We start from the raw sequence: 72,089 nt of genomic DNA on the forward strand, positions 1-72,089 counted from the left end.
CGTCTGCTTAGGGGATTTTGGTAGGATATTTTAGATAAGCTCTATCATAAGGTTAGTCATTGGACTAATTATTGGCTCTCAATTGCTAGAAGAGTGACACTTCTAAAGGTTGTGGTACAAGCTCTTCCTATTCATAGATGTTTTGTGCATATAACTCCTATAAGCTTTATTAAGGAATTTGAGGCACTCTCCAGACAATTCTTATGGATAGGTAACTTGCTCTCCTCATAATGGAATCTAGTCAAGTGAGACTTTGTTTCTAGGCCAATGCAGGATGGTGGTCTGGGATTACGTCTTGCAATTATGAATGGTCGAGTCCTAGCTGCTAAGCTTTTTTGGAGATGATGCATCAACTAGGATAAGGTTTGGGCTAAAATTATTTATGCTATGTACCTCGGGGGAGTGAATGGAAGGATGTTCCATGGTACAATCTAGTAGGGAATGGCTCCATGATTTGGAATACTCTTAAGCAGGGAGCTCAATTAATTAAGCAAGGACTTTTTGGGATTTGCAAAAAGGGTGTTGAAACTCTGTTCTAGAAGGATTCTTGGGATGGATTCCCTTCTATTCTCTCTCAATACCCACATTTGCAACCTCTTTGTGATAACTTTCTAGAAGCTAGGTGAAATAGAGTTGAGGACTTTAAGGTTACTTTTAATTTGGGATAGGGTGAGGTGGCCAGATAGAAAGAGCCACATGAGTGGCCTCATGGAGGATTAGTTAAGGATAGGGAGGATCTTGCTAGGATATTGGTAGGAAGATCGTGTAACTACCTTAAAGGAGAGGATATTCTTGCTCAGGGTTCCAACTTGAAAGGTAAATTTTCCATGGCTTCAAGATATATGGAATTGGACAGGTTGACCTTTGGAAAGATTAATTTTCAGTGGTGGAAGAAGGTTTGGAATAAACTGTCTTGGCCCAAGTGCAACTTTTTTGTGTGGTTAAATGTGAAAAATAGATGTCTCACTTGGGAGAATCTTCAAAAGAGGGGGTTTCGTGGGCCTTCAATTTGTGTTATTTGCCATAACAATGAGGAGAGTACCTCCCATCTTTTCTTCTAATGTTATTTTTCTAAGAAGATCTAACATCTCTAGTGGGAATCTTGGAGGCACATTACTTGTGTTCATGCCACTTCTTTTGTGGAATTCTGGAATAGTCTTGGCAGACCCCCGGCTAAAACTCCCTTCCTTCATGGTGCTTGGGATATCGAACCATGTTTTATTATTTGGCAATTATGGTTAGAGAGAAATCACAAGATTTTTTAGGATAAGAATCTACTGGTGCAACAAGTATGGTTGCTAATTATTCACATGGTTTAGGAAACTTTACTAGCTAAGTGTGATCTTACAGTTGATGTTGATCTTGATGATTCGCATATTGTTTCTAACTTGGATATTTATGGGCAAGATATTGGAGTTTCATCTTGGAGAAGATAGGTTAGGAGTCACCATGGTAAAAAGAAGGCTCAACGGGTTGGTAAGTGGTCCCTTCTACATCTGAGAGTTCTTAAGATCAACATTGATGGGTCTTCCAGAGGAAATCTTGGGCAAGTGGGAATTGGAGGAGGTGGTAGAGATAGTGGGGGAAATGTGATTTTCCTCTTTTCAGTGTACAAGGGGCAACAAACTAATAACCTTATGGAGGCCCTTGTTGTTCTCTTGGATTTATAAAGAGGACGTGCTCTTGGATGGAGAAAGATTATTTGTGTCTGATTCTCAAGTTGTGGTGGATAAGCTAAGTATGCAAAATTTTGAGGATTTGGAGTGGCATATGGCCTTAGTGGGTAGACAAATCCTTAGTTTGTGAGTCTTTTGATTCGGTTTCCTTCTACTATATCCCTTGTGAATGGAATATGGCAATAGATTGTTTAAATAAGTGGGCTTTTGATCGACTAGATGGTTGGGATATTAGAGAGTGGGGTCAACTGCCCCCAGAGTGTGCCAAAGAGTTTGAAGAGATTATCAGGAAGGATTTGATGAATTAGCAGGGACCTTTCAAAGGTTTCCTTGGTGTTGCAGGTTTGGATTATTTTGCCTTTTGGGGATTTTTGACCCTTTGATTTGTTCTGTCTTTTCTGATTCAACAATTTTTTACCCTTTTTCAAACAATAAATTAAAAAAATGTTTATTGTTTAATTAAGTTTAATTTATATATTCCTATATTTAAATAGTTTCTTCAAATTATTTAATTATCTAATGATGTCTTCTCAAATTAAATAAATTCCTAAATTTGTTTAATTTCATTTAGCCTTTGTTTTGCATAAGTTTCATTTTCCTCAAAATTCAAATTAACTTCATTTCCCTCTCATTTCAATCTCAATTTCATGTTTTCAAAACCCAAATTTCCTTCAAATGACATTTCATTTTAATTTCCTGGATCACATGTGGAAATTCGTAACTGCCACTGACTTTTAGTTAGTCTTCAATCAACTTTTATAACTAACTAGTTAGTCCTCTCTTTCTGAAATCACCTTTTTTTGATTGATCAATCAATTCAATTTTTAAATAAATCAATTCAATTTCATTTTCAATCAAATCTCTTAACCAATCAGTCAAATGAGTCATTTCCTCGATCGGATTCAATTACATTGGGTAATTGTCTTCATCTATTATATCTCAATCATTTTTAGCCATTGATCATATTTGTTCTCAAATCAATCTCGATTGTCAAATCAAATCTCTAAAATCTGTAAATTCAAGATTAATCTCCATTATCATGAACCACTATCTTCATATTCTTGTGCATTTATGCTATAGTTTTTTTATGAGTGTAACTTTGAGAGCCATCATCCAACATAAGGAAAAGAAGGATAATGGAGGCCAAGTGCTTGAGCATAAACATGAGTTTGATTGTTTCATGACTATTTCCTTTTGTTGATTTCTCTTAAGTATTCCTTCATTGTGTTATGATTGGACTTTGTTATTAGATTTAAGGTTTAGTGGTTGCCTATTTAGTCTGATTAGCATGTTGATTTTCCTATTGTATACAAGAAGAATCGTGAAGTCAATCAATATAAGAGATTTGAACAAATTTGGGGAGATTAGAAACTTGTCCAAACTCCAAGTCATAGTGGCAAAGTATTTTTGTGATTTATCTTGGTAATTTTTTCATTTTTAGGATGGATATTAATTAGTCCATTGTTGTTGAAATTTCTTGGAAATCCCTTTGATGCTTACTTATTTTGGCTAGACCTCATTTTTCCGTGGAGGATAATCTTGTATTGAATTCTCCATCTAGTATTAAAAGATTAGGAGTAGGAACATTAGTAAACAAGAGACAAGATTTCATAGCTTGATTTTGTCTATGATTTTGATGGGTTCATATATGTTGATTAACATGAAAGACATGTTTGAAGATGTGCAAGTTACTTCTAGTGCCATCCAATTGTTGCCTTCTTGTATCTCTTCTATTGGAAATCATTGAGCTCTACAAGCTATTACAAAGTTGCTCATTGCACCAATTGCTTGAAAAAAATTGCCATCCTATCTTCTACATTGGTTCATTAGCTTTTTTCTTTTATCTAATAAAATTTTAGTTTTTGGATTATTATGCTAGCATTGATTATTTATAAATCATGCTTGAATAAGCATATTTTATCATGGGTGTTTAAGCTCCTAACATTCCACATGGTAATTTTCATTGCTCCCAAGGGAGGTATTGTTTTTTGTAGCGTTTAGCAAGAATCTTTTGATACGAGTTTGTACACTTGAAATAGCTCTCTTTGCCCTTATTTATTTATTTGTTCTCCTTCCCCATTTTCTCACTACTTTTAAATTTGGTTTGAAGATTTTTGGAATTGATTGATTAATCATCCTTGTCTCAAGTAGCCCCATCTTCATCTACAGATTCCTCAATGTAGAAGTTCAGATCTTCTTGTGTTATCTCAATATTTTTTCCTTGATCCAACGATATTTTCACCAGGTTTAGAGAAAATATATGAGGGGGAAAAGTTTGTTTTCTTTTTTATTTTTTGTTAATAAGTTGATGAGTTGTGGATTTTGATTTTACCTTTGTTTTTTCCATATTTCTTTAGAATTCCTTGAACTTTTGTATATCAACCTTTTCTAGAATCCACTCTTTTGTTTTTTGAATTGGGCCTCTAATGCACTCTTCTACATTATAGTTCTTGCCTTTACACTTTATGAAAAATTATTTATTTTCTTCTATCTTCACATCTTGATGCCAATTTTTAGATGTTGATGATAACACTATTTTGTCCAAGATTTATTTCATAGCTACTATCTACATTCTTGCATAAATGTATGGGTTTTCTTCCAGTATTCCTAAATCTAGATTCATGAGAGTTCCTAGGGTTCTCTTGATTTTGGTCAAACATACTTCCTGTATACACCTAAAAATGGTCTGAAGATAATTGATTAAATAAGCAATTATTTAATTAATCCCCCTTCCTAATTTATTTGAATTCATTAGGGAATTTGATTAAATTCTCCCTTTCATCTACTTGTTAATAAATCTAAGGATTTATTTAATAGGTTCATTTCCATAGTCCCCTTTGATTAATTAATTCAAATTAATTAATCGTCCCCCACTTCAGTCAATTCTTCTAATCCCCTAATTAATTAAAATAAATCAATTTATGAGTTGTTGAGAATTAATTAGTCTTTTCCTATTATTTGATTTTTCAAATTCAAATTACCCACATGCCTCCTAACTTCTATCCACCTAACCTAATCATCCCTCTAACCTAACCCATTCCACCTAACCTTGGGTTTAACTAACCCTATCTTATCTTGTACATTCTAACCTCCTATGGTGTGGATATTTTTTTCTTGAGACACATGGCACTTTGGTCACATGTCTCCTCTCTTGGACACTTGCCCTTTTATGAGCAAAGCTCCTTGACACTTGTCACCACAGAGACGACAAGTGTCTCTTCCTCCAACCTCTTCTTCAACCTCCTCCAATTTCACCCTTGATATCTTTAGATTCAATCTTGACCGTTGATTCCTGCCACCTCACCCTTGGCCTTGGAAATCCTATAAATATCCCCCATTTTGGAGCAAAAAGGATCCAATCTCATTTTCATCTTATGCATTGTTACTATAAGAATATCCATTCTAGCATATCATTTGAACATTGTTATTATAGGCAATTGCATCTTAGATCTGGTTTAATTTGATAATTTTCTAGCATAATTGTTGAATCATGTAGCTTAATCAATCTCTTTTCTAGCTTAATTGCATCATCATCATAGATTAATCATGCATATCATTAGCTTAATTAGTCTCTTGGATCAATCTAGCACAATCAATCTCATCTTTGCACATCATTATCATTTTAAATCCTCCGTCTAGGTGTAGTCAAGTCACTGGGATTGCTTATCCAGATTTGAGAGCAAATCCATACTCGTATCTCTTAGGAGGCGATAGGTCGCTTTGTCATGGTTTTATCTTTCTTTTTCTTTTAATTTGCTAACCATGCTTGTAATGATCTATTGAGTGTTTTTGTGTTGCAGCTGCAGGTATCACACACATCACAAAGCACAACGCTTCCAACTAGAATTCTAATGGAAGGCTATATAGTGTGATTCAACATGGTTATTCAAAGGGAGAAAAACTATTAGGGTTGAAATTTGAAACCCATTTTTGTAGGTAAGTAGGTTTTATCCCATTTTGCATACTTCATTTGATGGATTGGATTCCCCATCTTCTTTATTCAAGAATATGATTTCAAAGAATCCTTCTAGAAGGGATTTTAGTACAAATTCATGTTCTAGATTCTCTTTGCCCAAGATTCTATGTTTAGTCCTTTGAATCTTCTAATCATCATTGCTTTTGTTAGCATGTTGATATCCTATTAAATTTCTTTGTTAAATTGATTTTTCTTTTCTTTTTACATGACATATTATAGAGAAAAATAGAGGCGAGAGAGAGAGAGAGGGGAGGGGGAGAGGAGGTAATAAAATAACAATACTTACATTGTTAAAGTAACATTTTTTTTTTTTCAAAAGTTAATTAAAATGTGAATATATTTTTAAAAAATAAATAAAAAAATTAAAAATATCCAACCAATTACAATGCTTGTGATGTGTATATGAATACTTGAAAATCATTACTACAAAAGATTTATCCTTCTCGTAGGAATTTAAATTAATTTCTTTATTAAATTACTCAAAGAAAAAATCTCATTGTTTACACTATTTCCTTATAAATAAGGACAATTATATATTTGTCATTCTATTTCAATGCTTTGGAATAACAAGATTTTCAAGGCAAAAACTCCTACCAAATTCCTAACACTTAAAAGACAATGGATTGATAGTGGTCATACACAATACTAAATTCTACATGTCATCAAAGATTCCTCCCAAGGCACATAAAAAGATATAAATAGAGAAAATATTTTAAATCTAATGTATTAATTTGTAAAATTATTTCATGTATGTCAAAATCCTTAATAAATAAATAGTTTTCCATCTCTAATTTTTGTTTTTTTTAATCTATAATTATATAAAAAATTAGCTACAAGAAGTGAATTCTAATAATCTAAATGTATTCACACAAACATTTTAACTTAAATTGGATAATCATTTACACATTAAATTATGATTAACAATTAAATTTAGTATTGTGTCATAAATTGTATCCCTCTACAATTTCACACCCATTTCGGGCTCACTTTGATGGTTGTGTCTCATTCTTCTATTTCATGTTTGATTATGCTAAGTCCATGGCCATTTCTAGAAGCCCAACGCTATCCTATCCTAACTGACCATGATTTTAGCTCAAATAGCCAAGACTATGACACCTAGTGACATAGACCTCCTCGACTATGACACCTAGCACCATGGTCTAGTCAATTTGGGCTCAAATTGAAATCATAATGATCAAGAATTTTAGGAGTAGGAAAGTGGTTCTCAATGTCAGCCTTCTTCAAAATTTCAACTAAAAAAGGTGTTAAGTTGTGTATAAATACAACTCCATCCCTCATTTGAACATCTATTTTTTCAAGTCTACAATTCCTATCACTCCAATTTGACATTCAATCAAGTATCTTCGAGGCAATTAAGGAGAAATATGAAGTTAAGCATGTTGGAATCAAGGAACACTGAGAGTGGGGGGGGGGGGGTGATTCGATGTTCTACCGACAAATAAGCTTTCAAACTTGTTCTTAGATAACCATAAACAAATGTAGGAAAGTAAAATGCAGAAACACAAGATAATCAACCACAAAATCATAACACCAGGATTTTAACGTGGAAACCCAGAAAGGGAAAAACCATGGTGGGATCGGAACCCACAATATTCATATACTGTGATCAAGAGTATATAAATATTACATAAGGGGAATGCACTCACATTCAGGCACACTGCCTAGAACCAAAGGTTCAATTACAATACGTAAGTCTCATTGACTTACAAATCAATTACTGACTACAATGTTTGAACTCCAAAATAGCATCAAACTATGCCTGGATGAGTTTTGATTAAGTGCATAAATTCTAACTATTACACCTCTGCAACTCTGCTCTGTCCTACTTCTTAGTCAGCTACCAGATCAAGAATGCGCATGTGAAACTGCACCAAAAATGGTTTCTCGATCACAACTCGCTCATATCATCATCCAAAAGACCTTCTACACCGCTCTTATATATCTGCAACCACAAAATAAAACATTCATCAAGTCGGCTTGCACAATATGCAATGTAACATGTAACCGGGTGTCGGCTTAGACCGGATCACCAAAACATATGCGGATCCATCAAATGATGTCAAAATGACTTCTAAAAGTCAACCCTATCATTCCATGCACGAATCTCACCACCGCAATCATCACAATGCTTTCGAACCAAAAATGCTCTACTATTTTGAGATACCAGAGATAGATTACTGGATCATTTTCTCCACCAACTACAAAAATCCACAACTACCAGATAGGATTTCCAAGGAGAGTTGCCATCAATGACAACTCTGATCCATTATCTATGCACTAAAATCCATCGGATTAGTGTCAATTGCCAACAAAGCATTCAATCATTCAAGTTTAGCAATCATAATCAAGTTATGTGTTCCTCCACGAATGAAGGCATGCATTAACACCTATCAAGTAGCATCAAGCTTTGTGTGAGGCTTCAAGGCAAGGAGTTTCATATAGAGGCATCATTTGTCAATCCAATCATTTCCATAAGGCTTTCAACCTCTTCCCTACTAGGGTAAACTCTCTTTCAATCATCATTGTTGTTGTAGAAGTGGAAACACTTACTTGGGGTTTGATTTACACAAACCCCTATACAACCCAACATTTCTCTCCTTGTGTTTACATTTTATAGATCTGATTTTTGAAAGTGACATAATTGTGTAGAGTAGATTGAGACACACAATCCTAGATTTTGAACAAGTGAAAACCCTAAGACTAGTCTAGTTAGTTGCATAGTCCATGCTTTTCAGTTGAATTTTGGAGAGAGTGATCTACAAAACATCCTGATTCGAGATCCAAAGCCTTAGCCGACTATGATACTTGTAGGACCAAGGTACCTAGCTCCATAGTCCAGTATTTTTAGGTTCACATTTTAGTCACAGGTTCCTCTTTGTATCTCATTTATAGATATGAGTTTACATTTTGATTCACAATTCTTATCTGTCTGATTATTGTCTATTTTGCATATTTCTCATTATAATCATATCCAATCATATCAAATAAAAAAGATGAACAATTTATTAAAGTGCTTAGCTCTTCTAGAGGATTGAAGCCGAGCCTAATTGATTGTTTCTTAATGAAATGACATCATAAAGTGGAAATGGTTCCTAGTTTGCATTTCTAGATTAGAGACAACCATTTTCGTCATTTCATTTATATATAAGATATCTGATTTAAGTAATATTATTTAAATTAAATTATTTTTTAAAATAATAATTAAAATAAAACATAATATAAATACAACAAATATATATTTTTCTACAAACATAACACTATTTGTATACAAATATTAGATTATTAAAATCAAGAAAATCAATTTTGATAAATATTGACCTTAAATTGTAGGTTTAAAGTGAATATGACCTCCTTAAATCAAATTCATCAAAAAAATAAAAATAAATTAATAATAATTATACCAATTTTTTTAATTAATTACATTAAATTGATATTTTTGAAAAATATATCTATATTTAAAATATTTATACTAATTTAATTATAACATCTTGAAAAAATATCTTAATTTTTTTTTTTTTTTATTGAGCTGATAGGCTCTTTGTATGGGGTTTTTAAAACCGGAAAAGTGTCAGTATGTCGGTTATTGCTATTTCCTAGGGATCGTTTTCACGTTTTCCGGTGGCGTCGAAAAGGAAAGGCAAATTGTTGATGCATGGTTCTCGAAATTTGTTTTTGCAAACTCCCGAAATTTATTAAGAATTAAGAATGCCAGCCGAAACATCATGTCTCACACTGGTAAAAGTAAAACTGTTCAAAACTGTTTAAATGGCACTGGCTATTGTACTGCGCTTCTGAAAGTATGCAGTCCGGTTTGGGCCCACACCCCACTTCTCTCTCTCGCCGCATTTAATAAATTTTTAATTATATATTTTAAAAATTTTAATATATTTTTTCTATATTATTTTTTAAATATAGATTTTTTAACTGTATTTTATTTATACTTATTTTTATTATTTAATGTATTCTATTTATATTATAATTTTAAATTTTTTTAATATATCTTAAATTTTATATATTTTATTTATATTTTACTTAATAATTTTTTTTTAAAATAGTTTAATAAAAAAAATTATTATTTTTTTATTTTTAATATATTTTTATATAAATGTACAATATTCATATTATATTTTTTATTTTTCAATATATCTTTATATTTAATATTTATGTTGAAATATTGAATATTATTTTTAAATTTAAATTATTAACATTTTGGTTGTCATTTTATTGTCATTTATTTTAATATTAAATATATATTTAATTTTAATTTATAAAGTAGAGTTAAATATAAAATATTAAACATGATTTTAATTTAAAATGTAAAATTTATTAAACTATATTAAAGTTTAACATCATAATATAATTTAAATATATTAATCAAGGAAGATGTACATACTTGAAATTTGACTGCTATCTTCTCAACAATGAATTAGCTTTTGAGATATAGCAGAAGGATTGGTGACAGTAAGTCACTAAATCTCAACCTTTATGAAATATGTACATACAAAATCCCATTGATGCTGGAACTGTAGTTTGAAGATCTCATTAAAAACCATTGTTGTTGAAGCACAATTCTTCATTTTTGTTGGTCAAATCTTGTTTATGAGTGCTCACTGTTGATTAATATGCATACTATTTAGAAATATGATATTTATTTATGATTTCTTATATATATGCCAAAATATAAGACTCTTTAGATATGTTTTGCTTAAATGTTCAACCATATGCTACTAAATCTTGACGACTAATTACTCTTTTCAAATATTGGAAGTTCTGATATCACACTGCCTATAAAGATCTGCATAATAATGAATGCTCTATATAAATTCACTTGTGAACATTTCGCTTTTGGGTTGTTAAATGATATTATGTCACTTTAACAAATCTCTTTGCAGATCACACTGTTCATCCATTTTCAACAACATATGAATTTTGAAGACTAACAAATCTAACTTTGAATTGTGCAACTGTAGTGCACACCTATTCAGAAACCATCTAATTGTGGATGATACTTTTTAGTGTTGTACATTTTTTTATCAATGTTATTTTGTCAATAAATATAAAATAATTGCAATTGACAATTGATATTTATATTCATTTTTGAAAAATGTTTTGTTAATGCTAATTGTTATTGTATATTTTATTTTCGTAAAGTTCAAAAGCTCTTTATTGTATGTTACCAAATCACTACCCATGCCCTTAACCTTGCATACTTGATCGCCTATCGGCTTCCCGTTGCACGAAAATAAAGTGTGCAACCGCTAGTATATAACAATTACACCCAACAACAAAACCATAGCAACTCTTAAAAAGGTACAAGTGCAATCCTTTTGTTTTGCTTTTTCAAGAGGCGAAGAACACTCTACCTATAAGTAGAAATAGGTTTACTTTGTGTGCAAGGTAAAGTATAGATTAAAAGCTTTAAACAGAGGGGTTGTCGAAAAAGAAAAGCTCGGAGACGTTCGTTGAGGCCAGAGCAGATTTCTCAGAGATTTTCTATTCAGTTCATCTTCATTGCTACTTGAATTCATCCTCCACCATGGTGCTCGAGGTATCTATCATTCCCAAAATTTCAATTCAATAAAAACTATCCAATCCTTGCCCTAGGTAGTTTAATTCAAATCTATTTAGTAAAACACATTTCATGTGCGTGCTGTTAGGCTACTATGATATGCATCGACAATTCGGAGTGGATGAGAAATGGGGATTACAATCCCAATAGATTTCAGGCGCAGGCAGATACAGTCAATCTTATATGTGGGGCGAAAACCCAGGTTTGATTATTTTTATCACCCCATCTGTTCATTTTTAAGGTCCATCATCTGGGCTCTGTTGTAAATTGATTTAGAGAAATAAAAGTTTGATCCGTCATATGTTGGTTCACTTTTGCAGTCAAATCCTGAGAACACAGTGGGCGTAATGACTTTGGCTGGGAAGAATGTCCGTGTATTGGTGACACCCACAACTGATCTAGGAAAAATTCTTGCGTGTATGCATGGTGAGGGTTTTATTCATTCCCTTTCTACTTCGTATTTAATAGATTTCTTTTAGTTGCTTTTTAAGTTTTCTTTTGGTTTTCCATTTTTAGAATAAGAAATTTTTGTCTTTAGATTGGAATATATTGTTATGTAGGATAGGTTGACGCCACGATTGATTTTAATTCGAGAAGAGGTTCGTTTTTGAAGTTTTGAACCTTATCTTAAGCTTACTGGGGCAACCATGCTTAAACCTAGATTGTGGAGAATTTTTCTAGTGATCAAATCAGTTGCCAAAGGGCAGGGAATTCAATTGACCTAGGAATTACTCTTTTTCTTCCAATAGTAGAAGCCCAAAAGTCTTGCTCTTGCATACTTAAAGTTGGTTCTGCGTACTTGGGTCTATACATAGACTGGTCATTAGGTCTCAGAAAGGTGGATTATTGTTGTGGGAATCAGAAACAGCTACCAAATACAGTACTGGCATGATAGGGCTTTCGGTTGATTGGGGAATAGGTTAAAGATTAATTAGGCTGTAAGTGTATATTTATGCCTATTGAAGATGAAAAGAAAACAATGCTTTCGGCATACTCTGCTACCAGGGTATAACAGTGGGAGTGCCAAAGGCATTTTTGGTGAGATTGTATCACTGTATCATAACAAACACAAGGCCTAGTGCAGGGAATACGAAGTAAACGGAGATTTTGAAAAGACAGGGAAAATGCTATCAACGGATAAATATTGTAACTATTTTAAAACAATTTTGGTGAATAGTAAACGTTTTCCCCTGGCAGTAGTAAAGTGTCCTTGCTTGGATCAGGAATGCAATTTGGATGGAAAACCTTTTTTAAGAATTGGAATGTGGCTTCAGCCAACACAATGGTTGGACCATGTTTCCTTGGTTACTATATAATTATATTTTCAATATTGACTCAAGCTGGAAGTTTTGTAGATTGCTGTGAGGGTAGTGCTGGTATCAAGTTTTTGGGGTGATGTATTTCTGCTTGATTGGGTGTTGATGGTGTGCGTAATGCCCGTTTTTGTATGTAATTGACTGTAATGCGAACTAGCCCTGTTTCTTTTTGGGGAGTAGGAGGTTTTTTTTTGGTGATTTCTCAGTTATTTTGCCCAGTTTTGGCTTCTACATGGGGCATATTATAGCAAAAGTGCAACCAAAGTTATTATAATACACATAGTAGTTTTCGGATCTGGAGGTTTTGGTTTTGTGGTGGAGTAATTGTTTTTTTATCTTATGATTGGCCAACCAATTCTGGTATTTTTTTGGATGAGGACCACAACAACCTTCGTTTTACAGATCATTGAAAATACTTTACCATAACATAAACAAACCAAAAGAAGCTGAAATTTTAAAGAGTAAGAAAATCAGTTGATTTCGGAATCTATCTGATAAACTGATAGTGATAATCATAGACATATGCCATAAAAGGAAATGTTGCATTATGAATGACACATAGATAGTAGGAACATGGAGTAACCAGCTTAGAAAGTAGAGATATTATTTAACAGAAATGTTGGAAAGTTGGAAACTACTGATTACTAGAACTTTTGGACTTAAAATTGGCTGCACATCTTGATCCTCATCGATTTGTATTGGCTTTTTGGGCTGTACATTCCATTATGTTGATGGGCTATACCTGTACGGAAATGTCTTCTGAGCAATGACATGCAAGGCATTGTGTATAAAAAAAGCTTCCGTGCTCTTCAAGTTGTAGGTTTGTTCATCTTAACAAAATGGCTGAAGCTATATGTTGATCAGCTCTTAGCAGCATAGGAACTAGAAATTTGCTAGAAGGCAATGGCAAGTGGAGGCAACAATCTTCAAGGCACTTATAGTCACCACCACTATTTGACCTTTTGTGTGCCTCGCTGGTCTTCTCTGTATATGTTAATCTCTGATAACCATTGAGAGCATTATTTACTATGTTCTATCCTTTGATGTTTCATTTAAAGTGTTAATTTTCTTGGAGGCCTTAACGAGGCTCTTCTTTGCCTCATTGTTATCAGTGGGAACAACTTTATTGGGCATTTTTGTATGTCATCTTTTATTCACTGCATATGTTGTCATGTGTCAAGGTGTGTTTAACTTTTCTGACTTCTGCTGAATATGCTTGTGGTAGGTCTCTAGGGTGAGATCTCTGTCATGAATGGTGGCCTTATTCTGGGTAAACATGTTAACAATGCACTTGTACATCTAGCTTTAAGAATCTGCATATCTTATGACAATGAAAAGTTGGATACAAGATGTGTTGTAACTCACATTTGATCAAAACACATCACTGACCACAACCTCCTTATCGGTGGCCTTATTCTGGGTAAACATTAACAATGCACTTGTACATCTAGCTTTAAGAATCTCCATATCTCGTGACAATGAAAAGTTGGATACAGAATGTGTTGTAACTCACATTTGATCAAAACACACCACTGACCACAACCTCCTTATCCCATTTCCTTGCCCTGTCTTGGATTTTTTTGTAATGTCCCCTTTTCGAAATGGGATTTCATAATCAATAATAATAAAAAAATAAAATTATAAAAACATAAAAATATAATATAATATAATATAAATTTAATAAGTTTCTGAATAGTCAAAAGGCATGAAATGAAGAGTTGTGACTCTATCAAACATGAGGTATGAAAGGGAGAAGAATTCATTTGAAAGTGGACATTGAGGAAGGAAGAAAGAATGGGGCATGTGAATCAAGAGAGAACTAAGGAAGAAGAAAGGAATGGAAGAAAATAAGGAAGTGATTCTTTGAAAAGGCAGAGATTATGAAGGATTGTACTCTTTGTTAAGTTTAAGTGCTAAGATGTTAAACAAATTAATTAACCATAATCAGACTGTGAATAAACAGTAACAGTAGTAAAACACAAGACACAAGACACCAATACCCTGGGAAAACCTCCCTCTTGGAGGTGAAAAACCCAGCCTTAAACTACAAGATGTATTATATCAATGGTAGGCAATTACAATATAACAGACTTATCTCTGATTGCTGTTCTAACAGCAAGTTGCCATGATGATAGATGATGCAGCCCTAATCAGCAGTAGATGACCAAAGGAGTGAAACAGTAGAAGGTGACTTCAACAGGCTGAATCAGAATCTTGACAACTTCACTTGATAAGTCCTTGGGGTTCGCCAAAGTGCTGACCAGCAGATTCGCTAAGGATAGCAGAATAGATCGCTTAACATAGAGGAGCAGAGATAGGAAGAGCAGATCGCTATTATGCAATGTAATGAAATTGTATTTTAACTTCATCTTGAAGTTGTTATGTATATACCCTTCTTTTGGTGGTGGATCTCCTTAGGTTGGCTTGCAACAATATTAATTTATTGTTATATTAATATTTACCACGTTGGACATTTGGTCCAGCCCAATGCCTTAGCACGTTACATTTTGGGCCCAGCCCTATTACATATTGAATTGCCTTTCCCACGCCACATTTGGGTCTAGCCCAATAATAGTTACATTGAAATAATACATGCATATGTGATTTACATAATCCGAACTTAGCTAATATTTTCAACACTCTTTTAAAGGGTGGCAAGTGTTAAAGGTTGTGACTTTTTTAAAGGGCAGAAATGATGAAGGGTTGTACTCTTTTAAAGGCTGGTAGTTGTGTAAGGTTGTGACTCTTTCAAAGGGCAGAAATGATGAAGATTGTACTCTTTCAAGGGCTGGTAATATACATATGTTGTGACTTTGCAAAGGGCAGACATGATGAAGAAGTGTGTCTTCTCCCTCCCATTGGAAGATAATAATGGAGAGAAGGTTTCATTTGAGGGGGACATGCAAGGAATATCCATTTGGAAAATAAATTATTATTCTTAAAAGGCAGCAATGGAGGGTGGTGACCTAATTCTTATGAAAGTTGTTGACCCTTTTACCAATACATGCTAAAGGAGAAATCATTCCAAGCATTCAAGATCACTCAATCAATCATCACTCACCAATACATCAAATCAGCACTCAGTCGATCATCTCTCATCGCTCTATGTAGTCAACATTCATTTAATCATCATTACCAATATATCAAATCATTAAATCAGAGGAAATCATTCAATCATCCATCAATCATCGGCTAGGAATAAAGGAATCAAGCAAACAAACCAACAATCAATTCTTACATCAATTCAGTATGTCTAATATCATTCATTCAAACATCATTCAAACATCCATCATGCGAACATCCATCATCCAAACATCAACTATTCAAGCATCAACCATTCTATTACAAATCATTCGAATATCAATCATTGAAGTATCAATTATTCAAGTGTCAATTCATTTAACTATTATTAAGCATCCAATCATAATTCCCTCAAGAAATGATGATAAAGAGAAAGGTAATCTTCATATGTCATAGCAAGCATGCCACCCAAAGATGGATGGTTTGGAGGTCCTGCATTGCTCATGGGCTGGGAGGTGAATGAGTGCTCCTAGGCTTGATTGAGGAGGGCGGTCAACCTCCAAGGTGGACTGAGGGATCGAATGGATCTTAAATACTTCCATGCTCTCGCAATAGAATTTAAGTTGAATATTATAATGAAATTAATAGCAATATGGTGAGAGAGAAATAGAAGCTGCAATATAACATAATACGTGTTTCAATTGATTTTTCATTCAAACACTTTACATATTTATAGGATTCCAAAAATCCTATTTTTTAGGGAACAACCCACAACAACTCTACTAAATATATTGAGTTGTTTTAACAACTCAATGCAGACCCATACGTACCACTAACCTATTACCTATCTAACAAACTGCAACAAACATAATAATTAATTATCATGTCTCCTAACAATAATAGTAAGTTGTTTGTCAACAACTTAATATTATGACATTTATTTATAACACTAACTCACATAAACTCTAATTTATAACACCTATGCGAACACTAATTTCCAACACTCCCCCTTAGTGTGAACATGGGGTGAAAGTACATCATAATACTTGATGATGACACATAGTAGATCATCCTAAAGTATGAGTAGGGACATACACATCTACTCACAAGAAGCAATAGTGGAATTAGCCTCACAATGCTTAGTACTTTCATCCAAGGATAGGGACAAACACATCTGCCCATGGATCCAAGGATAGGGTCTAACGCATCTATCCAAGGTCTTACATCAAATTTGGATAGGGACAAACACATCTATCCAACATCAAAACCATGAACAGGGACAAACACATTTGTTCACAACAATAATGTTTGGGGACAAACACATCCAATCATAATCACCAGCTCATGTGACTGGGGACAAACACATCCAGTCATCTTGTGAATGGGGACAAGCACATCCATTCACAAACAACCAACAATAGTGATTGGGGACAAACACATCCAACCACTTTATCATCCTATGAATGGGAACAAACACATCCATCCACAATTTACAAAGCTTGAGAACCAAGTCTTTGTTGTCGCGTATGCAGCCACCATTTGAGATCATTGCCACTCTAAATCACAAATGATATGAAACGATTGCTGCTGCCACCTGGAAACTGATCTTGGCTTTAGTCATTTTGGCACAAATTGTTTTGTCACTAATGCAGTTTCACGACCTTGTCGCTAGTGACTGACGAGAGGTCACTAAATTTCCTCCAGCCTTCGGTGCCTCCATCCTCCAGTGAGTTTGCTACTTACTTAGAATATTTAAATTTGAGGCTCAATTTAGAATTATCCCCCCTCAAAATGGATGTCGCGGACAAGCGATAACGCATCCAATTACAATTGAAGCAATGACATCTTTTTTTATATGACAAATCATGACTCATTAAATGAACCCTATTTTACAACTTGACTTAATGATTCTTAAAGACACTAAAAAGATAATAACTAATAATGAAAACATGTTATCATGAAACTACAAAAAAAAAACTTAAACTTCAATCTAAAACTTATTGTTAGGCACCTTCACATTTAGATTGAGAATAGATCACCACACTTGTTGGATGTTCTAGCTGCTTTGAATAAATTACTAACCATCGCCTTTCATTGGAGCCCACCCTTCATGCACATAGCCAATGAAAACAAACACTTCTTGACATGAATGTACTCATCACAAATGGAAGCTTATACTTACTGTCAATCATCCTCCTCCTAAGGTGGTAATCTTTGACTACCTCAACTGCTTCTTTATCAAGCCTCTCCTTGTTTACAACAACCCATGGGCTGTAAAGCTTTATGAAGAGCTCAAAGCGAGGAAAGGAAGCGTTGAAATAATCCAACAGGTTTTCCAAGATTGTGCCTCTACCATTCGTGTTCTTAGAGCCAAAATTAGTTGTGAAGTCAATCAAACTCGAAGATGTGTGATGAACTTGATGAAATATGGCTTTATGCTTTATCAAACTTCTTCAAGATAATCTCGATTGCAACAGAAGTCGGCCTTAAAGATCACATGTTACTTCTGTCAGCAGATCCGTATGCAATGAAATTTAGAACTACTGTGCAAATGGATGTGCAATGAATTTGACATCAACTGACACCTTTGCACTCGCCTACTCATGGCTATTATTCTCACTCCTCCTTGTGGGACTTGCCTGCTATTCCTCTTCAACAAGTTTGACGATCTCAAATAGAGATTGTTGTATGAGACTTCATAAACTACCCTCCACCTTTAGAGAGATTTTGAAAAATCTCCTTACGCCCACGGACAAACAACATCTTTTACATTCGACTTTGAGGAAGAAACGTATGTGCTTTCATTGATGACTCTGGCCAGCTTGATTCAAGGTGTTGACCGATAGGGGAGATATGGAGATCGCAGCCAATAAGAATCATAAAGCTTGCAGCGCCTTTCAACATTGAAACTAAATGCATTTATCTACATTTGGCGCCTTCCTCTCTACCAACGATTCAATGCCACTTCAAGCAATTCTTTACTGTCTCACCGCCCATTTATCACTGCAACAATCCTCGTCTTCACAGAAACACAAATGTGACGCTTTTCTCATGTGGATCCTCTTGCCAAACCATCCTACATATGCTTCGCAGGCATACATGAATCATAATCGCTCATAATGGAAGTAAGGATTTCTCTGCGGACAGGGCAATAGACATCTCTGCCTCTAACCCTCCAACTCGCCAACATCTTAAATGGACACCAATCTGGAAAAAGGCGATTGAGATTTGACCAGATCAAAGCCTCCGACAACACTCATGGGACAAACATTAGTTGAGCCAATATGCAGATGTGTATGCAGACCACACGCACAACACTAGTGCTTTGGTACTTCAACTTTCTACACAATCAGAAATATGATGAGAGAGAAATAGAAGCTGCAATATAACATAATGCATGTTTCTATTCATTGATTTTTCATTCAAACACTTTACATATTTATAGGATTCCAAAATCCTATTTTTTAGGGAACAACCAACAACAACTCTACTAAATATATTGAGTTGTTTTAAGAACTCAATGCATGTTGAAAATAAATAACCAGTTTGGATTATACTCGATTAAATTTTAATGTTGCCTAGTGGCAATTAAAATTTAAATACATATTATAATAACTTAAAACGATTATAATAATGTAACTTGTAATCATATGAAACTGGTCCTATTTGGGTGTAATGTGCCAAGGCAACATGTAACTTGTGATGACATGATAGGTCAAGACCTATTCATGTAACTTGTAAATAGAATTCGAATTTCTTGTATTTTGGCGCCAAGTTCATTATAGCCGACTAAGGCAAATGAGCTACTTGTATCTCCTATATAAACAAAGCGATGTAATCCATCCTACACACCATTGATGCATTCATCCAATTCAGCGATCTGATCTGCAAGCAATTCAAGACACAACGAATATACATTGAATGCTTGCCATTATACTTTGGGGTCAGGGAACTCACTTTGGAGAATAGCGAATTCATTCTAGCTAAGTGAATCTAGTTAAGGGTGGCGATTATCATTAGATTGAAGGACAAGTCAAATTCTGATCAGAATTCAAGATTCAGATAAGTCAGTTTGTTCATGCCCTAAGTGGGTGAATTTGAACTTGGCTTTCCCTGGACATTAATATAATTTGATCTGAATCTTGTTGCTGGGTTTTTTCTCCAAGAGGGAGGTTTTCCCAGGGTATTGCTGTGTTGTTCTTGTGTTGTTTTGTATTGTTATGTGTTGCATTTTCAGTTTCAGTTATTTACATTCACTCTGATCACTAAAATTACATTCATTCGTAAATAGTTGTGATCAGATTTGTAAATCTTTTATTGTCTTTCAGTTTAACCTACTGTTCAAAGCTTAGACTACATGGCTTCTTCTCTTAGGACTGAAGACAGGTTGGAAGGTTCTGCGAATTACACCTCTTGGAAGGTTTGTATGATGATGGCCTTGAATGATCTTGCTGAATACGTTAGCAAGGATGCTGAAGAACCTACCGATGAAAAATAAAAGGAAGAATGGAAGAAGAAGGACTTTCGAGCTCGAAGGTTGATCATTGATTCCGTCAAAGACCAAATTGTGTCATCTATCTCCAAGATGAAGTCCGCTAGAGAGATGTTCAGCACATTGGAAAAGATGTATGAAGTCAACAACACTAGCCGCATTCTTGCTTTGAGGAATCAACTCTCCCACATCCGATTGGAGAAAGGGGAATCTATCACTTCCTACTTCATGAGAATGACTGACCTAAAGGATCAACTTTCAGCAGTAGGGAAGGAAGTTGAAGGCAACAATCTTACCTTGACTGCCCTCAATGGTTTTCCTCCAACTTGGGAACCATTCATTTAAGGAATCAGTGCGAGGATTGAGCTTCCCAAGTTTGAACGAATGAGGGGAGATTGCATCCAAGAAGAATCTCGACTGGCTGCTAAGGGGGCAATTAGGAACTCTCATGGAGGAGATCATCACATGCTTGCAGCCCAATCAGTCAAGAAGAAAGGTGGAAATTGGAAGAAGGGCAACTTCAAGAGGAATAGAGATTTCAGACCTTCAGCAAGTCATGATTCAAGGAAGAAGCCAAGAGATCTCTCACGCATTCGCTGCTTCAGGTGTGACAAGTTTGGTCACTATGCGAAGGAATGTCAAAATCAACTCAAGCAAAAAGAAGTGAATCTCAATGAGGTTGCAGAGCAGAAGAACAATGAAGATTTCCTCTTCATCTTTGCCTTGTCAAGTAATGTACCGACTGACTGCAACACATGGTTGATCGACAACGGCGCATCTAGACACATCACAGGCTATCGAGAGCATCTTTCAGACTTGATAGAGAAAGAATCCAATCTTAATGTGGTAATTGGTGATGATGCTCGATGTTCGGTAAGAGGTTTCGGTACTACTTCATTAAATTTAGATTCTGGTATCTCTCTACATCTCAGTGATATTTTATTTGTGCCTGGAATTAAAAGGAATCTTGTCTCCATTTCTGCACTAGAAGATAAGGGTTATCAATAGCATTTTCTGAGGGTAGAGTACTTGCGTGGCCTAAGAAATCGAGTTTTAAATCTGCTCATGTCATTGGTAATAGATATGATAGCTTATACAAGCTTTCAGCCAAACCTTTTCAAGCTCTCATTCACGAGGCTCCTGAGATTAGCGAACTATGGCACAGGAGGCTTGGTCATTTACACTTTCAAGCACTTCCCTCACTTGAGAAGATGGTCAAAGGTATGCCTAAACTTAGTCAATTTCATGATGATACTTGCAAAGGATGTGCCTTAGGTAAGAACACTAAAAGTCCATTTTATAAAAGTGAAAGTAGAGCTAAAGAAAAATTAGCACTTGTTCATACTGATTTATGTGGACCTATGTCTGTTGCTTCACCTAGTGGATGCCTATACTATGTTATATTCACAGATGATTTCTTTAGAAAGACTTGGATTTACTTTTTGAAAACTAAAGAATTTGATGAAGTATTAAGTAGGTTCAAAGAATTTAAGGCTTTATTTGAAAATCTATTTGGAAAAAGAATTAAAGTGTTAAGATTTGATAATGGAGGTGAATACACCTCAAGTAGCTTTCAAGACTTTTGTGTAGAGACAAAAATTAAGAGGGAGTTCTGTGTTCCCTACAATCCTCAGCAAAATGGGGTGGCTGAAAGGAAGAATAGATCCATTGTTGAAGCAGCTAAAGCAATGATTCATGATCAGGATCTACAAACCTTCTTGTGGGCTGAGGCATCTAAGATTGCAGTATATATTCAGAATAGATGCCCTCATCGAGTGTTGAAGAACATGACTTTTGAAGAAGCCTTCACCGGAGTCAAACCTAATATCAGCCACCTAAGGATCTTCGGAAGCCTTGTCTATGTTCATATACCAAAGGGAAAAGAGAACTAAGCTATAACCTTCTGGAAAGAAGGGCATCCTTGTTGGATACAGTGAATCTTCCAAAGCATTCCGAGTCTACACCTTAGGACAAAGGTACATTGAGGTAAGTAGAGATGTAAATTTTGAAGAAAATATTGCTCTGAAGAAATCTAAAGGTTCCTTGATTGATGATGATAAAGAACATAATGGAAATCAAGATATGGATGTTGATACTAACCCTGAGATTCAAAGGGATTCTATTGAGCCTTGTGATCCTTTTGAGCCTTGTGATCCAACTGATGGACCTAGAGACATTGCAGTTAGTAAGAAGAGACCACTTTGGGTTAGGACCACCATCCAAGATGCCAAAAAGTTTACAGCTCCCCAAGGAACATTAAGAGAAAGCAAGAGACCTCAGAAGCTCACCAACTATGTTGAAATGATGTGCAACATTATTGAGACCGAACCATAAAATGTAGAAGAAGCCATGAACCAGCAAGTGTGGAAGTTAGCCATGGACGAAGAATATCAATCCATCATCAAGAATGATGTCTGGGATATTGTGCCTAGACCTAAAGGTAAGTCTGTTGTATCCTCTAAATAGTTGTTTAAAATTAAACATACTGTTGATGGAAGTATTGAGAAATATAAAGCTAGATTTGTACCTCATGGTTTTTTAAAAGGAAGACATAGATTATGAAGAAACATTTGCACCTGTTGCTAGATATACTTCTATTAGAACTATTATAGCTATTGCTGCAGCTAAGGGCTGTAAGGTACATTCAGATGGATGTAAAGATTGGTTTCCTTAATGATGTCATTGAGGAAGAAGTCTATATTGAGCAACTAGAAGGATATGAGATTCATGATAGGGAATCTCATGTGTGCAGATTGAAGAAAACTCTTTACGGCCTCAAGAAGGCTCCTCGAGCTTGGTATGAAAGAATTGATAAGTATTTGGTTAGTCTAGGATTTTGTAAGAATGATGCTGATTCTAACCTTTACTTTAAATTATTTGATGGTAAAATGCTAATTCTGGTTTTGTATGTGGATGATTTATTTCTAACCGGTGAAGATAGTCTCATCATTAGATGTAAGAAAGAATTAGCTACAAAATTTAAAATGAAGGATCTAGGCCTAATGCACTACTTTCTAGGTTTAGAAGTATGGCAAAGATATAATGAAATCACATCCTTAGTCAAGGAAAATATACTATTGATATATTGAAAAGGTTTGGAATGATGGACTGCAAACCTATGTCTACTCCTATGGAAACTAATTTGAAGAAATTGAGTTTATCTGCAGCTAACTCTGATTTTGTAGATCCATCGGAGTACAGACAGCTGATTGGATCCTTGATTTATCTAGTTAAAACTAGACTGGATATTTGTTATGCCGTGAGTGCTCTTAGCCAGTTCATGAACAAACCGAAGTATGTTCATCTTGTTGCAGCCAAACATATTCTGAGATATTTGCGAGACACAGTTGGCTACAGGTTGAAGTATCCAATCAACACTGTCATCACCTTGGAAGGCTACTCTGATTCTGATTGGGGAGGAAGTGTAACCGATAGGAAGAGCACTTCAGGAATTTGTTTCAGTTTGGGTTCTGCAATTATCTCCTGGGCTAGTAGGAAACAATTATCAATTGCATTAAGTACTGCAGAAGTTGAGTACATTGCATCAAGTGTGGCGTCAAGAGAAGCATTGTGGCTTCGCAAGCTTCTTGTTGGGTTGTTCGAACAACCTTGGGAACCCACTTTCATTCATTGTGACAATTAGAGTTTTATTAAGATGTCTGCTAATCCCGTGTTTCATGATAGGTCAAAACATGTGGAAACTCATTATCACTATATTCATGATATGGTACAGAGAGGTGCCATTTAGCTGAAATATGTCAGCACTGATGAGAAGATTGCAGATGTTCTCACGAAGCCTCTAGCTCGTGTGAAGTTTGAATACTTCAGAGAGAGACTTGGAGTTGTTGAGAACACAACTTTGGCTGAGAGGGAGTCTCAGTCCCAGTGATGCACTAAGTTGCATCTTCCACCCTTTGTAGGCAATGCAAGGTGGAGTCACCCTCTGTGGATAATGCAAGGTGGATCCATCCTCTGCGGGCAATGCAAGATGGATACAATGAAAAGATCCATGATGTTTTGTTACAATATGATAATCCTCCCTAGCTAAGAGGGAGTGTTGAAAATAAATAGCCAATTCGGATTATACTTGATTAAATTTTAATGTTACCTAGTGGAAATTAAAATTTAAATACATATTGTAATAACTTAAAGCGATTACAATAATGTAACTTGTAATCATATGAGACTGGTCCTGTTTGGGTGTAACGTGCTAAGGCAACATGTAACTTGTGATGACATGATAGGTCAAGACCTATTCATGTAACTTGTAAATAGAATTCAAATTTATTGTATTTTGGCGCCAAGTTCATTATAGCTGACTAAGGCAAATGAGTTACTTGTATCTCCTATATAAACAAAGCGATGTAATCCATCCTACACACCATTCATGCATTCATCCAATTCAGCGATCTGATCTGCAAGCAATTCAAGACACATCGAATATACATTGAAGGCCTGCCATTGTACTCTGGGGTCAGTGAACTCACTTTGGAGAATAGTGAATTCATTCTAGCTAAGTGAATCCAGTCAAGGGTGGCGATTATCATCAGATTGAAGGACAAGTCAAATTCGGATCAGAATTCAAGATTCAGATAAGTCAGTTTGTTCATGCCCTAAGTGGGCAAATTTGTACTTGGCTATCCCTTGACATTTAATATAATCTGATCTTACTCTTGTTGTTGGGTTTTTCTAGGGTACTGCTGTGTTGTTCTTGTATTGTTTTGTACTGTTATGTGTTGCATTTTTAGTTTCAGTTATTTACATTCAGTCTGATCACTAAAATTAACAATGCAGACCCATACATACCACTAGCCTATTACCTATGTAACAAACTACAACAAACATGATAATAATTATCATGTCTCCTAACAATAATATTAAGTTCTTTGTCAACAACTTAATATTATGACATTTATTCATAACACTAACTCGCATAAACTCTAATTTATAACACCTATGTGAACACTAACTCCCAACAGAAATGTCTTCAGTTTTTGATAAAATTATATTTATAAATATATTGCAATCTCACCTTAAGTTGGAATTGTTGTTTTAGGTCAAATTCAGGAATATCCCATGAAGGGACATTACATTTTCCCTCGCAGTCCACTCTTGTGTCTTGATTATAACTTGCAAGGGCTTCTACAACTTAAGCAACCTCTACAAAAGAATGAAGTAGGGGACAAATCAAGTCTCATCTTGTTTGAGGAATTCTTTCAAAAAAAAGATTGAAGCAATCCAAGGAGCTGTGATGTTTACCCTTGAGCATTCACATGTCCTTTGTGTCTGTGACAACCTTCTTGATCCTTTGAATTTCACCAATGTCCTTGAGTTCATCACATGCACATAATAAGGGGTACAATAGATGTGCTTGTAGTTGGACACAACCGATTTACCTGGTTGCTCAATAAACATATGTTGTATGTGTAACTACGTGAAATACATTTAAAGACCATTCTCAATGATCTCTCAAAATTTGGGTTTGGAACCTTGTATCCTTGCATTATCTTGAGCAGTTGATCACCCTATGAGGAAAGAAGGTTCATTGTTACATGAAATCATAATATTTTTATTAGATTAAGAAAAAATATTGCTTACAAAAAGATTACATAGAAAGCTGCCCTGCATCAAAAAACTTGAACCAGAGCAGACTGAACAAGGATAGGAACAAAAAATGTCATAATCAGCACAAGGGAAAACGCTGATCGCACCCAGAAGGACAGAAAAGAAGAACAAAACTCAGTGCAGATCCCCAGAGGTTTGGGCAAGAACAAACTGTAATGCTCCCTATATGGAAATGCCCTAGTTTAGCCCTAAATCTCAATTTCCAAATAAACAAGCGGGGTTAGAAATACCTTCCACCTGATTGGATCCCTGCAAACAGATTAGAAACCATTTACAACAAAAATAATTCAATAAGCAGATTATGTGTTTTAAGCATCATTAAATTCATGACAGAATTATCAATTTAATCATAAAGCATTTAAATATGTTTGGAAAGCTCAACCATAGGAGAGGATGGGAAAAAGTGACTTTGATAGGGTGTCTTGGATCCTCTACCCTAGGTCCAAGGGTGGATATACCATCCCTCTTGGCCTCATGTGGCCCATGCCATCCATATGAGGTGCTGTATCCAGTGAGGTGTCCACATCTCGTTCCCCTTCATCTTGCCATCCATTTCCTAGGATTGGACTTCTTGTGTTGATTCTCCATGATAAGGGGACGAGGTTACAGCAGGGTGCCCTGGAAGCTCCTCTCTCCTAAGCCCAAAGGCAGTACCCTCTGTACCCCCTTGGCCTCATGGGAGTGTCTGGTCCCCAAGTTGAGGTGGCGTACCTAGGAGAGCACCCCATCACCGTACCCCTCTTGCAATCCATTTTTCCTCTACCATGGCTGGAAACATTCAGAACATATGAGGAATGTATTCTGCATATAGTAAATTCAATGTAGAGTATCATCAATCAGATTAATATTTACTGTGATATAGATTCAGAAATAAACATACAGCATATTATTAACAGTCATAAACGGTCAGATATATAATAGACAGTCATATATATATTATAAAAAGTTATAACCAACAACATATTATTAATCTTCGACGAGCAGATAATATTCATCATGCTGTGCATTAAGAACTCATACCCAAACCCACAAGTATATTCGGGCTACTGAATATTAATTATTAAAATTCAATGGCTACTGAATATTAAATTATTAAAATTCAATCTAATTCCATTCGATGTCTTCTCTGAAAGACTTCTTATCTCTTTATAGTTCTCAAGATAGGGTGAATAGCCACATCCCTTGTCCTTCGTTCAAGAGAGGTGTCTTTTCTAAATGAACTGCTGGAGCCTTGTGTGAAATTGCACCCTTTGGTGTTTAACTAATTTATTAATCTGGGCATAATTCTTTGGAATCATTATGTGAAATTTCTGCTATATATATCAAGAATTTAAGTTATTACTGCCCTTATGTATGTACTGGTTGGCCGGGTATATAAACTTGTTTTGTTTGCCAATATAGACGGTCGACCAGCACATAAATGATATTAATTTAATTTAATATTTCCCCTAATACCTGGTCGGCCTTCATTTAATTAATTATTGCTAAAATTATTATTTATTTATTCCCCTAGTTGGCACTATTCATTATTTTAATCTGGCTCAGCTTTCATATTTTAGTTGCTCATGTTTTCAGTGCTGTGACTTGTATTTATAAAGCCCTAATTTAGGGTGGGACATGACACAAACAGAATTACAAGGTCAAGTTACTCTCAGAAGGATGGATCATGCAAGTAGGATGAAGAACTAAATCACTCCAAACACCACCAAATGCTAGCAGGTAGGAGGATAAATCATTGCAGGCCTTCAATGTGTCCTTAGAAGACGACGATACCTGAGAAAGGACATATCTCCATGTCTTTGACAATAAGCACATAACCTTTTGGAAATACAACCAACCACCAAACCAGGACAGCCATAATCTTCACAATATTCTGTTGATCTTATCAACACTGTAACAAACCTTTTCTCATTAGTGTTTATTTTTTGCCACAGATGCATTGAGTTGAGTTTGCAGGTTGAGCAGAGGGTTCTTTTTGTTAAAATAATATTAATATCTTCTATAATGGTCATCTTCTATTTTTAGTGGTCATCTTCTATTTTTAGTTGTCGACTCATTTAGCTTTTAAGCTTAATTTGGCTTTCACGCTTAATTTAGCTTTCACGCTTAATTTAGCGTTTAAGCTCTTTAATCTTTTACTTCAACGTTATGTTCTAATTATAGAACATCGTCTTGTAACCTCTATATATATGTGTGTATATCATTCAATGTAATCATCCGATTATTGAATCATTCATTCAATTTATTTTTCATGGTATCAGAGCGGGTCGATGGGATTCTTTAAAGTTTGGCAAATTTTTTAATAAAAATTCATGGCCTTTTTTCTGGAATATTTTCCAGATTTTTTTTTAATTTTGCTTTTTAGAAGGCTTTTTGAGGGTTTTTGGTTTGTGGGCGAATTTCTTTGTTGGGCAGCAGTTCATGTTTTTTTTAGAGTTCTGGAGATTTTCGGGCTTGCAACCTGGAATTTGTTTATTGCAGATTGAAAATTTTCTTAGGGTTTCTGCAATTTTTGACTAGGGTTTTGACCTTTTAGTTCAAGTCGAAATTTTATTTTTCTTGTAGATTCTTGGTGGGTTTTTCGAGACCTCAACTGGGTTGTCGTCATATTTTTCTGGGTGCATCGTTTTCCATGCCTCAATTTTTGAGCCGTCAGATATGCATTTTGTTTTCAGATTCTTGGTGGGTTTTTTGAGAACTTTTCTGGGTTGGTCTCAGATTTTTTTGGGTGCCTCGTTTTCCGCACCTCAAATTTTGTGCCAGCAAATTTGCCTTGGAATTTAAAAACAATTCACAATTTCTGCTATTTCTGTGGACTTTGGGATTTTTGCTGGTTTTTTTGGGCACCATTTATGCTATTTTAAGTTTGCAGAAATTTTTTAATTTCTGGATTTCTTCCAAACCTTGAAATTTGCACCTTAGAATTCGTGCCAGAATTCTCCTCCAGGGTTTCAGATTTTTTGTGCAGCTGCTTCTATTCTGATTTTTGAATTAGATTCTTCTGTCTCATGCTTTCACTAGGTTGACCTCGTTCAGCCTCCATTTTTGTGATTGCATCTTTGACCAACATCATGTTGGAACACACTCAAAAGTTCAATAGCTGCCACAATACTTGGAAAAAGTGCATGTTCACAATATCTGAATATTGTTACCTTTATCAGATTGATTTAAGCTAGACCTCGTCTTATAGGTCCAGGGTTTTCACAATTTTTCTTGAAAAATTGTCTGTCGGTTTTCTGATTTTTTCCACAAAAAATCCTAGGAGGGTTTTCCCGATTTTGTCCTCAAAAATTGTTTGTAGGGTTTATAATTTTCCCTTAAAAATTATCTCATCTGTAATCTATGATATTCGTGTAAGATTTTAGTTATCTGTGTTTTACCGTTTTTTTCCACAAAAACGATGATTTGTAACATCAGATTTCTTGGCTTTTCGATTTTCTCCTCAAAATCGTAAATTCTCTTTCCGAGGGTTCCTATTTCAAGGTTTCAAATTTTTTTCCTAAAAATCATTATCTGTCATCCGCAAAGCTTGCGTCGGATTTCTAGGTTTTCACGATTTTTTTTCAAAAATTGTTTGCTGGTTTTTACGATTTTTTCCTCAAAAATCATCTGTAATACGCGAAGTTTGCGTGGGATTTGTGATTCGCGAAGTTCTCTGGTTTTCATCGAATTTTCTCCTAAAAAATCGAGCTTTGTTGCAGTCAATTTGGGTCGCACTTGTCAGGGCGAACATCTGCAACTGTGGTATCTTGCAGTCAGTTTTGGAGTTGGTACTCTTCTGCAAAAGGGTTTGCTGATTTTTTCCTCAAAATCAATGTTTCAGGCTTCAGTAATTCGTGTGTGCCAGATCTCTAATTCGGGTGTGAAGGCTACATTCGCTTGGATGGCTTTTGGTACTCTTGATCATTTACATTCTGCAGATCCTGGGAGGGTCTTCGTAGCAGCAAAGTGTTCTTTGCATGTGTGATGATAACACCTGCAGTGTTTTCTGTAGGGTATTGAGTACGATGACCATTAGGGAGGGTGTTAAAATAATATTAATATTTTCTATAATGGTCGTCTTCTATTTTTAGTGGTCATCTAATATTTTTAGTTGTCGACTCATTTAGCTTTTTAGTTAATTAGCTTTTAAGCTTAATTTGGCTTTCACGCTGAATTAAGCTTTCACCCTTAATTTAGTGTTTAAGCTCTTTAATCTTTTACTTCAACGTTATGTTCTAATTATAGAACATCGTCTTGTAACATCTATATATACGTGTGTATATCATTCAATGTAATCATCCGATCATTGAATCATTCATTCAATTTATTTTTCACTTTTGAGGTCAGGTTTGGCGTGGAGAGAAGACCGCAAAAGGGAGATGCGGGAGGATAAATACAGGATCAAAGCTGCCAATTTGAGGGGATAGAAAGCATGGGAAAAGGCAGCTAGGCATTGAAATCCCCAGATATGCTTAAAGATAATATGCTTGAAGGTCTGTGTAATGAGGCTGTGCTGTGGGGAAAGACCAAGAAGAACCACCTTCCAAGACCAAACTTGAGGGAAAAGAGCCAGAAGAGTGGAGAAGAGGAGGTTCCATAGCTGTTGGGCATGGGGGCAGGAAATAGAGGGAGAAATGAAAGGTAGTCTCTCACCAATATGAACTTTAACATGCAGAACTTTCCAAGCAGTTAGTTGGGCTTTAGTATCAACTCTGGTCTTCCAAATAAGACTGCTTAGCTTATTTCATTATCTATGATTCAACCCTTGTCTATCCTTGGTAGTATGCAATGAACTTACGAAGTAGTAGGAAGCTTTTTTTATTTCCCCAGTTGTCACATACAAAGTTTGTGACTAATTGAGTCAGCTACTTATAACAAGTCTTAGAAGGAAGCCAACACAAAAATATGTAAACATGAATAGTCAAGAGGATTTGGTTGCCAACTTGTATTCTAATAGCTATGGATGGAAATCTGTTCGTCTAGTTAAAGAGTTTACTTTTGATCTTAAACACGAACCATTTCTACATATCTTTGAGTTAATTCCTATTACGGAAAGTAAAACACGGAGAATGATTATTAAGATATTCGATATTAACAAAGCAGTGAAAGTCTCTCTTAAATAAGAGTTACAAGTGATTTATCCAATAAGGATAAGATTGACAATTAAAAAAGTAGATGACAACTAAAAGAATAAAGAATATTCTTAAAGTCTATCCTAGCAACTTAATTTACCATTATAAACTAATATTACAATATTACTTAAATAACCGTAATGGTCAATCTACCAACTAAACCAAGCTTACTTCGAAATTTATAAATTTGTTAGGACTCAAGAACTTGGTAAAAACGTTTGTAGTTTGGTCGTCAATTGGACAATTTTGGAACAACATTGACACATCTTTGACAAGTTGCTAGATGAAATGACAATGAAGCTTCACATATTTGGTACGCTTGTGGAAGATTGGATTCTTGGCAAGCTTTATCACCCATTGATTGTCACAAAACGAGGGTGAAGGCCTTCTTGCTAGAGACATTTTAATGTTTGAAAGCATCCTTTAAAGTCAATTGCCTCACATGCTGCTTTGATTGTTCCTTGATATTTTGTTTTTGTTGAGGAAAGAGCTACTGCCTGTTGCTTCTTGTTGGGCCATGTGACTGCACTTGTACAAGATTGAAAATATATTTAGAAGTGGATTTCTAGTCGTCAACAAAACCTGCCCAATCTAAATTTGTGAACCCAACAAGCCTAGGATGTTTGCTTTTGCTATACAAAATGCCAATGTCAAGTATCTCTTTCACATACCTCAGTGCCCTTCTCGTTGCAACCCAATGTTTTGCCTTAGGTGTTGTCATGAATCTGGAAATGTAACAACATAACTCAAGTCAAGTCTCATGGCTCTAAGATAGATAACACTGCTTGCTAGCTACCTGAATATTGACTCATTGATCAGCCTTTTTTCCATAGGTGTAGACAAGATTTTATAATATGTCATTTTGAACTTGTCGAATAAACTCTTGACATATTTAGACTAAGAAATGAAAATACCACTTCCTATTTGCCAAACCTCTACACCTAGACAATGATTGTACTCGAATTACACTTGATTTCTTCAAAATCAAATGTGCCTCGCTATTTGTAATGATATCATCTATGTAAATGACCATAGAATAATATCATTGCCAATGCTTTTGATGTATAAATTTGGTTTTGGAGGACTTTACCAGAATCCTTGTTGAACCAAATACCTATCAATCTTTATGTACCATCCCTTGGGTGATTGCTTCAGGCCATAAAGAGCCTTCATCAATTTGCATACTTGATGCTCCTTTCTTGCAACTTCAAAACCTTGAGACCATGTCATGTACACTTATTCCAAGTCGCCATTGAGGAAGGCAGTCTTCATGTCTATTTGATGGACCTTCTAGCCAAATTACATTGACATGGCCAGAGCAAGATGGATGGTGCTCATCCTTAATGGAGGAACAAAGCTCTCATAATAATACCTTCTCTTTGCAAGAACCCTTTAGCCACCAATTGTGCTTTGTACTTAACTTTGTAAACCCATTCACAATCAATGGGTTTCTTCCCTAGTGGAACATCTAAAAGAACCCCCAAGTCTTATTTTACATAAGACTTTGATGTTTGGTTTCCATGTCCTTTTTGCATTTAGGTTTACCTGTTGCTTCCTCAAGCACTGGAGGTTTGTAAACATCCTGAATGTTTGGCCATAAGAGCAAAGTTAACTGTGATCTTGCTTTTGCTTGTGGATAGTTTCCACATGATCATTGAATGATCTCAAATATCACAAACAATTTTTTCCCACCACTCAAGTCTACTTGTAGAAATCTTTTCTTCCAAAATGGTGTGGCCATCATCACTTGGGCTGCTTGGTACTATATCATCTGGATATTGATCTAGGTTCTCTTGAAGAAAATCCTTTGGTACTGGTACTTGCCAAGGAGATTCCACTTGTTGAACATAATCAGTCCCCCGTAGCTAATGGAAGTTGGACAGCCAAATATATAGCCTTAGAGGCTGGTCTTTAGTACTCTTGATGTTAGATGAGTGTCAACATCTTTGCTAAATGTCAAGCAATCACCGGTCACATCATTCAATTTGTAGGCTATATGATTGTCACTATACCTTGTGAGCATCAAATTGTGACTCTTCAAGTCCATTTGGTTCTCTTTCGTCTAGAATCCAAACATATGCAATAGAACTGAAAATCTTAATGTGACTTGCTCTTGGTTTCCTCCTACACTAAGCTTCCTTTAGGGTCTTCTTGGGAACACTCTTGTTTTCCAACATACATCAAGCCATCTCTGTAAAAGTATGGTTCCTTCTCTCAACAACTCCATTTTGTTGTGGAGTGTAGGGTGTTGTGAATTGATGTTTGATACAGTGTTTAGCACAAAAGTCCATAATTTGTTTGAACCAGTGAACCATGGGGATGCATTCCCCCTTGCTTCATCAAACCCCACGTTTCTAGGACACGGATGGTGCATCCCTGGCCACCATTGTCGGTGCTTCGCTGAAAACGATGGGGAATTACCTAGGCATCTCTAGGACATCTGGGGGACGTGTAGGCATCCCTTGAGTGTCTCAAAGATGCTTGGGTGTTTCTCATTGCTAGACTTGAAAAAAGTGCAATTTTTTTTAAATTTTTGTTTTTTAATTGCAATATAAGGGCTAGGGTCAAATGCTAATTGGATATGGGCTCCATCCATGCCTCCTATGCATTACAAATCCTCTATTTTAGTCACATTTGTTTTTTGAATTTTTTTTACCAGCTAGGTGAAGAGAGAAAACTCAAAAAAGAGTGATTGAAGGAGTGAAAAGAGATAGGTTGATTGAGTCCAAGTGTAAGAGGAGTGACAAGGAGCAAAAAGAAGAGGAGGATTCTACAACATTTTGGAGAGATTTTAAGCACGAGGTAGGTTATTTGTTGTTTTTTGTTTGTTTCATTTTTTTTTGATGTTTTCTCTTTGTTTCATTTTCAAAATCAGATTTGATGTTGAATCTTGAGGGCAAAATGATGAATGATTCATCATTTTGCCCTCAAGATTCAACATCAAATTTTAAATTTTGTTTTCAAATTTGTTAAACTAGGTTGAAACTAGGCACTTATTGAATTTATTTTCATTTTGATTTCGAAAAGTAGTGTCACAATGAGCTCTCATGACATGAGTGGGGATGAGATAGAAATCATTTTCGTAGTGGAAATGAATCAAAATATGAACCTGAGGTTGAGGGGGGTGACCATGGGGTTGATCCTAGAGCCCAATCTAGTTTCATGGCAAGTGCAGTAGCTAGTATAGATCACCCTTCTGAATTATTGGCATAGTATGCTACTAAGGATCCTTATGATCCTAGGTCTTCTCTCAAACAATTTGTATCAAAAATACCCGGCACAACAGGGATAGATGGTGGCAACATTATTAGAGTTAATGCACACTTCCTTTTTCCTCAAGGAAAAGGTGTGGTCCGGTGTCGTCTTCTGAAAGATTATAAAAAAGTTGAATGACAATGCAGTTGCAATGTCTACTACTTTGTTTGGTAGGGCACAACTTCAACAAGGCCAGCTTCATGCTTCTAGTCATACATTGTAGACAAGAGGAGTGATTTCAAGACCTTCGTCCACTTCTAGTGTTTTGGCCCAATCACGAGAGGGTAAGGGGACCAAGAAATGCAAGTTGCAAAGTAACCCCATAGCTGAATTGTTCAATGTGCAACTGAAGGATGAAATAGATGATGCCATTGGCAAGTTCTTTGCTAATGGCATTCCATTTCATGTAGCTCGATCTCCTTATTTATAAGGAGATGATATCGATGGTGGCAAGAGGATTGTCATATGTGCCACCAGATGTGATCAAATTGAGGACCACGATCTTGGATAAGAACTATTCCAAGATCAAGGTTTTGATGGAAACGATGAAGGCATGTTGGGTGGAGTCTGGATGCAACATAGTTATGGATGGGTGGACGAACATTAGCCATCCTCCACCCATCAACGTCATGGTTATGTGTGCAGAGGACCCATACATTCTCAAAGCAATTGATTGTATAGGACATCACAAAGATGTTGATTTTCAGGACCTTCTCGAAGGAGTTCTTGAAACTAGTTGAGACCAGATATGCATCCTATTTCATTCTCTTGGAGAGAATGATTGAGTTGCAAGAGGCACTGCAACTCATGGTTATGGCGGTAGAGTGGGATAGGTTGGTTGAGGCCAAGACAAAGCAGGGGAGGAGGGTGAAGGAGATGGCGAAGAGTGACATGTTTTGGAGTGATGCAAAATACAGTCTCCATCATTGCTCCAGTTTTCCAAGTTATTAGACATGGGGATGGGGATGCACCTATCCTTGAAGAGGTGTATGAGTGCATTGATTCTATGCTTGACTAGATGAGGGTTGCTATGCGAGGGAAGGACACCACTTTAGCATTCTACAATGAGCACATTCGACCAATCATTCAACATAGATGAGACAAGCTTAACGCTCTCTTGCATATGGCTGCCTATGCCTTGAATCCTAAGTGGTACAAGGCTAGGCTTGGTAGACTTACTTTGATTCGAGATGATGAGGTGAAGGCAGGGTTCTTTAGGTGCATTGATAAGATGTATGATGCTAAAAATGCTTGTACAATTCACACCTAATGGACCAAAATTGCCACTCTTAGGGGTTATTCAAACGTGGCTAAGATGGATGTAGCAACTATGGCACCGGCGGACCCACTTTTGTGGTGAAATTGTCATGGTCAAAGATCTTTGATTACCACTTTAGCAATTTGTGTGCTATCTCAAGTTTCTAGTTCTTCAGTTGTTGAGAATAATTGGTCTATGTATAGCTTAATCCACTCTCTTAAGAGGAACAAACTTACCTTTAGGAGAGCAAAGAAGCTCGTGGTTGTACATAGTGCTTTGCGTCTCATTGATTGCAAGAAACTTGTGTACAAAGAGAGTCTAATGACACGATGGGATGTAGAGCCAGAGGAGCCATCGTAGGTTGATGAGGATGCTACCACTTCAGATGCAGGGTTGGTTGGTGTTAGTTTGGGGAATCTTAACCCTGAGGAGGCTAGTAGTTGCAGTGATGAGGAGTTTTGGGATGACTAGAGGCCTCGCTTCACTACATTTTGATTTGTACTTAGTTTGACATCATGCTAGTAATTGTATGATACTCATTGTAATGATATAATCATCTTTATGATATTTTTGATATAATAGAAATCTTCAATTTGATGATTCAACTGACAAATACTATTTAGTATTCAAGACATTTTAGTATTTAGTATTTTCAATTTTGGTATTTTAAAATTTTACTAATTTGCCAAAATTTCATTTGAAATGTAATTCTTGTACATCGTTTCACATCTAGTTTTTCAAGTACTATATGCTAAGTCACCGTGTTCACTGAATTTTCGGCTTTAGGTTCAAAATTCAGCAAACCTATCAAAACGCAATAAAATTTGTTAAAATCCGTCTATAATTCGTACGACATAAAGGTTTGAAGGTCTGAAGGTCGTCTGTTGATTTTGAGTGTTTTTTGCCCTTGTTGTCTGTCTTGTTTGTGCTCTAAACCACCATTGAAGCACTTTGTTCGTGCTTTGTTGGTCTGAGCCCCTGCCTCGCTGCCGCTGTTTCCCCGCAGTGTTGTGTCTGTTCCGAGATTTTTTAGGTTTTTTTCTCTTCGCTTACAATTTGTTATTAAATTTAAGTTATTTGAAGAGTTCATATTAAATGTATGTTAGGAAGAGTTAGATTAAAGAGTTCATATTAAATAGATTAAAGAGTAAAGATTAATATTATTCTTTAATTTATTAAATAGATTTAAAGATTTCATATTAATATTAATAGATTTAATCTTTAATCTATTCATATTAATCTACTCATATTTATTATTTTATCTTTTTTATTTATATTAAATAAAAATATTATATAAATTTAAAAATGTTAATAATTTATTTTTATTTATATTAAATAAAAAATATTATAATATTAAAAAAATATAATTTATATAAGCTGAATTTTTTTTTCAATTTTTTTGCTCTTGCCGAATTTCATTCGAATTTTATAGTTGTCAAACTCGAACTCGAATTCGAATGCGGTGACTTAGACTATATGTATATCAACACCACCCCTTGTCATACCTCTCGTCATTGACCCCCCGCCATCCCTAAACTTATGAAAAAATATTGCTCAAAACAATTGGATAATCTATTAAAAAATATACAAGCGTATATATAGAGATTACAAGAGGACATTCTAAATTAAGAACATGTCGTTTAAAGTGAACTACTAAAAAGCTAAATGCTAAATAAAGCTTAAAAACTAATCAACTAAAAAGCTAAATGACCATTAAACAAGGAACTAAATATAGGTGACTAAAATATAATTAAATATTCTAATACCCTCTTTTAATGGTTATTTTATTTATTAACTACCCTACAAAAGACATTGCAGGTCTTTTGATCACAAACGGAAAGAACACTTTGCTGCAGAGACCCTCCTTGGATCAACGACGTGTTAATGACCAAGAATACCAGAATCCATCAAACTTGATGCTAGGTAACCAAACTGAAACCTGAAACCACGATGTCGAGGGAAAATCGACAAACCCTCCAAAACTGAAGATACAAATCATCATTTTTGTGGAAAAAACGGTAAAAACTCTGAATCGATTTTTGAGAAAAAAATCGAACAAAACCCTGAAACTTCACGTGGTAAGACACCAAACATCACGCGGTAAAACATTAGACATCACGCGGGAAAACACCAGACAACATCATGTGGTAAAACCCTGATTTTTGAGGAAAAAATCAAGCAAAACCCTCCCATGATTTTTTATGGCAAAAAATCAGAAAACCCAAAAACTAATTTTTGTTGGAAAATTAATAAAACCCAAAAATATTTTTTTTGGAAAAAATTATCAAAACACAAATAATTTTTTAGGAAAAAAATAATCAAAACCCAGAATATATATTTTTTTAGGAAAAAAAATTCAAAACCTCAGAATAATATTTTAAGGGGCAAAATTAATAAAGCCCAGAATATTTTTTTGAAGAAAAAAATATTAAAAACCCAGAAAACACGGGTCGGAAAGCCGTCGCAGGAAAAAACGCAGAAAAATTCAGACCCGACGCGCATAGGCAAAACACGGAAAAGGTGCCAAAAAGAGAATGCAGAGCGTAGAAAACCAGACACAGAGGAATCGCAAAAAATACATATTCCGCCCAAAAATCATACAAGTAGAATGGCGCAAAAAACGTGATGTAAACCCTGCAAGCAAAAAAAAATTGCCGAAGAATACTGATGAAAATCGCGCGCAAGAATCACACTGCTGGAAAAAAATCCACTAGCCGCGAAAAATTGTGGGCAAAAAACCGCAAAAATAATAGCGCAGAACCAGAGTGGTCGCGAAGGATGAAAGATTTGACAAAAAAAAAATGTCGCTGCAGACGAAATCCTGCGAAACAGAATAACGCGGAAAAAAATTCCCCCCCCCCCCCCCCAATCCTTCCAGAAAATCGCAAAAACTCCGCCATAAAAGCAAACGTGATTTTTGGAAAGGAAAAACCCGACCTCTAAAAAACACAAACTTCCAGCAAACCCTAGCAGGCCGGACCTGCAAAAACTTCTGATCCAATTCGCCCAGGAAAAAACTAGAGAAAAATTTCACTAAAAAATTTCAATAAGAAATTATTTTAGAATTATAAATTTTCCAAAAATTTTTAAATCCCGCTTTGATACCATGAAAAATTATTGCTCAAAATAATTGGATAATCTATTAAAAAATATACAAGTGTATATATAGAGATTACAAGACGACGTTCTAAATTAAGAACAAGTCGTTTAAAGTGAACTACTAAAAAGCTAAATGCTAAATAAAGCTTAAAAGCTAATCAACTAAAAAGCTAAATGACCATTAAACAAGGAACTAAATATAGGTGATTAAAATATAATTAAATATTTTAATAACTTAGGCCTTTTGTCCCCTTGTCCCCGAAACCCATTCTGGCGTCCCCCACATCCCCTCATCCCCAATGTCGGTGGAGCAGTGGTTTGAACAGAATTCACCTCCATTATTAGGCCTCATAGTGATTATTGAACAACCACTCTTTCTACTAATGATTTGAACTTTTGAAATTCTTTAAACACTGTTGATTTTTCTTTATGAAAAACACCACATTTTCCTATTAATCATCTACAAACAAGAGAAAATACTTGGCACCTATAATTGATGTTGTATTCATTGGTCCACAAACATCTACATGAACTGGATGAAGGACCCTCTTTGCTCTCCAAGCCTGTCCTTTTGGAAACAGAATTTTGTGCTGTTTCCTTGCTTGGCAAGCTTTGCAAACACCCTGTATCAGCTTTTGGATTTCTAATAAACTATCAACCATATTCTCTTGAGCCAATTGAGAGAGATTGGAAAGGTTGAGATGCCCATAATGTTGATTGCAAAGAGTTATAATAGTAGAAGAACTCTTTGCTACCAATGCATGCTCTTGCACCTCTCCAGTATGAACAATTTGATACAAACTATGATCTTTTATGCCAATTGCGATGGATTTCTTGCTTTCTTGTCAACAATATGGCTCTTGTATGTGCCAAAAATGACACCCAACTTGGGACAATGGTGCATAATCTGACTCATTGAGAGCAAATTGATCTCTATGTTACATAGTACGCATTGAGGAAAACAAGATTTTTCCTTCTAGAGGTTATTTCAACATTGTCTTTGTTGACAATTGTATACTCACCACCATTGAAGATCTTTTTTTTGAGGGGGTAAAAGGCTGAGGCCTGTAATAATATATTAATAATTAAACTATAAATTTACAGGAGCTATAAAGAGTATGAAGAAAATACCAAAAAAGAACCCTCTAATAGATATAAAATTCCAATCTACCGTGTACTTCGTGAACCAATCCTTCTTGTGACTAAAACGTTGAGATACTCCAAAATCAGTATACCATGCAGAAGAATTTACATGATCTGCTGGCTGTTTGTCGCTGAATGCATAGAAGGCTGACTCTTCAAAATGTTTTGTGACATGAGCCTTTTGTAGAGGGCCCTCCCTGGCTGAATTTCTTTTATGTAGATGAAGTAAACTGTGATTGGTGCTGCAGTAGCCAATGCAGTTGAAGCATATCCATATAAAGTTGGTTGGTGGCAAAGTGTCAATATCTGAATATAAGCAGTAGCATTTTAACAAAAAATTCTGACATTTTGAACTTTTGCTGCTTACTTATTTTCAGCTCAAGGTGTGTTTGATTTCTGTTGCTAATCATTATTGCTGTTGAAAAATATCCAGAGATCCTGCTGGTGTTCTTGAATTTTTGGATGCTGGTTCCTTTATGGTATGCAATGTTTCTTTGGATGTCTCTTGTTTGTGATATAGTCTGTAAATTGGTATCAGAGTTCTATCAAGGTTGAAATTGACTTGAAAGTTGAATATCAAATATGTTATCAAATTAGCTCTTGTAATACCCTGGGTAATAAAGTCGAATAGTGGTCAATGGTTTCTACAGATGTCTGTTGAATTGGTGCCAGAGTTATATCAAGGTTAAATTTAATTTGAAAGTTGAATACCAAGTCTGTTATCAAATTGTCCTTGTAAAAGCTTGGGTAGTAACAGGTTTCTGAAGTTGTTACCTGCAGGTTTAGAAGTTGCTGGGGAGATGAATATGACTTCTGGTATCCAAGTTGCTCAGCTGGCACTTAAACACCGACAGAACAAAAAACAGCAGCAAAGAATTATAGTGTTTGCTGGAAGGTATTTTGGGTGCATTATATTTTATGCAGTTTTTACGAAAGATTTGATTATATTTTGAGCCTATCTAACCATGTTTACTGTCTCAGTCCTATTAAAGCTGATAAGAAGACATTAGAAGCAATTGGAAAGAAATTGAAGAAAAATAATGTGGCATTGGATATTGTGGATTTTGGAGAGGAAGATGATGGGAAGCCAGAAAAATTAGAGGCTCTTCTTGCAGCAGTAAATAGTAATGACAATAGTCACATTGTACATGTTCCTGCAGGTCCAAATGCTCTTTCGGATGTCCTACTCAGGTATTGAGTGAGTAGTGGTTGTAAGTTTAAGTTAGGTGAAGAGGTTTTGCAAGTCATAACATTAACAGAGTGATCATGTCTATAGTCTCATTCAATTTTTGTATATGCAGCTCACCTATCTTTACTGGAGATGGTGAAGGTGGAAGTGGGTTTGCTGCTGCTGCAGCAGCTGGTGCTGCCGCTGCTGCTGCTGCAGTTGCGGGTGGAACAGGTTTTGAATTTGGTGTTGATCCAAATTTGGATCCAGAATTGGCTCTGGCTCTTCGAGTGTCAATGGAAGAAGAGAGGGCAAGACAAGAGGCTGCAGCAAAAAGAGCTGCAGATGAAGCTGCTTCAAAGGCTACACAGGAAGGACAAGAGCAAGGGTCAAGCTCTCGTGATGTGTCAATGGCAGAACCAAGTGCTACTGTAGCAACAGGAGCAACTGGAAAAGGGCCTGATCTAATGGTATGTATTTTCATGAAAAAAATTTCAGCTTCCTTTCTGGATTAAAAGTGATTGTATTTAGCTATCATTATTATGAGACTTCAAGAATCTATGGCCTTCAAGAATCTATAGCCTTCATATCTTGGCCCTGTCTTTATAGGGACAGTTCTGATTTCCACCGCCTTAAGAATTTTGTGAAATTGGATCCATTATTATATATGAGCTCAGGTGCTATTTGGTTGAGGTATTACTAGATTTGGAAGAAATTTGAGGTCTTATTTGTGATCTTGCTGATTTCCTTTTTGTAATCATGATGCTCATTCAGTTATGTTATTAAATATTAAACTTGTTCAAGGACATTGAAATAAAAATATTTCTTAAACTGCCATAGAGACCTTTGAGTTTCTGTTGTATTTACTACTACGTGGGAAGATTTACATGACTGAGTCATTTGTGTGACTGTGATTTGTTTTGGTACTGGCATTGCTACATCTACAACAAATGATTTTCTTTTGGTGTGTTGTAAACACCAATAAGATTCATGCTTGAACTTTGATTAATACATTTTGTAATGTTGGTAGTTTAATAGAATTCTGAACAACTAATTTGACTGTCTGTCCCTTTTGATAGGATGATGAGACTGCTCTATTAGAGCAAGCTTTGGCGATGTCAATGGATAATCCTGGAACTAGTCAATCTGGCGCTGTCTCCATGGGTGATACTCATATGGCAGAAGCTGGCCCAGAGGATCAAGATTTGGCTTTTGGTTTGTTTCTTTATGCAATTTTACTGAGTTATGGATTGATAAGTAAATTAGTTTATTTAAGGTGAATGCTGAATAATGTAAATTTGGAGGTGGGGGATAATGAAAATCTTGAAATAACATTTTGTATGCATGCTTCCCCCACTGCACTGGCAATTTTTCACTAGCATCTATGAGCTTTTGCACTTCAGTTTTCTGTTTATTTATTATCCCTGCAAGTTCCTGATTTATTTCAAATTATATTGTCTAAAATATTTGTGTGCATATTTCTATTGCTTCCACTACAGTTTATATTTATTTAAACTGCATTAATGAAGTTTTTCATACTATTTTTCTTCTAGTTGTAATTTCGCTAATTCTCTTATTGCATATGATAGATTTTAAATTTCGGTTTGGATGATTTTTTTGGTGCCCAAAGGTCTGCTATATCTTTCTTGTACTTGATCTAGTCAATGAAGGACTTCCCATTGTTTCAGTCAGTCAAGTAGTCAACAAAATGTGTAATTAGTAAGCTTGTTTATAAGTCCCTTTGTAGCCCATATGAGGCTCTTTTCACCCTGAGCAGGTCTTAAGTTACATAAGGATAGGCAGCTCCACTAAAAGAGATCTATTCATTATTAAAATGTGTTTGAATTGGGAATTACAGTCATCGAGGATGGGCTCCCATGAAGGATCAAAACAAGTTCCATATAAATCAAAAGATTCAACTGCAGTTTCACACATTGACTTGTGGCTCTTGATGAGAAATTATTTAGAGTTGCTCTCTGAGCATAAGAATCCTCAATTTAACTCTCTTCTGCGCATGCTCAGATGAATAAAAGGCTAAAAGCTCATGGGGAAAGTTTCTTATGGGTAGGGTTGCCATCACCATCATTTACCACTCAATTACCTCTTAGAATCCATATGAGGTGCCGTAAATATTCTAACACAAAAATTGCTAAGCATAAATTAATACAATTCTGATGTCCATAATAGAAGTTTTGCTCTGCCTTAGTTTACAATAAGATCCTCTTTCTGTTCAGGGTTGACAGCGTGGATTGCTTATGATTTTTTGCCAAGCTCCACCTCACCAAAGACAGAAGATTCTATGTGTTAACTTGAAGAGAGATTCTTTGACATCAATCTTGCTTTTCTGTGCAAAATTTAAATTCAAAATTCCAGTCCATTGTCACCTGTAGCAGTGTGTGAAAGGAACTTTATTAATAATTATGGATTTTAGAGAAGCAGATGACATTCAATATAAATGTAGAAAGTCATTTGTGTTATCCTTGGAAGGGGTAAAACCTGAAATATAATATATCCTAGCATTTTTGTAATTGCATTCATTTTATCTTGCTTTCAATTGCATTAAGTCTTGAAAATGCTTTAACATATTGTTTTTACTTAATTGACCTTTTCTGCCACTCATGATTCAGTACTAATTGATCTAAAGACTCCATACTCATGCTCAAGAAACCTATGTTAAAATATCTATGAACATTGCTGTTAAACTTAAGAGTTGCATTTTAATGTTAGACATTATCATAGATCTTGATTGTGACATTCCATTCTAGTTGATTTATGTATCTAAATTTTGTGGTTGCAGCCCTTCAAATGTCTGTGCAAGACAGTGCAAAAGCTTCTGCAGGAAATACAGAGATGAGCAAAGTTCTGGGTGACCAAGGTTTTGTTTCATCTATTCTTGCTTCGGTATGAACTTTATCTGAGGTCCATTGATGTAAATATTGAAATATATTTAGATCTGCTGAATGGTAGCATTTCATAAATTTCCATTAACCTAAAGCTTGATGACTGCTGTTACTGATACAGCTACCTGGGGTAGATCCAAACGATCCTTCAGTGAAGGACTTGCTAGCAAATTTACAAGCAGATGAGGTGAGCTCTCTCCATCTTAAATGTGTAGCTGTTGCTACTGAATTAAGTTTCGGCAAATGATAAAATGATTTTGTTGAACTTTAGAAGCTCATTGTCTTTATGGCCTCTCAGAGTGGTGTCTTGAGAGCCTGATTTCCTTGCACATTAAGTATTTATCGGTATACATACATATACATATCTACATATATACCTTTAGTGTTCCATCTTATCTACTCATTATGATGCAACTTAAATCAATAAACTGTTTTAAAAATTTAAATTTTTTTTTTGCTCTATAATATTGTCAAATATGGGTAGTCATTTTTACATGCTTTGTTCAGTTTCATTTAATTCATCACATTAAACTTCTTTCTAGCCAAGTGTAAAAGATACATTCTCAAGAATGATCAGGTGAGCAATGAGTTGCATGGCGTAGGATGCAAGACAAAATGAGAGGGATATAAAGGACTACATACACGAGTGCTTAACATATGCAGATGATGATATGCTTAAGGACATCTATCATGTGATTGCAATTATATGAAGGTGTGACATGCATATTTGGAGCTGTTTAGATATGGTGGGCTGCTGGCAGTAGTTGAAGTACAATTCCCTATTGTCTTGCTAATTGTCAGCCACTTTGTTAGCTGGTCCAGTTTCATTATTACAAATCCGCTTCATTCATGTTTTAATAATACTGCTTACAACATATAGTGGGTTCTTTTAATTTTGTGACTAATACATCTAGCTACAGCATAAAAATGAAGACATTTTAAGGTTTGAATTTAGTGAATGTCTGTTTGGTTTTAAAATCTAGTTCATGATACATAGATTCAGTACTCTAGGGTTTGAAACATATTGTCCAACTTAACCTTTGATCAAACCTGCAACTCTGAGGGCACTAACCTGCATACACAAACTTTTTACAAATTATCAAAATAATTAAACTGAAATTAGAATTCTGAATACAAAAGATGGACGCCACAAGGTTGTTAATAACCCATGAACATGATGGTTCAAAATAGAAGAAAGCAATCCTAATTTCAGGTTGCATTTCATCATAAAAGAAACATCTAAATAAGACAGCCTCCCAGAATAATAATAATAATAAAAGAAGTCTCTAAAAAAGTTTCAGTTTGCTAAGAATAGAGCAGAAAATAAAAGTCTGCAGTCTATCCTGATTACCGTAGAAAACAAAATGATACTATTCGCTTTCATTCTATCTACAGTCTAACTAAAGATAGTGCCCAAGGTTAGCAGCTTTGACTTCTAAAAAAGTGCCTAACATTAAGACAAAATCCTCTGCTTATGTGCTTCGTCTGACTTGAAGTAAGAAAACCAAAAAGAAAATTTGCGCCTTAATCCCTTTGCATTATGCATAGTTTGAATTTTTTATTTTAAAATTATAAACTTTATAATTTTGTTGCAGTATCGCTATGAGTTCTCATGGCACAAGTGAGGATCATTTGAGCTTGAGCCTCAACAAATTGAAGATGATGTTGAAATTGAATCTCATTATGCATATGATCATGATGAAAATGCAGAAGCAGAGAGAGGTGATTGTGAAATCCATATCACTAGTTCCATTTCAAATGCAACTATTAATTGCTCTTTTGAAGTACTGACAAAATTTTTAAGGCCCCTTTTGATCCCAAGTCTACTCTAAGACAATTTATAACAAAATTACATGTTAAGCTTGAGGCATCTGGGGGCACTAGGTTGTGGAAGTGCCACTTTCTTAAGCTTGAATATCAGGATAGCATTACTAGAGTTAATGTCCACCTCATTTATATCTAGGAAAAGGTGTAGGAGTTTGTGAGCTGTTGGCAGAAAAACTGAACTATAGGCCTGAGATATGCAAGTTATAGAGTGGTCCACATAGTGAAGACAATGCACCTACATCTGCTTGTCTTTAAGGTCAAGGGGTCATTATAGACATGATTCTACTTCTACTACTTTGTAGAGGTTAGTTGCTCATATGCTGATTTCTTCTACTTTAGGGGAAGCAGGGGCTAGGGGGAAACACAAGATGACAAGTGATGCTCCTAACCCACTAGTAGAATTATTCAAAGTTTAATTGAAGGATGAAGCAGTTAATGCTATTGGCAAATTCTTCTTCGCCAATGGCATTCCATTCCACGTGGCTTGCTCGTTTCATTATAAGGAGGCGATAGTGAAGGTAGCAAGGACAGGACCATCATGTGTCCCTCTAGGGGAGATAGAATCGAGGACCACAATCTTGTATAAGACCTATTTGAATATAAATATGTTAATGGAGAAAATGGATGTTGCACAGTCATGGATGGGTAAACGAACATCAAGCATCGTCCACTCATCATGGTTACTTGTTCAAATGACCCTTATTTTGTTACGGCAGTTGATTGTTCAGGGCATTGCAAGGATGCAAACTTTCAATTTCAGATTGTCAAAGATGCTAGAGAGAAGGTTAGGCCACAAGTTGTGGTCCGAGTAGTGACAGATGCAGCCCATGTGTGCAAAGCTGTAGAGAAGCTCATTGAGTTAGCATATAGACATATTTGTTGGATTCCTTGTGTGCATGCAATGAATAATGCACTTATAAAGGCATGGAAAATATTGACTAGACCAAAGCAATGGTCAATGATGCTAGATATGTGTAGATGTTTATCTATGACCACCACTCTTCACATGCACTCTTTTAGAACTTATTTAAGAAGGAATTCTTGAAACTTGTAGAGACTAGATGTGCATTGTGTTTCATTCTCTTGGAGAGGATGTTTGAGTTGCAAGAGGCATTGCAACTAATGGTTGTGATAGCATAATGGAATTGGTGGCTTAAGTCCAAGACAGGGCAAAGGCAGGGGGTGAACTATGTAGTGAAGATATTTTTTTTGGGTGAAGCAAAATATATTGTTTTTATCTTTATCCTGTCTTCCAAGTAATTAGATATGGGGATGCTAGTGTGCCTAACTTTGGAGAGCTGTATGAGTGCATTGATTCTATGCTGTACCATGTGAAGGTTGTCGTGTGAGACTACCACACATTAGTATTATACAATGAGCACACTTAGCTAATCATTCATCAAAGTGGAGAATCTCAACACTAACTTGCACATGGCTTCTTATGCATCGAACCCCAAGTGGTATGGGCAAGGTTAGGTAGAATTACATTATTACACCCATATAGGATGTTGAGGTGAAGGTAGGGTTCATGAAGGCCATCCAATAAGATGTATGATTTTGTAGAGGCTGTCGTTATTCGTATTGAGTGGACAAAATTTGCCACTCTTAGGGGTTATTTTGAGGAGGCCAAGATGGATAGGAAAACTTTGGCAAATGAGGACCCAATTTTGTGGTGAACTATGTGTGGGATGATTCTTTGACTACCTCTCTAGACATTCATTTGCTATCTCAAGTTTTTGGTTCTTTTGTTGTTGAGGTGAATCGGTCTACTTGTAGCTTCATCCACTCTCTTAAGAGAAACAAGCTTATCTCTAGGAGAGCATAGAAGCTGGTAGCTGTACATAGTGCCTTGCGTCTCACTGACCACAAGACACTTACGTGCATGGAGAGTCCAGAATCACGGTGGGATGTAGAGCCAAAGGAGCCAATATAGGTCGATGAGGATGCTACATAGTTAGGGCTGTTGGGAGGTTGACCATGTGGAGTCCAGCAATTCTAGTGATGAGGAGTTTGGGGTTTATTAGAGGCCTGCACTCCATTTTGTTATTTTGAACATTTGTCATTGTAATCATCATTATGAAATTTTGAATTCAACATTTTCATTATTAAATCGTTAATGTTCACTTAAAAACTCAAATGTTTAATGCAGCTTTTCAAAACTCAAGTACTATTTCAAGTTTCAACACCCCCCCACCCATGCTGTTGTCTCGCTGCTGCCCTTAGACTTAGGCTGACCAAAATGGGAAGCAAGATGCATAATTAGTGATTAGCCATGCAAATGTTTACTTTGCAACTAAAAAGTCTCATCATAATCAAGCTCCCTCTTTCAAAGAGAACCTGCATGCAACAAGTATGTACTTGAATTTCACTATTCTCCCATTTGCTTCATGCTTAACTCTATACAACTACTTTGAATTAATCACAAAATTCCCATGATATCTTGGCACAATCTCCCAAACATCATTCTAAACATTTGAGTTATACTCTTCTGCAATGGCATCTCTCCGTACCTACTTTGAGCTTGCCTCTACAAAAGTGGAATAAAATCATCCCAAAGTAGCTTTAAGTTTGGTTTTTTCTTGAATAAAATCATCTGAATGCTTCTTAAAGTTGGGAATCTTCTTACAAGCACAAACACCCCAAACAAATGGATACCAAGATGGAGAGAATCTACTCTTAGGACACTGAGAAGCATAGTGGCCAAACTTCTGGCACTTCAAACATTTGATATGGCTCAAATCTTTTTTCTTTTGATGTGAAGAATTAGTATTTTGGTGCTTACCGTTTTGATCCTTCCTAGGTGATTTCTTGCCACTTTTCTTCATCCTTCCAACGACGGCTTGGTCTTGAGTTTGACTATCTTTTAAAGTAACCAAATAGCTTCAAGTTTTATTTTTTCTTGAATAAAATCATCATCCCGAAGCTTCTCCGAGGTGGGAAGCTTCTTACAAGCACAAACACTCCAAACAAATGGATACCAAGATGGAGACAATCTATTTTAAGGCTGTAGGTTCTAACTCTTTATCTTCCACCTTAATGCCAATTGATGCATTTTGATCATGATGTTCAGTGATCTTCATCAGGAAGGTGGGTATTGTGTCTGTGTCACTAGTGTGTGTTAATGAGTTTGTTCTTCAGCAGCTTCCTATGGGAGATGTCACAGCATCATACATCTCCTCTGTTTGTTTTGTTTCAACAATGTGAGGAATCAAACGATCCTTCGTGGAGTCCAATATGATATGCTTTGCTTGGCCATCTTTTTGTTATGGCCAGGCAATTAAACAAGATTATTTGTAGGTGTCAACACGTTTTTTTCAAAGACTCAAAGATCAATTTCTTCCAATAGCATCTACAACCTACACCTAGGAGTAAAATTTGAAACACCCTTTAGGCAGTTACATTCTTTGAGATGGAGACCAGTCGTGTTTGCAGCTACTACATCTAAAAGAAACATCTAAAAAGTTATCCAGGCACCCAGAAAAATAATGATAGTGTTTAAAGTTGGGAGCTGAATTTTAAAAATAATGCTCAACTTTGAGATATAATCTTTGCGAAAGATAATCCTAAACTTGGCACCTGAAACAGCCGCTATAATTTTGTAAATGGTACCAAAACTTATCACTTGGGTGGAATATTTCTTTTGTGAGCTATAATGACAAGCTTCTAATAGTCTTTTGGTTTCACAGTTATAGTAGTCGTTTGGAAAAGCCACTTATACAGTCTTTAGATCAATCCGTTTCTGAGCCTGTTTTGTTGATGTGTCAAGGTAATGCTCAATTTTTTCTGTTATCATATACGTTTATTTGTTGAAGTATGAATCTACAGATTGGTTTCATTTTGACACATATAATGTTTATGCCATGAATAAAGGTTTGTTATAAGAGAATGTGCTTGATTGGAGAATTAACAATGGTAGGAAATTCGAAATGCCTCCTATACTCAATTCATTACACCCAGTTGGAATGATAACCATCAAAGTCGGAAGTTGGACTTTGGGACAGTAACCCTAAATCGTAACTATTGCAATTGTAGGTCCTCTGGATAATTAGGTCTCCAAAATGGCTTTGGCAGTCCATTTGATTTTGCAACCAGTTGGACCTAAGAACAATTTAACATCTGGAGATTTAATTTTCTAGCTCTAAATCTTGTCATTATTTTATTTTTAAAAAATAGTAGGGTTGCAAGGAATCTAAATACTAGAGCTTTGTAATTAAATTGTTGAGAAGGATTATATATACTATGCAAATATAGAAAATGTTTGGTTAGCACTTAACATATACAAATTCTGTCTGGATGATTGCAATTCTAAATTTGGGGACACACTAAGTTTCTAGTCTGATTTATATAACCCCATGCTGTGAGACTGAATGGATAATTCTTTCGATCATTATGAAGTTTTGAACAATATATAGATATTTGTTGGTATCATAGTTTTGAGATGAGTAAAGATGATCAGAATGTTTGTGCATTAATTTCATATAATTTCAAATTACTATCTGTTTCTCTGAATGCTTTTGATCTGAATTAACTCAGGAAAAGAAGGGGGAGGAGAAGCCAAAGGATGGAGACAAATGAAACCCGTAATGGATAAATGGTACCATTGACAGATGAAAAATTGCATGCACACAATTGTTTGTAGGCTTTCAGCAAATTTTGTTTGGTTAGTCTGCAATTAAGTTAATTGCTACTGTAATCAAAGTTGAATATTGAGACAAATATTCATCTAGTTTTATGATTGTGACGTGGGATGTTCATATATCTTCTTTCATTCAGATTCAGATCTACCTTATTTATCTAATTGCTCTCACTTTAAAAGAGATTGCAGATTCATGGACTGCACCTGGCAATGCTCTTTGATATTATACTGATAGAATTATCTACGCACCAATTCATGTATTACACATTAAAATATTCAAGGGCAAGTTCTAATCTGATACTTCGTTTTGAAATATGTTAAAACTTACCTAAGATGGTGGTGATAAATCTTGATTAGCAACAAATTATCTTCTATAGACGATTAACTATTGTCAGTGTATCTTGTTGACCTTTTAAGAGGCATAAATGACAAACAAATTATGGCTGGCATGTATGGTAATTGTCGTTCAATTCTCCCAATTAAATTTTTTAGGTTGATTCGTCTTTTGAAACCATCTGTTGTGGATAATGTTGAATTTTTTAATTTTCAAAAATATGTTAATTGGTCATATAGGCCAATGACCTCAATGAAAACTAAAGATCAATGAAAGCCAAACAAAATTAAAGCAGAGCTCAGATGTCACAGAATCGCAGCAAAATCAAATGTTCACCATTGGAGTAGAGTTCAATGGCAGGTAACTAAATGAAGAATAAGATACTTTCTCTGGTATTTTGAGTTTGCTGTTGTGCTCGAAGATCATGGTTTTGACAACTACAGGGGCACAATGTCAAACCCATGCCTCGGCATGTGTCCTCTCACACATGCATAGAGAATGAAGCCTGGCAGGGTTTGATAATATTAATATCTCCAAATTTTGCATATATATATAAATCAAAATAAGAATAATGAGGTGACCCTTTTTTGTTCTTACTAAACTTTTATGGTGTTTTTTCCTTGGTGCATGAGGTTTAAACTTAGTACTTCTACGCCAGCCTTTGGCTTCAATCAATTTATCTCATATGTTCGTTAATTTGATGCAACTTGGTGTTTACTTGTACACTGCTGATTTAGATGATACAAAAATGTAGGTGTAAGTTTAAACATCTCGACATTTATGATCGGATTGCATGATAAGTAGATAACCTACATAACTAATACTGTATTACTCAAGCAACTTTGTGAGTAAGCTTAAGGCATCTGGAACTGAAACGCATATTTGTGAATAATCTTGAAGATTTAATTATTAATAAGCCTCAATATTTTAGTTTTTAATCTTGAAGATTTAATTATTAATAAGCCTTAATATTTTTTTTTTTTTGCGTAAATAGTTTCCAAATGGGAACATTCAAGTTGTTTTAAGTGTGACCCATTTTCATTGCCACGACAAAAGACTAGGCATGGTTATTAACAATCAAAAGCTGTACATTTAAATAACTTGAAATGCTAATCATTTATAATCAACTCAAAATTTATGTATGAAAAGATGTGTGAATGGTGTGTCCAATGATTTGGCCTTCAGCTAATGTGGAATGGTGTCAATCAACCATCGTTTTGGTAATTGTCAAATAAAAACCTTTGTTTTCAGAAAACATACACCAACGATTGATGTACACAAAAGAAGTAACGGTGTCAAAATGTTAAATGGTGTCCTGGAGGTACCATCATAGGGATACGTAGTGAGTCATTTTTAATGTGTGCAATGTCATATTTTTATTATCGACAGACTCTTTTATGATATGCAAAAAGGTTTTACTAAATGAGAAGAGTGGCAAAAGTTTTAAAAGTTTAAAGATTATGGGGATACAAATTCTTCTTATCCCCCATCGTCAACGCACAACTAGCGAGCCAATTTCATTGCAACTTTGATTTTTCTTAAGGTACATTCTTATGGGCATGCCTATCAGGACTTCAGTCATTGATGAGCATATTCATTCTCTTGTGAATGATATCTAAATCTCCTATGTCGGCGTTAATAGCTAGAAGAATTTGGATTGTCATTCATCACGTGCCTTAGCTCCACTGCTGCACCTCACAAATATTTGAAGGTGTTGACTCATACAGTTTAAAAGGTTTATAAACAACATTGAAATAGTCTTTGTTGGAGGCATTCCCAACTATGGGGATTATGTTCATCTTTTTTTTCATCCTTATTAGCTTCCATCAAAAGATTTAACGACTTGAGAGCTCTTGCCTAGAAAATTGTTAGTCAGTTGAGAAGGTGCAAGTGTCCTGTTACGTTCACAATACTTATCTTAATGTTGAGATTTAAGCTTTTGCTAAGGTTACTCTGTTGAGACATTGGATTCCCAAATTGGTTAACTACAACATCCTATCATTATAAGCTGTATACCTCCATTGGCTATACAATTCATCGGCCTAAGGTAATCCCGATCCCTCCCTATGAAAAAACGAATGAGCTTCAGTCAAGTGGAGATCGTTGGACGTAGACAAAGGTTGTCAGCCATGGAAGATTAATGCCCTTCAATAGAGGTTGATCCAATTGCACACAAGATCTATAACAGACTAGGTTTAGTGTACGTGCACCACTCAAAGGTGTTACACAATAAGGTCAGTGTGGAAATCAAAAGCATGTTCACTAGGGAAATGGCTATATACGACTCTTACGATGTGCCAAATATCTATTACAATGTGTATGTTAGGAATGTGAATCAGTTAGTTAAAAATATCCAACATACTAATGAAACATTATATTAAGGAAATCAATCAATTAAACAAAAGGAAATAAGACTCCCTCAATGACATCTCATTGTCCTCTATCTCCAAGGACTTTGGTTGTGTGTTGATTGGCTCTCAGCAACAACATGAACTTCCAAGATGAGAACTACAATGCAGTTCTAAGATCTACATGATTTTGCTATGATATGATCAAGATGGATGTAATGCTAAATGCAAGAAAAACTACTATGCAAGATTAAAATGCTGGATCAAAATGCAATAGATGCAAGAATTCAAATGGCAACATAAGAGTGCAAGATTATGGATCCTTTCATGAATGAAGAAGGTGAGTATTTATAGATTTTCCAAGGCATGAGCCTAAGTGACAAGAATCAACGGTTTGGATTCGATCTGGAGAGATGGATGGTTGGAGATGAGGAGGTTAGAGAGAAAAGGGGATATTGTTCTCTTCATGAGAACAAAATGCCAAGTGGAAGATGGAGAAAAATGAAGAGAAGACCAAGTGTCCTTAGTTTGTTGAAATTGCCATGTGTCTCTTAGGTTGTTGAGGATAATTAGTTAATTATTTAATTTGTGAGACATACGCTGATGTGGCCATTTGATGTGGCACAATAGGACAAATGGGTAGATGATGAGGTGGAGGGTGGTTAGAAGTTAGGAGGCATGTGACTTAATTTGAATTAAAATTGAAATTAAAAGGCAGGGGAATAATTAAATAAAACAAATTTATATTTGTTCATTTAATTAAGAAATGAAGAAAATGATTTAAGATAGGAAGGATTTTAGAAAGTGAACCATATAAATAAATTATTCAATTTATTTGAGTAGAAGAATTAAAGATTTATTAATTAAATAGCTCATATGTGTATACACAATGTATTAATAATATTTGAAGGGTATTAATATCTTGGTGTATCCTAAGGGTTGGATAGGAGGATAAGAAAGGGTGCCAAACAAAATGAATGGAAATGCAATCTTGTAGACCAAGACAAAAAGGTGAATGTAGACTAATAAAAATCCTGTAGACTAATACAAATTGTGGGTATGCAACTCATAAAAAAGGGGTCAACCAATGAAAACAAAATGATGTGAGAGAGCTTCAAATCTAACAATTTTCATTAAAAGGATACCACATCTGAGACAAAAAGCCTAAATCAAACATTGGAAGACAGGAAAATAAAGCCATCCAAAAGATTCAAGTCCTAAAAGGAAGCCCAAGAAGGAAAGTGCAAGAAATGAAATAACGCCACACGAAAATGGAAAAAGCTGAAAGGATGCAGGTGAGAAGGAATGATCTAAAAATCACCGAGTGAAGAAAGGATTGTCATCCAAAATTCTAAGTAGTTCTGCAAACATCTTATTTCAAAATCTAATTTATATTCCCTATACTTTGGAAGTGGCTTTTGGGTTTTAGTTGACCAACCAATCGATCACCTAATAGCTTTTTCTTCTAACATGATGCACTTGAATTTCTAAAAATATGAAAGCCAATCTTTTTTCCTCTTTTAGGAGATTTTGGAGATTCGAGTTTGATGGTTGATTGATAATAATCAATGAATCTTGTTCGATCCATACTTTTTTCTTGCCATATTTTAATTGGGATTAAAAGGAATCCAAATCTTTTCCTCTTCTTGATCTTAGTTTTTCTCTATAAAAAAATCCTAGATTTGACCATTTTTCAAAGAAATTTTTATCTCGCAGGAATTAGATTCCTTATACTTATTTGGATCATTCAACACGATAATGTGGATGCTACTTATCACAAAATATAATAGTTAATCCTAGCTCTTGTACCTTTCATTGAAGATCTTGCAGTTTCTTTCTAGTGAAAACTTCCAAATGATGGTACAAGAACAGTACCAAGATTCCATATGATATTTGAGGCTTTGACTAAAGGTCCATTGAAGGTTAAGCTTTTAAATAAAATGGATCCATATTTATTTAGCTATGGCATGGTGAAGTAGATGGTGTTTGACCCATTCCTCATCTAAAAAGGTAGTATACGTCTTCTAGGCCCTTGGGAGCTTCTCCCTCTGAGGTGCTCCATATTGAGAAATTTACTACGATAAGCTATCTTGAGAAAGACTATGTCTTTGGCCCAAGCTTTGGAATGCCATATTATCTCCCCTATCTAGAGGAGGCGGAGGATCATTTATAGGACGATGAGAATGAATTTTCACTCTTTGAACCAAAAGTTGGCCTCCAAAATTTATCTCTCTTACTTGAATTCCAAGTTGGTAGTTTGGAGTTGAGAATATTTCAATTCTTGACATTGATTGGATTTTCCAAATTGAATCTTTACCATTTAGAATATTCTAGATGTATTTGGAGATAATCTCTCATCCCAAATTCATACTTTTCATATTGCAAATCCTTTTGGTAGACCTACAAATGACGAGAAAACCCTAGCTTCATTATTGCTCAAATATTTTTCTTGAATAATACATATTGAGGTTTGGGAGGATCTTGTCAAGAATCTCCCAACTAGTTTTTCTACTAGAACCACCTCCTTTAATACTTATGAACCCTTAGAAAAAAATAGGTGGGAATTCAAACTGCTCCGCAAGGGCTTGTTATAAGAAAGTTTTCAAAATGATCTTGATTTTGATGATGATACTTTTAGGGGCAACCAAATTAGAGAACCAATAAATTGGATTACCAAGAATTAGCATCTCGAAGAGGGTGAATCTATTGTTGAAGACGTCTTTTTGCCTTTCCATCCTTCTAGATTTTCTCTCAATGATCTTATAATCAACGTGTATAAATTTTTCTTATTGCCTCTTAAGAAGGGGATCCCTGATAGGATCCAAGGAGCATTTCTTCCTGAAATGACATATGCCTAAATAGAAAATTAACTTATTATCTTCTAATATTCAAAGAAAAAATCCTTACATTTAATTCTTATTGAATTTTTACCCAAAAGCTCTGTTAAAATTTTCAAGGTAATGCCATATTTCTCAAGTTTTCGAAAGGATAAGAAATAAAAAAAGGATATTATCATCCATAAGTCAAAGTGGTGTGTAATTGATTTAACATTTAGAAATATATATGCCTATGATTATAATTCATGATGATAAAGAGATAAAGAAATACAGGATATTCTTATTTGACTTTTGGAAGAATCAAAGAAATAATCTTCCAAGTCATTTAACCAAAAAAAAAGAAGCTAGAAAATGAATAATAACATTGACCGAATCTCTCCATAGGAAGTTCTAAGTCACTTATCATACCTTATAAATTTTGAGCTTGATCAACATGTATTAACTCTTGCTTGATTGAAGAGAGAGAAATCTCTTGAGTTGCATCAATACCATTAGCAATCTATTTCCCTCTTCATAAAACATATTCTCTTAGAAAATAATATAGAAAATAATATAGGGTAGATGATGTTTGAGTCTATTAGAAATATTTATGTACATTATGTTGGAAAGAGACACATGATAAAATTATCTAGTTTATCTAGAGGCATTGAGCTTAGGAATGAGACTTAGAAAGGTGGTGTTGAGAGTTTAAAAATAGTGTAAGTATTATGATATTTATACATCACCTCTCAAAGTTCATCTCAAAAAAAAAATGGTGAAAAAAGAAAGTTAGGATTGAGTTAGGAAGCCCCATTCATATAAAAAAGGGCCACTTTGATATCCTCTTTATTTATATCCTCCATTTAGGGTGCATTTTAGGGTCAATTAATAAGAATATGGATGTTGACTAGGAAGAGATTTTCTTCCTCTCTAAGGAGCATCATGCTTAATGGATATCGATTCATAAAAGGAAACAAGAGGATTTGATTTTTAAAGGATCTTTTGAAATGATACTATTTGGTAGATCTAGTCTAGTTATGCTAGTTGTTAATCTCCCCATTTTACAAGGCATGAAAAATATGTTATTAAGACCCCCTTCCTTTAACAATTTGATTCTAGATCTCTATCTCCACAAGGTTTCTTCTAAATGATAAATATCATCTATCTTAGAATCCAAACCTTTTTCTTTAAGTTTGGAGTACTCTTAATTCCATTGAGAGAGTTGAATAACATAAATTTGTTCCATATGTCTTTCCTTCTTCATGTGGAAGAGATTTTTAACCACATTAACTTCCCATTCCTTAAGAGAACTCTTTAAATCCTAAATTTTATGGAAGAATAAAAACATCTGCATATTGTGCATCTTAGTAGGAGAAATCCAAGATTGAACTTTTCTTGGAAATGAACTAATTCAACCTCTATCAGAACTTCAAAAGATAGGCATAGGTTATGGTTCACTTAGTGAGTAAAAGTAAGGAATTTATTGAAGCAACAACGTGAGGTTTTCCTTTCCTTTTTCTGGACTAAGTGAACCACCTATAAAATGAATTGACATCCAAAAGATCAATCTTCTCACCGAAGATAAAAAAACTTCCACTTTCCTTGAAATAAAAAACACCACCTTTTATCTTGGAGGAATCAAGATGAGCATCAAAATCTCCCACCACAAATCCACTTGAAACCCTCATGTAATTTGATGATTTGAAAGTTTTAGTTCTAATGCTTTCTTTATTATTATCATTTTGAGGTCCATATACTTAAGTAAAAGAAATTCAATATTTGATTGCCTACAATTAACCTAACTAGCCATTTGATAGTCATTGGTGAGGATTTCCATTAATTCCATAATGTAAGAGTTTCACATAATTTTTGAACTCTCCAAAGATCCTTTCACCTCACTATATCTTATACCTATTTTCCTTCAAAGAGAGAGTCTAATTGATAAGATCCAATTTTAGTTCCCTTCAATAAACAACATCTAGAGTATGCTTATGCAAGAGTCTTTAGAGTATACTTTTTGATGTCATCATGACAACATCTTTATATAGTGCTAACACCATCCTTTTAACGGTTCCCTATTAAGTCATACTTATTGACATCATTTTTTTTGCTTCAAATTTCTCAATTCCATCATATTAGAGAATTGAATCATCCATTTTTCCAATACCCTTTTCCATGCTCCCTCAAACTTGTTTTTCGCTTCAATATTTTTTACTGTCTTTCAAAGTTAGAGTCTCAATCAACCTTAACATGGTACTCATTTATACATACACAAATTGCGCTTCTCTCTCTAATGGCTCTCCTGCCCATGTAATTTTGAATGCGTCCGCTCCATCTACGGGAGGATCTCGCCCCACACACCTCCTGTGGATACCGTGATTGGTGTCGTTTGTATTGCGGGCTTGCTGCCTGCGTGGGTGTTTCAAACACTACTACCACCTCACAAGTCCCTTTTGCCTTTCTTCCTGCTTCCACACCCTCCGCGCTAGGTGAATCCTTTTGTGTGGGTGTCGTTGGTGCTCATGCCCTGGCTGTGGGTAGTTTGTGCCCTCCTCCCCTCGTGGATGCCCTTCCTGGGGTTGCTTCTACTATTGAAGCTCAGGCTAATGGTGCTGCTCCTCTGTCTGGTGATGCTGCTACTATTGGCGACCCTACTGTGGGTGCTAAGGTCCCGCCTAGACCTCCTTTTTTTTTGTTGGCAAGCATAGCTTTAATCAGGTGGCTAGATCTACAACCCAGCCCCCCAAGGGGGTTCGTCCTCTCCCCTGTGCCAAGTCATCCCCTATGGTGGTTTGTGGATAGGATTTTGTGAACAACATTGGGTACTATCAATGATGTGCATTGGTGTGAGTATTCTTTGGGCTTTGGATCGCTGGGTGAGTGATTCTTGGATGCCTTTGGTTGCTCATAGCATTGAACTTTTTTCCTTGTATGAAAGGCATTTTCATTGCTTCCTTTGCTTCTTTGTCCGATCGTGACTTGATTTTGGGCATGTTGTGGGCTTGGGCAATTCACTCCCTATTTGTTCAACCCTAGACAACTTCTTTCGACCCCCTTATTAAACCACTTAATGTGCATCTAGTTTGGGTTCACCTTTTGAACCTTCCTCTACATTTCTAGGAGCATTCTTGCTACAAGGCCATCGGTAACTCTATTGGCTGATTCTTGAAGGTGGATGATGCCACATCTTCCATGGGCCATTCCACCTTTTCCCGCATCTTGTTTAATATTGACATCTCCTCGCCTCTCCCTGGGGATGCGGTTCTTATGGTTGGGGATAGGCCTTGGACCCAACCGTTGGACTATGAGGGCCTCCCCTTTCATTGTTGGAAATACTTCTCTGTAGGTCATTTAGCTTTAGATTGCTCCGTTCTGCGTCACAAAGGTGCTGCTACTTGGTGGAAGGATGGTACAAATGATCTCTTGATTGTCTATGCTGTTGATTGCTCTTTGAAAGATGAGATCCATTCCTTGGATGATGTTGTGCCTCTTACTATTGCTGAAGTTATTGTCGATGCTACTGTTATTGTCCCTGCGGTTTTGACTCCTATTGATCTTGTTTTACAGCTCTGTTCTACTCCTGGATTTGCTCTTGATGCCGTCCCTCTGCAGCAATACTCTCCTGGCACCTTTGATTGTGTTTCAGAGGGGTCATCCCTACTTGATCTCTCCTCTGATTGTCCTAATGATAGAAGGAGTGTGGTTTGTTGTAGGTGGAAGGGGAAGTCTTCTCCCCTCCCGCAAACCCCTCCTTGTCAAGGTTCAGGTGTCTCTCCCTTTCCTTGAGTGGGGTTCTGGGTGTTTGTTGGTTTGGTAGGTATTCCTTTGGCCTGTTCAATTATGTTCTTTTCAGGGATTGCTCCCCTATTTTGTTGTCTCTCTTACTACCTTCGGGCTGTTGTATTAAGGGACAACACCCTTGTTCTTGTTGCTTTCTTAATAAAAAACATGGTACTCATTTCTTGTCATTTGAAAATCACAAAACTTCATTGATTATTTCATTTATCCTTTCTAACTCATACTTTCAACCATTGCAAGTTATATCTACACTAATTATAAGGTTCACTTGACTCCTTGATTTTGAAATCTCAAAGCTTTATTTCTTGTTGATGTTCTTCTTTCCGACTTCTTCCATTCCACATCCCTTCTTGGCATCGCCTTTGAAGTTTGAATTTGATTGCAAGAATGAGATATAAGTTCCCTCTATTATCTAAAGTTTTCTATTTCTCTACAACTCACTGGAATGACCTAAAAAGCCATATGGATGTTAGTAAGAGACTTGACATAACAAACAAGTACTAATAATTGACATCGATGAGTTTTTCATTAAAGATATTAGTTTTCCACATCCATAATAGTTCTTGTTACTTATGATCCATCATCAAAATGATAGAAAGTTCATAGAATAAAAAAATAGACTACAGTATCATCTTTGGTGGTTTAAAAAGAGGCGGATGAAGGTGCTACACACAAAACAAGGTAGTGAAAGGATAGGAGGAAAATTAGGAAAAAGGAAATAGGTAAAAATAAGCATGAATTTGACATACAGTTTAAGTAGTTTCAATTATGGCTTGCTTGAAGGAATTAGGGGTTTTCATTTATTGGTAAAAAAGCCTTGCACCTACCAAAAGAATACATAGAAACCATTTGTTATGTCCATAAGGCATAGATTTGAGGGAGAATGATGTCATGGCCAGGTTAAATTTATTATACTAGATCAAATTTTGTAGGGAGTAGATTCTCAAACCATCTCAAATACGTTTCACCACATATTTAATGATTTTTAGGTTCATTTCATGCAAATATTAGGATGTAATTAGTAAGAAACTTAACGGTAGGTCTTCATTGTAAAATTTTGACGATGGCTAGTGCATTATTTAACTTAAGAGATTACATTTTTGAGAAAACAAGATGCAACATGTGACATTTACAACATGAATTTTTTTGACATTTACAACATGAATTTTTTTGCATGCTCTATCCACTAAGTTTTTCATGTTCTAATTTTAGATTTATGTAAGGACATTTGCTATACATTGTAAAGATATGGATTTTGTTTTGCATATGTATGGGAAAAGTTCATCCAAGTTGAGTTGTAATTTATTTATAACCTTTGTGTATGATTGTAACTCAAGTTTTTGAGTTTGTTTGCCATTTAAAATAGCATTGTAAATCAATATAAGATGTTGCTCTATTCTTATCTTGCAATCTCTCTCCACATATATTATAGATTTTTCAAGGATTAAAGAAAACTCTAAATGAATATTTGTTTTATTTTGTATGAGAACTTTGTTAGTTTGTATGGAAAGGGTAAGGTAATTTTTTTTATTATAAGCATGTGTATGTTGTGTGAAATTATTTTCAAACTAGTACATGAATCTTGAAACTCCTTTATAAATTATTAATTAGAGATTGCATTATTAAGATAAAAGGAATTTGAGATTTTGAGCTCTACAAGACAGACAAATAAATTAGATTCATATGAAAAGTAAGGGTTTGTAGTGGTATTAAGGTATTCGTATGTAATATACTTTGTGTTGCAGGAGTAGGAACCAATCTCATGGTAGAAGGATGACTATCATCTGGTCAAATGAATCTATGATGTAAAATTATTTTTCAAATTGAATATTGTGGGAGAGTGCCATTATCCTTTGTTTGACTTATTGATAAAATATTATTTTACAATAAAATAGAATTTGTTTAAAATTGAGTTGTTCATTTGATGAATTTAACGTAAGAGTTTATATTGATGGAAAATTTGTAATTAAAATTTTTATTCCTATGTGTGAATTGAAATAAAATATCCCCCTAAAATTAATTTTAAAATTGATTTATAGTTCTTATTTAAAATTTTCATGGGAATTTTTATTTTAAAATTAGAATAAAAACTCATCAAAAGAGGATAATGTTAGAGCATTTTAGCTATTAGTTGTTTTTTACAACTAGTTATGTGTTTTTTCTTTTTTCGCTTAAGTTCACTTAGGAATGCTTTCTTCTAGTTGCTTTATTTGTTTATCTAGTTTAGCACCTCATGCTTGCACTTTAGTTCTCCTAATTTTAGACATCATTGTACAATTGTAATTCAATAGAGATATTTTTTGCTTTTGAGTCATTTATCATTCATTTGTGCAACTCTCTCTTGTGGAAGGTGTTTTTGTTTGGTGTTTGATCTTGCCGATGCTTGTGTTGCAAAATTCAAGTGATAAAACTAATATTTAAATTAAATAAAATTTTATTTTAAAATTTTTGAATAAGGGAAAACAGGGTTTTAAATAAATTTTTATTTTAAAGTTGTTTTTGTAAGAAATTTAGGAATTAAGATATTTGTCTAAAACTAATTATTTAATGATTTAGAATTAAAAAAATGCTCTAAATTAATAATAAATAAATATTACTAAAATAGAGTTGAATATATTTTATTATTATTCTCAATTGCTTAAGATGAGAGATAAAAATGCATTATAAGTATATTATTATTTGTAGAAGATTTATTGAGTTAAAAAATGTGCTTCATTTTATTGTTTTTTCTAGGAAAGTTTTTTATTTTTACTTTTAGGGAATTGAAATTTAGTTTTGGGAAGGGTTTCTACAATCTTGGATAGTTTAGAAGAGACCCCACACTATTATTAATTTTTGTTTAAGCATTCACACAATCACAAGATTTGGAGATTATTAGAGGTTTCATGTACTTTCAGATTCAAGAGTTTTGGACACAAATGGTTTAACATCTATTTGTATTTTACATGTTTAGCTTTAAAGATGTTAGATTCTCATACAAGAAAATAATTTAGAAAATATTTCATTTGAACATTAACAAAATTAGGATTTATTATGAATTCATATTGAGCGTTGAATGAATCTTGTGAATGAATGAAATATGTGTTTACTCGTTAAAGAAGAAATAGTCTTGGGATGATGAATTCATTAGGGTTTTAAGTGAATATATCTACGGATAAAATATAATATTAGAGAACATTTTAAAATAATTTTAAAATATTATTAAATCTTATTATCAAATACACAATTCTTTTTGGAAGAAATTGGATTGGCGCCCTATTGATTTCAATGAATTTGAATGCATGATAATTCTTATTGTTATAGTATGACTTCATTTTAAATATAGAGGAGTGTAAAATTTAATTTTCATGGTACTGAGAAATTTGTAGGTGAAAACTTTGTTAATAAAATATGAACCTAAAAAGTGTGGAAATGGGGTCTTAGCCTAGGGATGCAAACTAATAACTTATTCATTCACCATTTCCAACCTTTGAATCATTTCATTGGGGGAAGAACCGACAAGGTTCAACCACAGTCCTTAAGGAGGGTTGAACACTTTGGTTAATTGATCCCTTTTTGATTTGATTTGATTGTATATAATTATAATACGAATATGCAAGATCTAGGTAAAGTGATAGGAAATTGACAACATTTAGCATAAACAGAAAGATAAAGAACTAGAAAGAAACATAGTAGTATAAATAGGGATTAGGAGATAGAGAAGAACCTATGACATCGATATGGAGTAGAATATGCTAGACTAGTGTGATAGGTAAACTACTTTGAAGTTGTCTTCATAAAAGAAAAGGTTTTAGATTCCAGATCAAGGGGCTCTGTAGATTTGTTTCTCAAAAAATAGCCTAAAAGTGTTAGAAATTGGAGAAAATCAACACAGTCTAGGGGTTTTTACCTATTCGAAGTCTATGACTGTTTATCACTATCTGCTTTGTGTAATTCTATATTTCTCAGTTGTTAGATCTATACTTGCACACATGAAAAGAGGGGAAATGTTGTGTTGTATAGGGAATTTCCTAAGTTAAATCCCATGTTGGTGTTTCCACCTTCACTACAACAATGTTTGATGAAAGAGAGCTTACTCTTGGTAGGGTAGAGGTTGAAAACCTTAATGAGAATGCTTGAAATGATAAATGATACCTTTGATATGAAATCTTATCCTAGAAGTCTCACACAAAGCTTGATGTTTCTTGATGGATGTTAATTCATGCCTTCATCATGGAGGAATACATAAAACTTATCATGTTTGCTAAAACTTGAATGCTTAAGTCCTTGATTATAGACTCATCCTCAATTGCCTTGAAGATGCTAGATTGAAAACTCAATTTGAATTGATATTGAAGTGGATTGATAATGGATAGATGTTCAACTGGGAGAGAGATTTGTATTTATATGTAACTTAGACATTTTCAAGGTTAAATTTCAATTAAAGATTGGGAACACTTTCCTACTACTTACAAAGCTGACCATTATGATTTCAAAATTGGTGCCAAAATGCTTGGATAGGGGTGCTAAGTTAGCTAGTCCAAGAGGATAGGGGTGCTAGGTGCCCTATTACTAGCATTCTAGGATATAAAAATGTTTTTGAGTAGGGGACTGCACTAATCTTCTAGAAACTGTCCCAAAAGAGAGCAAAATTAGACATGATCGAGGAATAGCTACCAATGTGGGTCAAAAGTGAGTGTGAAATTGTATAGGTATATAATTTACTACACAACATTTAACCCCACTTTAGTGGGAGTATGAAATTATACTCATACTCCCAGTAAAGTAAAAAGAAGCAAAGAAAGACTTTTGTCAAGGCATTAAAGAGAGAAGACAACACCAAGCTTGGGAAGGCGATAGCTCCCAAGACTTAGGATCTTATCAATAGGAAATATCAAAGATTAAATTGAGCAATATGATTAACATAGGTAGCACACACATGGATCGTGCAAAAAAAAGTATGACATCTAGGGATAGTAAGATTCATGGGAACTTACTAGGATCCATAAAACACAAGGCATGACCTCTATGACTAGTAAGAACCCTCAGATACTTATTAGGAGTCATATTATAAAGGTAGTCACATAGGTTTAGCAAGTTGTGCTATGCTAGGTGACTCATGCAAAGGCAAAGGTATCACATAGGTCTAACAAGTTGTGTTATACTAGGTGAGATTTACATCAATTGTGATTATAAGGAAAAATACCTCTGGTTGCTAGGTAGTTTGAATATGAGACTCCAAGATGGGTGTTGCAGTGACACCAAACAAATTTTTTTGATATGGAATTGCTGGAGTGATGCCAAGAAAACCATGGTGAGTGATCAAAGTGTACAAACCATCTTTTTGGTGTGTACACAAAGTGAAACACATAGCAGAGTGTTTGCCCCCACATTAAAGTGATTGTGTATTCCAATTGGGAGAAATTTCTATAAGGTATCATACATCCAAATACAATAACTTCACAATAGATCCATGATCTGGGGTCAGTATGCACATTAGATAAATCATCAATATGATTGTTTTGAATTGACCTCATCCCCCAAATGTAGTGGAACTACAAGCACAATGGAAGAATATCACATAAGATGAACAAAGTGTCTTATTGGATTAACATGGAAGTGACTAAAATACGTCAATTCTTAGTATCACCCAAAAAGACAATATAAAAGTACATTTATGCCAAAAACATATTGATGACCCAACATGCATATGATATATAGAAGAATCAAGATACAAATAGAGGATTGTCACAGTATGATCAATCTCTTTATATCCTTGTGCCAACGAAGCCCCAAGGGTCATCCAAGTAGATCCTAACAATACAAAAGACATGCCAAGCAACACATTATGGGAAATCACATTATATGCAAGCAAACACACAAAATAAAGTGTTACTGAAGGAATAAGCTAGTCTAGCAAATCTTCCGCCTCCCAATCTTGCTCATCATTATATAGAGATGATGGACAAGATGCTAAAGGAGCCATGGCTAGTATAGTAGAAAGATATATGTCTAGTGTCAAACATGGACTATTCTTTAATGATGGATCACAATGTGTGTCAATAGGAGCTAAAGTTTGCACTTTTGAAAATATCAAATACAAATTTTCATTTTTAATAGTTCCCATCATATTATCAAAATCATCTAAATTTATCACTATAGGCGATTTGATAGGAGGAGGAGCAGAATCCATTGGAATCGACAAATTCAACTTTTGACAAGGTTGGGTAAGGTAGGGCTTCTCCATAGGGGTGGTCAATGGTACTGAAGATGATAGGCCCAAATCAACATTCTATTGCTTAGGGGAAGACTCCTTGCAACAACCTCACGAGCCTTGACATTACACCTTCGTTGGTTTTTTATCACACTACGATTTCATTGGTTGTGATTTGAAGATTCTATAGGAGGTTTGATATCACTCAATGTTGATTCCTTTTCTTCCTTTTCTCTAGGAGCAAAAGTAACATGTAAAGGTTGAGAGATGGGGGGATTTCTAGATGGTGTTGGGCGTTTGCCTCTTTGTTCGTTATAGGATGGAGGTGAAGCCTCAAGATACATGATAGAAAATTTATAAGTAGGGAGTATTCCTGGTCCAGGATGTGGTTCACTTTCTACCCATGGGGTAGGAAGAGTTACTTCTATTTTCATAGATATCTAATTATCCTTAGGGGCAACAGTCAAAGTGGGTCTCAAAGAATTACCTAATGATATCTCAACTATTCTTTTGGCTTTAAACTTTTGGTAAGATAGCAATAGGACATATTCATGAGATTTGGCTGGTTGAGGTTGTTGAGGCCAAAAGTAATCAAGTATAAAGTTTCCATAATTAGACAAGGGTTGTAAAACACTATGATATATGGTTTTGACTTGTCCTTTAAATGAGAACTAGCTATCAAATTAATGCCATAGATTTTACATTTTAGAGAGGATTCACAGAGATGAGAATAAATAACAAGAATGAGTTATCAAAATGAAGCAGTAGAAAAATTGAAAAGAAAAGGCTTTAAAGCTCATTTACATTACTACATGTACAATGGGGACAAAATACATGTATGAAAGAAATACAAAATTGTAATGTTTTATTGATTCAAGAGACTACAAGTGATTCTTGATCAACTGATCAAGGATCAATTAATTGATGAATGAATTACAATTGTGTCGTTATATAGATGTTTAGAAACTTATCTTGCATTATTATAAACAAAACAAAAAACGAAAACTAAAAAAAAAAAATATTTTTTTATTTCTAAGTAATAGTAAATAAAGCTAAAAAACTAAAAGCTTGAAACTATGCAAATGTGAATAATTACTAAATAATATTCCAACAACAATGTATTCATTAAGATTAAAATATTTTTCAATTTTTTTTTTTTTCAGCATTCACTAGTTCTACATGAATAGAGGTTAAAAAAATAGTCCCTCAACTCCCATGCCTCAAGATGATGCTCAAGATTCTTAGCTCTAATCTCAGTTGGAGTCTCTACTACATTACTGAGTTTAGAATTGAAAACACTCAAACTCCCTAATGTACACCGTGTGTGTGACGTGCAATGACCGTACTAATAAACTCAAACTAATAGTAGAATTATAATGGCTTTCATTACCAATACGATCACCCATTTCTACTTTGCCCATAGAATGTCACCAATACAATCTCAAATCCGAATCAACTCGCTTGCAAAATTGAGGAAAAAACCTCCATGCATAATACTAGAGAACTATGGGTTGGGGGTAGCCAGACTAGAGAACTAAACAAACTGCAATATGTAGGATAAAGAGGAACTAGGAAAGTGAAATAGAAAGGATAATTAACACTCCAAGGGATAAAACACATGTAGAACATTTGGGGCATGTATCATGCATCTACGAAGGGAGACAACTAAACCATTAAGTGAGCTTAAGCTAGTTTGAATAGGACTACTAAATTTTGGAGCTAGATAAATGATAATTAGATACATAAATACTGTTTCACACTAATTGTAGTGCCTTATTTTATTCTTTAATTTTGGTACCATCTTTATATTAATGGTATTTAGTATTTCCATTTGGATATACAATATATATTTTGAGATTCTTGTGTGATTAGTATGTTGTTTATTTAACTTATTCAACTTTACTAGTTTATTAGTATATGCTAATTTAGTATATTGATTTCATGGGTTGAATATAATGGTGTAAAATAGGGTTTCATAAATTTAGCTATGTAAATTAGGAAATCCAATTATTTATGCATAAAACATTACATTGAAGGGTGAAATGAATTTGATTAATCCAATCTCCTCTTCAAATATGATATGGATTGAATGTAGATCAAAATTCAGTACACCTTTGTGGAAAATTTGAGGTTGAATGTGTATTATTGAAATTAGATGCTAGATCTAGGGCAAATAATAGAGAATTGATATGAAATAATATGAACAGTAAGCTATAGATGCGGTATGCAGGCATGGAGCTAGATTTGAGAAAAAATGACAGAAAGGCGCTTGTGTTAGAATATTAGGCCTGAAATTACATGACCAGGATACTTGGAGCAACTTGGTCCTTCATCTATTAGATGTAGACAAAAAATAAAATTTTAGAATTATAATGTTGCTTAGAGTCTATTCCTAAAAGTTTGTCATAAATTAAAAAAATCAAGACGCCTGAGTCGACCTAGTCCTTTTCACTCCTACAAAAGTCAGATCTGATCATCGTCACATTCTTTGCTGGTTTTTTATTGGTACCTTCTAGATCCGTTGCCTACATAGAAAGAATGAAATTGGTGTTGTTGATAGGGGTTTTCTTAGGTCAAACCTTGGGTTAAAAAATAACCCTTGAATTGAAATTAAAATTGAACTTGTAATATAATTGAATAAATTGGAAAAGCTTACCTTTTGAGAGTAAGGCTAGATTTGAATTGAAATGCTTAAATTTGAACTTGATACCTTGGTGATTCATTCCTTGAAGTCTTCATGAAAAGGTTAATGATATCATGTAGAATGTCTTCATAATGTTTTGATCATGGATGCCATCATGAATGCTTGAAATATGAACTTGACCTTTCCTTCACTGCCTTGATGATGCTTGATTGATTACTCACTTGAATTTTGGAATTGATCTTGGAAAATTGTAATTGAGGGATGATGTCAAAATAAGGAGGTAAGGCCAAAAGACATAAGTGAGGCCTAGGTGAGGACAAAATTGTATAGGGATACAATTTATGACGCTACATCTAGCCTCCACTTTAGTAGGATTATGAGGCTACGTATGTATACTCTTGGTAAAGTATAGAGTAGCATTGAAAATATTTCATCAAAATATTAAAGAAGCAAGACACAACAAGCCCCTAAGGACTTAGGATATTATCAATCTAATATCAAGATAAAAGGATCATCACATGAACAAAAAAGAGAGCATGACTGTGTTGGCCTAGTAAGGCTTATGCTTACTTTGAGTCATGTTGAAAATTTTGAATTGAAAAATTAGTGCAAAAGATCACAAAGCAAAAGGCTCAGTTTGCAAACTAATCTAAATAATTGAATTGAATTGATTGCAAAATGGGTACTACAACATGTATCAAACATGTCATGGTGTGTGATCAAAAGTGTACAAAACAAGTCTCATGGTGTGTGAACAAAGTTTAGCAATGAGTAGATTGTATGCCCCCATGTTAAAGCGATTGCATATGCGTTATCAGGAGCAATAGCTTTAAGGTAGAGCATATGCATCCAAAAGAAAAGCGCATTGCCACAATGATATGCCCCCAAGCAAGGACAAATCAAGGGAAATGGTCACAAAACATAATGAGAAATCACATAAGAGATCCACTAACTGGGGTCAATCTATGCTTTTGATAAATCATGTATATCAAGTATGATTGCATTGAATTGATCTCATTTCTCATAGGTAGTGGAACTACAAGCACAATGGAATAAGAGCACATAAGATGAACAAAAATAAGTCTTTTTGGGTCAACATGGTAGAGACCAAAAAGAGAGATCTTGACGCTTTGCATCATCCCTAAGCATACAACACAAAGGTACATTTATGAACAATGACACCATTGATGTGACATATAAAAGAATTGAGATACAAATAGAAGAATGCCATGATAGATTCAACCTGTTTATTACCTTATTCCAATGAAGCAACGAGGGTATTGCAAATATAATATAACATAACACAAAGAAATATCAAGCAACACATCATGAGGGAAGCACATTATGTACAAGAAAACACATATAAAAGTTTACTACACAAGCGAATCTAGTCAAGCAAATCGTCCGCCCCCAATATTTCTTAACATCACCTAGGGATGGTGGATGAGATGCAAGAGTAGCAACAACGAGTATGGTAGATGGAGATACTAAAAATTCTAAACAAGGATCATGTTCTAATGATGAGTTGCTTTGTTTGTCACTAGGAGCTAGGACTAATGCTTTTGAAAATTGTGAAGATAGTTCATGATTAATCTCAATGACCTCGTACATATCAGTAAAATCATTAGGATCAATATTGTTAGCATTAGCATCAACATCATTATCTAAGTTAATCACAATAGGATCTTTAACACATAAAGGAATGATCCATCATTTTGACATTTTTAACTTTTGATGTGGTGGATTAAGTTGAACTTCCTCCCTAGGGTTAGGCAAAGGTTGGACAAATTGGACCAAGTCAACATTTCACATCTTTGGGTAGGAATTGGTTTGGGAAGGAAGTTAATGAGCCTTGACATTACATATTCATCAACATTCTCTCACATTATGATTTCTCTTAGTTCAAATCGAAACTTGTGAAGTTTGAGAATCAATCAACATAGGCTTCTTTTCTTCTCTTGTAAGAGGAGGAACAAAAGAAATTCCACTAGGTTGAGAGATACGATGTGCTAGATATTTTCCTTTATATGATGTAGGAGGTGGGACTGCAACATACAGATGAAGAATAAAAGGAGTACGAAGAAGTCCAAGTCTAGGATGAGGAGGAGGAATATCCTTACATGAAGGATCCTTAGGTTTTATCAAGCGTAATATCATCTCATTTTTCTATTTTTGATAAGACAAGAAAAAGAGCATCATTTCAAGGTTTCAAAGGTTTAGGTTGCTGAGGTGAAAAGTAATCTAGGCTAAAATTTCCATGTCTTATTGTTTTGTCGAACAAGTCTATGATTGATCGTGATAATACACCCATTATAAGGGAACTTAAAACACTTGTGAATGGTAGAAGGGATAGCTTCCATGGAAGAGATCCAATGATGTTCCAATTTCACACAAAATTGATTAGAGGTAGGGATGATAGTTAAGGTAACATCTAAGCACTTCATACCAACCTCAACTAGAAGAATGATAGAACCCATAGTAGGACAAGTGTAACCATCATGTACCTTAATCATAACATCATATTTGTCATATGTTTTGTAATGAAATTGTTGTGTAAAGAGACATTCTTAAGTAATAATATTCACCATACATACTGGATCAATGAGGACTCCTCTCGAGAGATTTCCTTTAATCTTCATAGTAATGTACGATGGTCCATTGGGTGCATCAATTGTCTCCCTAGAATAAAAGGTAATGCATGGTTCAATTTTAGGTTTGGGATATTCAATGAGGAACACAACATTGTTAGATGCTACGCCCACATCATTAGGAGTAATTGTGAGTGACTTAGATTCAATGACATTAGTAAAATGAGAAGGCAAAGGATTAGTAAAGATTTGCAAATTGTAATTAGGAGGTGCCACGAATTTGTGTCCTTTAAAATTCACACCCTCCACAGATATGGTATTGGATTCAATAAGGTCTTCAATCTTATGCCTCAATTTGTAACACTTTTCAGTATCATAGCCGACTTGACAATGATATTGGCAAAATGATTTATGATCGAAATAATTTGGTAAAGGTTTAGAGGTATCTATGGGTTTAATGGGAAGAAATTGCAACACATTAACATTCATCAATGTAAGCTTTATTCTATGTGAAGATTCAAAAAGAAGAGTTAATTCTCTTCTAAATATTGACGATAAAGGGGCCACACTTTGTATTGTGGTTGGCACTTGTGTATTAATGTGATTGGAAGAGTTATCATTGATCTTGATGAAGCCTTTGTTTTGTTTTTGAAACTTTTGGAACGATTGTTGAGCTCTCTCATCCGTATCAATTAGATCCATTGAAGAAGATTCAAACTGGCTCACTTGAAGTTGATAGTTATGTAACACTACACACAATTGTGTGAAAGATGAAAATTTTAAAAATAGAAGCTCATCTCTAATATCCTTTTGCAAATTAGTAATAGAAATTCTTTGAACATCATCATCAGGCATAGGATAAGCAATTTGTGATTGTTAATATTTATATCTACTAATGAAATCAATCACTTTTTCTTTGACTCCTTTCTCACAATGAATCTGAAAATTAGACAAAGTAATTTTAGGATAATATTATTTTTAAATTGTTGAATGAATCCATTAACCAATTGTTGAAAAGAAGTGGCAGAATAATGGGGCAAACAAAAATACCATTGCAAAGATTTATCTCTAAAAGTGTAAGCAAATATTTTTGACAGATAATAATTACTTACCACATACATATAACCATGATGTTCATCCACAACAGGGACACGTTCACAATCAGGAGTGACAAGCCCTTGCAAAAAGCATTAAGATAACAATTAAACTACATACAAGTATCATTAAAATTTTAATAATAAACCATTAAAAGAACAAGTGAAATTTACTAAT

The 72,089-nt window shown here is 34.9% G+C and overlaps 1 protein-coding gene across 1 annotated transcript; it reads left to right on the forward strand.

Moving 5' to 3' along the window:
- Nucleotides 1-10,984: 10,984 nt before the first annotated feature.
- LOC131051505 (26S proteasome non-ATPase regulatory subunit 4 homolog) lies at nt 10,985-50,391 on the forward strand. The gene is made up of 10 exons (XM_057986065.2): nt 10,985-11,221; nt 11,331-11,444; nt 11,563-11,668; nt 40,346-40,460; nt 40,547-40,756; nt 40,867-41,203; nt 41,813-41,948; nt 43,531-43,634; nt 43,755-43,820; nt 49,994-50,391. The coding sequence occupies exons 1-10, from the start codon at nt 11,210-11,212 to the stop codon at nt 50,033-50,035; spliced, it is 1,242 nt and encodes a 413-aa protein (XP_057842048.1). The 5' UTR covers nt 10,985-11,209; the 3' UTR covers nt 50,036-50,391.
- Nucleotides 50,392-72,089: the final 21,698 nt, after the last annotated feature.

This window comes from Cryptomeria japonica, chromosome 11 (genome assembly GCF_030272615.1).
Source record: "Cryptomeria japonica chromosome 11, Sugi_1.0, whole genome shotgun sequence".
Classification (NCBI taxonomy): Eukaryota; Viridiplantae; Streptophyta; class Pinopsida; order Cupressales; family Cupressaceae; genus Cryptomeria; species Cryptomeria japonica.

Coding starts and splice junctions, on each gene's coding strand:
- LOC131051505 (XM_057986065.2), top strand. Junction 11,669..40,345: donor AATTCTTGCGTGTATGCATG/GTGAGGGTTTTA, acceptor TGTTACCTGCAG/GTTTAGAAGTTGCTGGGGAG. Junction 43,635..43,754: donor TTTCATCTATTCTTGCTTCG/GTATGAACTTTA, acceptor TTACTGATACAG/CTACCTGGGGTAGATCCAAA.